General features: G+C 33.7%; 5 protein-coding genes and 4 pseudogenes across 5 annotated transcripts; 1 reads left to right on the top strand and 8 right to left on the bottom strand.

The window, feature by feature from the left end:
- Positions 1-1,438: 1,438 nt before the first annotated feature.
- On the bottom strand, positions 1,439-3,221 carry LOC102613708 (U-box domain-containing protein 21). The gene has a single exon (XM_006469221.4). It carries the CDS (start codon positions 3,060-3,062, stop codon positions 1,728-1,730), a length of 1,335 nt encoding a protein of 444 aa, XP_006469284.1. The 5' UTR covers positions 3,063-3,221; the 3' UTR covers positions 1,439-1,727.
- A 3,628-nt stretch (positions 3,222-6,849) lies between these two features.
- Positions 6,850-8,447, bottom strand: LOC102614013 (U-box domain-containing protein 21-like). Its single transcript, XM_006469222.4, has one exon. It carries the CDS (start codon positions 8,221-8,223, stop codon positions 7,075-7,077), a length of 1,149 nt encoding a protein of 382 aa, XP_006469285.1. The 5' UTR covers positions 8,224-8,447; the 3' UTR covers positions 6,850-7,074.
- Positions 8,448-13,436: 4,989 nt separating this feature from the next.
- LOC102628960 (receptor protein kinase TMK1-like) lies at positions 13,437-15,005 on the bottom strand (annotated as a pseudogene).
- A 2,234-nt stretch (positions 15,006-17,239) lies between these two features.
- Positions 17,240-25,902, bottom strand: LOC112497329 (receptor protein kinase TMK1-like; annotated as a pseudogene).
- Positions 25,903-27,951: 2,049 nt separating this feature from the next.
- Positions 27,952-29,310, bottom strand: LOC112497206 (receptor protein kinase TMK1-like; annotated as a pseudogene).
- Positions 29,311-30,090: 780 nt separating this feature from the next.
- On the top strand, positions 30,091-33,250 carry LOC102629530 (receptor protein kinase TMK1-like; annotated as a pseudogene).
- Positions 33,251-36,019: 2,769 nt separating this feature from the next.
- LOC102614313 (receptor protein kinase TMK1-like) lies at positions 36,020-39,874 on the bottom strand. The gene is made up of 2 exons (XM_006469223.4): positions 37,212-39,874; positions 36,020-36,851 (listed from the first exon to the last, which is right to left on the bottom strand). Exons 1-2 carry the CDS (start codon positions 39,520-39,522, stop codon positions 36,319-36,321), a joined length of 2,844 nt encoding a protein of 947 aa, XP_006469286.1. The 5' UTR covers positions 39,523-39,874; the 3' UTR covers positions 36,020-36,318.
- A 6,695-nt stretch (positions 39,875-46,569) lies between these two features.
- LOC107175679 (brassinosteroid-related acyltransferase 1-like) lies at positions 46,570-48,542 on the bottom strand. The gene is made up of 3 exons (XM_015527344.1): positions 48,111-48,542; positions 47,228-47,695; positions 46,570-47,073 (listed from the first exon to the last, which is right to left on the bottom strand). The coding sequence occupies exons 1-3, from the start codon at positions 48,540-48,542 to the stop codon at positions 46,570-46,572; spliced, it is 1,404 nt and encodes a 467-aa protein (XP_015382830.1).
- A 5,443-nt stretch (positions 48,543-53,985) lies between these two features.
- On the bottom strand, positions 53,986-61,398 carry LOC102614597 (histidine kinase 4). Its single transcript, XM_006469224.4, has 11 exons — positions 60,167-61,398; positions 59,628-59,861; positions 59,338-59,507; positions 58,356-58,574; positions 58,075-58,261; positions 57,929-57,980; positions 57,589-57,818; positions 57,223-57,321; positions 56,357-57,072; positions 55,136-55,642; positions 53,986-54,684 (listed from the first exon to the last, which is right to left on the bottom strand). The coding sequence occupies exons 1-11, from the start codon at positions 60,506-60,508 to the stop codon at positions 54,420-54,422; spliced, it is 3,021 nt and encodes a 1,006-aa protein (XP_006469287.1). The 5' UTR covers positions 60,509-61,398; the 3' UTR covers positions 53,986-54,419.
- Between the last annotated feature and the right edge of the window lie 10,691 nt (positions 61,399-72,089).

Raw genomic sequence — 72,089 nt, 5'->3', positions numbered from 1 at the left:
ATTTACTATTTAAAACCACAACTCCCAATATATTCGCACCAAAACGACTCTAAAATAAATCCAAAAAAAAAAAGTGTGTAATATTTTATTGCGTATACTTTAAATTATGGCCGCCAGTATTTGCCAACCTGCATTTGACAGTCATATCCGGTTGTTATATTTTATTAAGACAAGACCCGAAGACTGAAGCTTAATTGAATATATTCAAAGATCCCCGCAATGCATGAGATGAACTGATTCAATTATTGACCTTCTTTATCTGACTACAGCGCTTTGCTTAAAGCTTCAAATGGAGAACAGGCATTAGCAAACAAGATCCGTACATCATCCAAGGGAGGAGAGCAAAAAGGAAATAAAGAAAATGATTGATGTGATTCTAGAGATCATGTTGACTCGGTAGTATATGTTAAACTATCGAAGACCCATAATTTATACCATTTTATTTGATTTTTCCCGATTTAAGATCTTGTTTTGATTGTTATCAGCATGACAACTCTGACCTGTTTGCATTCACTCAGCACAAAAAATTATTTCAAAGAACAAAATCAGAGTCAGCTAATGTGTGTGTATGGTTATATATTTAAATAACCCAAAAATATTTCATGGATGACGATCAATTTACTTTAATTTTAGAGTTGAAATTAATAACACGAATAATCAGCCTTTGATTCCACGTTGAATCCATCTGCTTCAGATATAATTTTGTTATTCTGCTACTTGTACAATTTGTAATTTGATCAGGACAAACCACCATACTACCTTCCCTATTTAGGGCCCCTTCTTCGGGATTGGTAATTTTTTTCAAAATATTATTTTTTGTCACTCTAATTTTTTGAGAATTTATTTTATCCTTAATCTAATTTCATATATATCTTCACATATTTTATAAAAAATTAAAATTATTCTTATTCATCAAAAAAATAAAATTATTAAATTAAAAAGATTATTACTATTACCAATTATATTAAGATAATAAAATAAAAATAAAAATAATAAATCAGTTTTAATCATTTATACCGAACACATACGATTACTTTCAAAAAATTCACATCACTTTAAAAGAAATAATTACTAAACATTTAATTGAATCTTTTCATATATTATTTTTACAGTAAAATAAGTAATAATTTTTTTCAAAGTTACAACATTACTAAACTAGTACTTAGTAAATTTCTATATGTGATGATTTAGTAAGTATATATATAAGTGTGGGGTAGATTTCGCCTGTTATTTAACTTATAATTTGAAATTCTACTCGGTAGATTCTTTAATAATTGTATTATTATTATTATTGTATCAGCTTCGATTTCTTTCAACCACACATAGTAATGTTGTAGATAGTAATATTTTTCTAAAAGACCTAAAAGCTATAACATTTCAATCACAAATATACTTTTTAAGCTAGAAATTTAAATTGGAGATTTTACCTTAGAACACATTAGGAAATTAAATGATACACGATATTACAGGACACTTTTATTCATCTCCACTTCATGCAACATCAACAAAACTCAAAATCAAGAACATTCAAATTCGAAACACCAGATATCTATAACTTCAATCTATTTTTCGTTTTTCAATCAAGCGATAAGAATAGAACATGTATGGAAATTGTATGAACTGTGCTTTATATGTTTGATCTATATTTTTTTTGTACAATATTGAACTGTATAAATGTTGATGGAAAAAAAAAATCTCTAAATCCGCTTGAAATTGGTAATCTTGAATCAAAACGGCCTTTTCAGGTCCTTGAAATCCATGGAATCAATGCATTCCAATCTAGCTCTATGAGGATTCAACAGCTTCAGCAACTCAGACACATGCTCCTTCGTCTTGTCAGCACAACCAACTTGCAAAAGCAACAACAGCTTCTGAAAAGCACCCACTTGAAGCGCTTCGGCAAAAGCAGTTTTCTCTTCTCTTTCTTCATTCTTGCATAGCTTCCACAGAATGGAGACTGCGAACTCCGTCGCCAAATCTGAAACTCGCAGTATTTTCTTCACAATAACCGGGAATATTAAAGAATTATTGTAGGCATCTCCTCTCCCATAATCACTGCTGCAAAGTCCGTCGAGAACACTCAACGCCTTCTCGCATAGGCTTCGTTGAGCATCGACAAGCATTTCGAGCAGCAATGACACCAACCCCATGTCGACAAACTTTTGTATTGGTTTCTCAGTCGCAGAAGCTGATGTGATCGTACGATAGACGACGACCAACGAAGCTTTAGTAGCAGTGGGGCAAATGGGCTCTTTGATCAGCTTAAATAGCGGTTCAATGGCTCCTTCAATATCCAACAACACGTTAACTTTTCTATGATCCGAAGAAACGATCTCTCTCAACACCAACACGGCGTTTCTCCTCCTTGACAAATCTCCGCTCTTCAAGAACCAGACCATGCAACGCATGGACGAAGCCGATCCCAAGTAAGTCAACCCTTCCCCCGCAAGAGGAAACAGCAACGTCAAAGTCGACAGTATTTCCTCCAAAACAGAAACATTTTCATCCAAACACGTTTTCGAAAATGTTTCAAACGCTTCCGCCAAAACACTTACAGCTCCGTTGTCCACAATGCACCTCTTGTTCCGGTCACTCTCCTTGGTCCATTTCTTGATCTTTGCCACCAAATCTCTGCACCCAGCTTGATCTTCACTTTTGCAAGCCGTCGTGATATTACAATTGATCTCGAAAACCTCAACCGAACTCACAGGAATTCTGGGCGTCGGGATTCTCTCGATGCCGTAAGACCGGTTCTCGACACACCAATCTTGTATCATCCGACGGATTGTGTGATTCGGAATGGGTTCAAAACTCGTCAGGACTCGGTTTGTAACGGGGCAGGTGATGTTTCCATCCTCATGAATCCACTTCTCGATATTCTCTCGATCATACGTAATCCCAGTGGATAAAGTCACCGGATCTTTCATCAAGTCGAGAGATATCGGGCACCGGAAGTGGTTCGGCGTCGTCAACTCCATCTCTCCCCCGCTTTCTACCCCCGGCTGCTTCTTGCCGGCACGCCGGCCCCGGCCGCCTCTTAGTCTTTTCCATGACAAAATCATTGTTATATATTGCGTACAACTATAATATATCCTTGAACAAAATAAGCAAGCCAGCAGTATGCAAGCAGCTAATTGTTAATTGCGCTTTTTGAAAATTTTGATGTGAAGGAAGTTTTAAGTTTTGTTGTGTTGTATGTGTTAAGGAAGGAATGGAAGGAGAATTGATCGGTTTTATATACAAGCGACACGCGGTCGGTTCAACATTCAAAACTTGGAAAAAAAATAATAATAAATACAATCTTCAGATTTGAACATAATACGAAGATGTTTTAGATCAATGTTGTGTAACGAGGGATTTGAATGTTTGACCGTTGAATGTTTCAAACGGTAAGACGAAGTGTTGGGTATATATGTGTGTGCTTTTATTATTTTTAGAATAAATCAAATCAAAGCTTTGACACAGTTGGAACGAAAGAAAAATAGCTCGTCAACGTACGAGTCGGCGGTCTGGCTGACTTGGCCTGGCTTACTCTTTCGAATAATGGTAACAGCACAGTTAGTCAGCCATGTGATTTGAGTTATATTTCCTCCTTTATTAATTTTATTCCCTTTCTCTTTCCAATCTACCAAATAGCCCCAAGTTTGGTATGAAGAAACAAAAAAAAAAAAAAAGAGAGGAAAAAAATAACAAGAGAAAGATAAATTTTTTGTCCAATCAAATAACAAAAATAAGATTGATGTTCATTTTCACTCATTTCTTCTTTTTCTCTTTCCTTTCCATTGCTCTACTTTACTATCATTTCTTCTAACCAAACCTATTTTAGTCAAGTTGGTTAAACTTGTGGACTTACTTAATACAAATTAATAAACTATATCCTTAATTGAAAACACACAATAAATTACGGGGGAAATCTATGGTGCAACTGTGGTACTGTGTTACAGTTGCATCAAGCCGTTGGATGCCAGTAGACTTCACTAATCCAAGTGCATCCAACAGCTGGATGCAACTGTAGTACGGTACCACAGTTACACCGTAGCCTGATCCTAAATCATGTATCTAAATGTTATTATCGCGTTTCTTTTTTTTCTTTTTTTCAGTTTTACTTGACCGAATATGTTGCTGAGTTCATTAGTTTCACATTTGTATATTCTTATTACGCGGCCCAAACGCGCACCCCGTCTGTTAATGCAAATGATCAACTGGACTCTGGGTAAAATCCAACTGTTCAACGCGTTCCGACTGTGGGTTAGAAAAGAAAGCAAGGCCGTGCATTTTTTTACTTATTTAATACATAAACATCAGATGAGTTGAATTTACTGTCACAAATTTATTGGACTAATTAAGCCAATTCATTTCACTCTGACACATCCCATTTATTTTCTTTCTAGATGAATTGATCGAGATGCATATACAAAATGACAATCCCTGAGATCATATTTTTGTCCACAGGTTGTAATTTAATCATAGAATCAATAATTTCAATGAACAATAGTTTCTGACTTATATCCTAGAATACAACTATTTTAATTCGTTAAACAGATTAATTATTACAGAATAGATCAATGTTAATTAAAACAATCGTAGTGCTTTGAGCGTGATTTAAAATCTATATAGAAGAATCTTTTAACATGAATTTGAAAGAAAATATGTAGGGCCAGTTGAAATGGAAGAAACACAAGAGATTAAAAAAAAAAAAAACCCATTAATTTCTAATTGAGGCGCTCATATTAGACTGTTAAGATTTGGAAAATAAGGTGTTGAAAAAAAATTCTAGATACCAATATATGTAAATAATAAACAGACGCTGCAAAGCATCTAAAATTGGCCAGGCAATCGAACGTAATTCACACTTCACAAATTTGTTTCATATATACAAATACATACACATACATACATACATACATACATACATACATATATATGTATGTATGTATGTATGTATGTATGTATGTATGTATGTATGTATATCCAATGGATATACGTGTGCAAGTTTATATAATCATGGATATACATACGATAAAGAATTTAAGGAAAGGGCATATATGCATACAGGGAATGTTAATTCGCAGAGGAAATTAATACAAACTTAGAATAGTTAGTGTGTATGCTAATCTTGACTTTTTAAACAACCGTGCTTTTAGTGACTGCTATTTTATATTTGTATTCAAATATATGGTAGAGAAAGAATATAACATAAAATTAATTCTCAAAATTTTGTAATATATGTGAGATATGTGAGGATATATACATAATTATATTAAGTATAAAATTGATTTTTATAATCAAATTTTGAAAAGTTATCTTATTTTTTCTACTTTCAAAACTTATGTGATTTGATTAAAAGTAATTTTAAAAAATTTATTAAATATTAAAATTAACTTTTAATTTTTTAAAATAACTTTTAAATCTCTCAAAAGCAATCTCAAATAAACATTAAGATCTTTTGAACAAAAAATTTGAGTTTTATTGTTACAATTAAAAACTAGAAGGGTTGTCGTCCAAGGTACATCAATTGTTAAAGTTTTGTCCAATCTAAGTCAAACTGACCAATGTAAACCTATACATTTATAAATATTTCTTTTAAAAAAATGAATTCTTTGTTAATTTAACCAATTTTCCTACCTACCAATTTTGATAGGAATTTATTTATTTACTGTAACAATTTTGATATATACAATATCTGATAACGAAACCTGCTTCATAAGCTTAAAACAAAATGGAAAACAGGCTAACAAATTCTGTAGTATTAGAGATTACGTTGACTCGGTCTTATATATATCCTAACTAATCGTTTATACGATTTTATTCGATTGTTCAGATTTTAATACCTTATTTTGTTTATCAGTCTGACAATTCTGACCAGTTTGCTTGCATTTAGTTCACAACTTTTTAAGAAGAATAAAATCAGAAACAGCTACTGGAAAATATATATATATATATATATATATATATATATATCTATATCTGATGAGCGAGGATGATTTTACTTAACTTTTGGGCTTAAAAGTTTAACACAAATAATAAACATTTAATTTCATTTATTCCAATAGCCTAGAATATTTATTTTAATTATTATATAAGATTAATGTCTGATAATTTATGTAGAATTTTAAGGTTATGTTTCCATGCAATTGTTTGCTTCTACGCAGTTTTAGAAGTAGACAATATACTCATAAACATGTACTTTTACTTTGACTACATTAGCAATTTCATTGGGTTTATTTATAATTGAAATTTATGATCTTAATTAGTTGCAGGATAAAAATTATGATATCTCAATATCAAAAATTAGAAATTCAAGTTGAAGGACTCCTAATCACAATTTATTAGTAAAAAAAAAATACAAGATACAATTAGAAAGGCACTTTCGGCTCCTTGAAATCCATAGAATCAATTGAGGAATTTTACTCAAACATTTAAATATGCATATAAATATGCTTGTGTTGGAACGAACATGACATCGAATAGCTAGAAATAATTACATGCAACACAAATACTTAACCATTTATAAACGATAATGCATATAATATGCATGTATTATATATCGGCTCTTTATTATTCCAAAATACAACCCTAGGCTCTCGACCTCGCTGGACCTATATCCCCTCAGTGAGCACAATCACTAGGGAAACAAAACACTAAGTCTTCATTGTCACGGTTGCCCAAAACACTTAATAAATATTTTATGTGTTATGTGTTTACATATGTTTCTTTTCCATGTCAAAAAATTATTAAAAATGTTATGTGTATAAGTAAATTTTATCATACATTACGTACATTTTAATCATTTATTTTCTCTCAATATTTTAACAGTAAAATTTACTAAATGTCCATAACTGTTTAAAAAACTTACAGTATTTCTGAAAATAAATTTTACTACACACTTAAACTAATTCTTTTCACAACTGATTATTTTTACAGTACAATTAACACTAATTATTTTAAAAGTTACAATATTGCCAAACTACCCCTTATAAAGCACTTTTGTGACATAAAAGCCGAAAAAAAAGAAGTAATTAACTTATAAACATATTTAATAAAAAAATAAACCTATGAAATGAATCAAAAGTTTTACAAGCCTTTTGTCCAACCATCAACGCACTCCAATCTATCTCTATGAAGATTCATCAGCTTCAACACCTCACTCGCCTTCTCCTTTGTCCTCTCGGCGCAACCAACCTGCAAAAGCACTAATAGCTTCTGGAAAGCACCCACTTGAAGCGCTTCAACAAAAGCAGTTTTCTCTTCTCTCTTTTCATTCATGCATAGCTTCCAAAGAATCGAGACCGACAACTCTGTTGCCAACTCCGAAACACGCAGTATTTTCTTCACTACAACCGGCATTGTTAAAGGTTTATCGTTGGCATTTTCTCTCCCACAATCAGTGCTGCAAATTCCATCAAGAACACTCAACGCCTTCTCGCATACGCTTCTTTGTGCATCAACAAGCATTTCCAGCAGCAATGAAACCAACCCCATGTCGACAAATTTTTGTATTAGCTTCTCATTTACTGAAGCTGATGATGCGATCGTATGATAGATGACGACCAAAGCAGCTTTAGTGGCAGTAGGGCTGATGGGCTCTTCTATCAGCTTAAATAATGCTTCAATGGCTCCTTCATTCTCCGATAACACGTTTACTTTTCTTTGATCAGAATCAGAAGAAACGAGCTCTGTCAACAATAACACGGCGTTTCTTCTCCTCGACAAATCTCCGCTATTCAAGAACCAAATCATGCAACCCATAGACGAAGCTGATCCCAAATGAGTCAGAGCCTCGCCCTCAAGAGGAAACAACAAAATCAAAGTTGACAATATTTCCTCCAAAACGGAAACGTTTTCATCCAAACATGTTTTCGAAAATGATTCAAACGCCGCTGCCAAAACACTTACAGCTGCGTTATCCACAATGCAACTCTTGTTGCTCTCACTCTCCTTGGCCCACTCCTTGATCTTTGCCACCAAATCTTTGCACCCAACTTGATCCTGTGTTTCACAAGCCGTCTTAATCTTAGAATTGATTTCCAAAACCTCAACCGAACACACCGGAATTATTCTCTCATTCTCAATCAGAATATTCACTCGATCATACGTAATCCCATTTCGTGGAGTCGTCGTCACCGGATCTTTTTCTATCAAGCTGGCGCCGGTTTCTCTACGGGCCGGCTGCTCCTTCCTGGCATGCCGGCCGGCTCTTAGTCTTCTCCATGAACGAATCATTGTTATCCCGTGCAAGATTTGATTCTTGAACAATCAAAGGACGTATTTGGCGAAGTTTGATCGATGCAAAGAAAGTTATATTGTTCTGTGTCTTAGAAAGGAATGGAATTGATAGTCATACCGTACGCGTCTGTTTAAATAAATATAAGAGAAACACGGACGGTGATTTGATTTTGATTCATTCAAAACTCGTAAATCAAAATCCTCAAAAAGTAAGACTGAAAGAAAATGGCCGGTCAACGTACGAGTCGGTGGACTGGCTGACTAGAGACTTTGCCCGCGCCTAAAATAAGGCGTGTGTTAGGTCTGCGTCCCGTTTTCTCATTTCTCATGTGGTGTAAAAATACAATTGCATCCCTGGCCAGATTACTTTTTTAATTTCATAAATGAAAGTATAGTTAATCAATTCTTTCGAATTGGTCCCTTGGTCCTTTGGAATCTACCAAATTACCATCAAAATGATAGCGCTAAGCCGCGCAGAACATAAGGGTATTCTAGTCATGTCGGGAAACTTTTTGGTACAGACGATCAAAACCTGTCTTTCTTCTTGTTTTGTTTGATGAGAGTTCAGTTTTACACATTTGATATATCTTTACGCGTACCAAACGCGCACCCAACAACTGTCAGCGTGAAGAACAAAATGGATAATAGTAGTGCTTTTAGCACGATTTGTTTTTTTTTTAAGTGTGAAGTTGAAACAACATATGTACGTAGGGCCGGTTCGAATGGAAGAAATAGAACAAACAAAAACAATAATATTGATATTGAGGCGTTCATATTACACACCTTTTGGGATTTGAAAAAGACGGTGTAGCAACAGACGCCAAGCATCTAAAGTGAGCAGCACCAATCGAAGAATGTATCATGTGCAAAACAAATAAAAATCTGGATTGAAATAGCCATGTGGGTGTTTCTCTTCAAAGATTGAAAACATATGGGTAAAGAGAATACGACCACTTGAACAAAAGTTTGAGTGTTATTGTTCCAAACTTCCAATAAAAATTAGTTCAGTATTCCAACGTGCATCATGAATTGTTTAAAATTCAGCAATTCAATCAAGTGACAAGTTTATACCAATTATTTCAGTTTAGATGGAAACCAAACTCATACAAGTTGATTTTTTTTTTTTTTTTTTGTCTTTATCGACTCATCAAAAGTTTAATTAACGTATATACTTTTATCAATGTGAACCCATCTCATTTTTTGGAATAAGAATAAAATTATGTAGGTTGATATCCAGATGCTCGAAAACTAGGTGTGTATAACCATGATTATCTGACTGATCAACATCGAACAACCTGTTTTAATTTATAATATTCAAATTAATGATAATAAATAAAAAAATTAAGAAAACTAAACTTCGCATTTTCCCTTTAGGATGCAGTAAAAAATTAGTTAGAAGGTTATAGTTAATTTCATGAAATCCAAATATGGTGATTGTATATGAATTTTGCCATATGGAAATTCAAATATGATATATATTTTTTGAAAACAAGGAAATCGAATTCAACGAAGTAATAATAAGAGAAATAGATAGCTACATCCCCAAGATCTGGGTATATGGTTATGAGAACTCCCCAAGTTTTAATTATAGGACACCGAAACATTTTTTTGATCATAGTACCTTTGTATAAAATTGACTTTAAAATTTTTCAATATATACAAATGTCATTTAAATAGTTTAATTTGTCGAGTTGACCAATAATATTAGGATTCTTTTAATTACAAAATAATTTTTAAAGTGTATTTTATTATATTTACTTTAATAATATACTTGCACTTATTTACTTTAAATAAATCTTTGGTTAAATAGATTTTACGATTAATAAATATCTTGTGTATTAATAATATTAAAATTATTTTATATGATATTGAAAATAATTGAATTTTTTATATATTTATTTTAATATTATGTTTCTATTTATTATAAAATTTTGTTTAACATAGGATAATATTTTAAAGTATCAATTTTTTAAATATTAAAATTATTTTAAAATGTATATATTGTTACATTTATTTTAAAATAATATTTTTATTTATTATAAAACGTTGGACTTTTTTTTTAGTTAATAGTATTAAAGGGTATCATAGTTAAAATGAGATTTTAGAATCCTTTATTGAAAACTTCGATGTATGCATGATTATTTTTCTAAACCTTAGATATGTAGCCGCCTTCTAGGATTGGCAAATTAGGGGCATGGGCTAGACTTTTTTAAGCCGATGCCCAAGCCCATTAGATAAGAAGTGACCTGAGCTGGGCTTGAGCTTTTACTTTTTTTTTTTTTTAAATTGTTGTAAACTTGAAATTAGTTAATAATAATCAAGTTGTTATAATCAATAATCAATTAAATGAAATAAATATTTCAAAATAAAATAATATATAAAGAAAATAAAGTAAATAAAAGTTTTGATATTTAATTTTTTTACATTAGATTCTCTAATTCAAGCACTCTCTTAATTAATTAACATTTAAAAAAAAGTTTAGTATTATAATTTTAATTTTTTAATTCATTATTGATGATAAATTAGGAATTTAAGCGTACTTTTATTTATTCTTCCATTATTTTTCAATTTTAAATTTATTATTCTAATTTATAAATTTATTTTTTAAAAAAAAGGGCTTGGCCCTGGCCCATGCTTTTTTTTCCTAAACCCTTGTTCAAGCTCTCATGTGCGAAGACCGGGCCAAAGTCCGTGGGAATGGGCATAAATTCAATCAACACATGTATTATTATTGTGAAATACCCTTAAAAATGAAATACTAAGGTAAAATAGAACATATAGTTTTGTAAATGATTTTAGTGAATACTAATTTTTTTTCTTTTGCTAAAATACTGGAGTTTAAAAAGAATGAAATTCGAGATATTAAATTGTCAAAATTGATAAAATTAAAAAATTATGAAAAAAAGTTTTATCGAAACATAATATGCATGGATTTAATTATATATGCTTATGTTCTTCTATAAACTTGATTAAGACTGCATCAGTGCAGTTATAAATATTTAAAGGGATTTTACAAGAACTTTTGGGGGAGTGTTAATAGCACCACTCATAAAATAAGGATGCATCATAAGTTACAAGGAGCTTTACAAATCAAAATATGTATTTTCATCATTAAATATTACTGAAGCTCCCCAATTGGCTTGATACGTATAATTTGGGATTGGGAAGGGGTACGGTGCAATGAAATAAAAAAAATATTATTGACGTAATAATAATGCAATGACTTGAATGATGTAGGACATGATGAGTAAATTTGGACATCAGCAGTTCGATTGTAGGCATATATCTGTAATTTTCTTTATATACTAATTAATATGAGCATTCATTTATACGATGACTTAAAAAGACAGCAGAAGTTTTCATGTTTAGTCTTTTTATTTCTCAATAAATCTCAAATTCTCTCGGTCTCAACCATCCTAAGGAGTGAATGTGATCTTTAAATTGCTTATAAATTATAATTTGACCGAGAGCCACTGTCACAACTGAGAAAAATAAGTCATTTACTAGAAACTGTTGCAATTAAATTAAAATCCACAGCAGACAAGACAAATTATACAGCACCACCTCCACCACCGGAAATCAAATTCAGAGGGATGAATGGAAGTATGCTTTTGCACTTCATCGGAAACATGTAGGTTGTTTTGGTTTCCTCTGCTTGGTGAGAGATGAGAACACGTTCGCTAAATATCCTATGGCAGGCCTTTGGCAGGGCTCGTTGGCGCTGCACTGGTCAGCTAGCTCCGCCACTGTGTTTACACTTGCAATTATTTCTTCATTGAACTCGATTGCTGTTGATACCAAAATTTAGGCCAACAATAAGAGTTCGGAAAAGATTGTTTTATTTAGAGAACAAATTGTGAGAGAGTTTGATATCTTCATAATTGTCATTGTTGAGAGTCAAAAGCTCATGTCAGAATCCTGCAAAACAATAACACATTAGGGGTCATAAGAGGTGTTAGAGACTTGGACATTCTATGATTAAGTCAAAGATTGATAATAACATGATAACAAATAAATAATAGAGGGAGAAAAAAGAATAAGAGAAAAACTTGAAGAATATTGTACCCTTCTTCCAATAAGAGTTGAGATGGTCGAAGCGACGAAGAAGATGATAATAAGGTAAAGATGGTTGGACACAAAATAATTGAGGAGTTTACTTAGAAGATGAAAAGCCTTTCGAAAAACATAACTTTTACCCTATTAATTATCTTTAACATGAGGAAAGAGAGAGAAAGGGAGGGAAAATAAATGGTTTGACTTTTAATAAAATAATTTTTAGGTTTAAAAAATTGTTGACATATGTCAAAATATTTTTAGTAGGTGGTTTCATATCAAACTATGATGTGGAACATCAAATGTACTATATAATTTCTCTTCCATTTTTAACCTATATGCAAAATGACTTAAGTATACTTTAAATACTATCTCACATTATATTAGGCTACATGCTAATTCCAAAAAAAAAATAATAATAATAATAATAGGCTCATATCTAGGGATGATTTCTTAAATGAAAAATGATAAAAGAGCTCTAACATTGACACAAAGGTGGAAAATATATATATATAATCGTGTTATTAGTTAATTGAAAAAACAATGCTAATTTTTTTATTTACCATTATACCACCATATGAATTTATAATTATTTTGTTGTGATCATGTCAGATTTTTTAGTTCAAATATCAGTACTATTTTTAAGTAGTATCGTATATAAAGACAATTTTATCGTTAATTTTGGTTGTATGTATGTAAGAGACAAGATGGGTTGTGCGTTTATTTTTAAATTTAAAAGCCTATTTTTTCCTCCCTCAATTTTTAAGCGGGTCCGGGCTTTTAAGATAAATAAGTTCTAAGTAAAGGTCAATTTAATTTGGTGAAGGATATTACAGTCACAGCAGAGGTTTTCTTTTTGCTCCCTTTCACATCAGCCCAGTCTCAACCATATATCACAATGTGATTATAAATTGTTGATCAATTATACTTTCAGCAGGAATCATAGCCATACCCTAGAAATTAATTACGTAAGTATCTGTATAAAATTTTGTCAATTAGATTATTTTTAACTTATCACAAAATAGCACCATTTCCATCATCCGAAATCAATTTCGGAGTGATGAAATTTAGCTTTTGCATTTCATCAGAGCTATGTATGTTGTTGTGGTTTCCTCAACTCCGCAAGAGATGAAAGCACGTTCACGACTTTACCCATGTCAGGCCTCTGGCAGAGCCGGCTTGCGCAGCACTACACTTACGGTTGCTAGAGTTTCTTCGTTGAACTCAATTGTTTCATCAACTGCCATTTGAAGTTTTTCCTGCTTTATAAGCATTGTTCTGAACCATTTCACGAGATAAATGATATTCTCAGGATCAGAATGTGTTGCAAACTTCAGTCACAGCCAATATAAGTAATCAACAAATATTTTGTAAGAGCAAGACGAACCAATCCAAAACCCGCAACTTTAACCCGTATGTCATCTCCGAGAAGAATATTGGATGGTTTAAGATCTCTATGAATAAAACTCTCATGTGATAAACCATGTAGGTATTCAATACCTCTAGCAGCATCCAGGACAAGGCTCAATCTTGTATGCCAATCAAGAGGTTAATTTCAGTCCCTATTCCTTCCGATTAAAAAGATGTCTACTAAGAGTCCCCTGAGGAATGAATTCATAAAACAGAAGCCTCTCATTTCCGAGTAGTGCCAGTAAATGGCCGTGCGTCGAACCTTGGTCAGAACTGCAATCTCAGTCTCGAACTGTTTCAATCGTCTCTCACTTAAAATTTGGACCTCCATCCTTTTTATTGCAATCTTTGTCCCATTAAACAATTTCCCTCTATAAATAGTGCCAAAACCACCACTTCCCAATACATTTTCCTTACTGAAATTATTGGTCACTTCCCTCAAAACTTAAATTAAAATGACCATGTTTCCAGGCCATAGCTCTTTGATATCTCTTGTCCCTTCAAGTCGAGGATTATCACTACAGTTTTCAGTTTATGAACAGTATGAAATGATTTAGTTTTTTTATGTAGAAACAGCAACCTAATGCAACAAGAGACAAGCCAAAAACAACGCCAATCAATACCAAAGCCATCAAATTCTATTTCGCATGCCCCTAGAGGGATTCTGGATTCTGCTGTTACCTGGAGAAGCGCCTGGCGAAGGAGAACTAACATCTTTTCTAATATCAGGATTCCCATCAGTATTAACAATCATATTTTGCATAAAATATGGCACTCTACCTGAAAGATGATTGTTGGAAACATCTAATATCTTGAGGTTAGGCAGAGATGTTAGCTCATTTGGTAAAGTTCCAGAAAGTGTGTTATTTGAAAGAATCAATTGCTCTATCGATGTAAGCATAGAAAAATCTGAGGAAATGGTACCCTGAAGCTCCAAATTTTGGAAATTAACTACCTTAGTGTTTCTTACTTCATTGCATAAGATAAACCGAAGACGACGACGAAACAATACCTGTCAACTGATTACCTGTCAAGGTCAAATCTTCCAATCTCGTAAGTGTAGACAAATCAGGCAAGTGGCCTGTAAAATGATAACCTTCAAGCCATAGCTGAGTTAAAGAACTAACGTTTTGTAACACTGTAAGTGTTCCATTAAGTCTAGAATCACCAGTTTGGCTAGTCAACCAAAGCGTCTGAATTGAAGACTTGCCAAAACTTAATGGAATTGGTCCTTTAAGGTTGTCTGAAGCAAAATGCAAATGCCTTAATACCTCCCCCAAGAAAGTCCGAAATAGCCCCAGAAATATTGACCACATTTTGCGGAAAAAATCTGTAAGCCCATGGCATCTTTCAAAATTTCAGCTATTTTCCAAGAAATGAATCACTTATAATCATGAATTACTAATTTTAAAGACCTTTACCCAGAAAAGAAATTGGTGGGTATGCATGAGTAAAGATTGTTACTTAGTCTACTTCTTGAAAAGAATTTGTTGGGGAAATTTATGGGTGAAACAGACACGTAACTAAAGTGAAATTGAGAAATATTGATCATACAGGGACACTATAATTTACATGGTTCGACTTTTAACTTACGTCCACCGGTGAAAATAAAAAAAATATATTTTACTAGTGAAAAAAAGTTACAAGTATTCTAGTATTTTATCTCATAATTCAAAACTCCAATATACTTAAACTCTCAAAACACTTGAATAAGAGCTTAAATTGTCTTGAGAGTTTAGGTATATTGGTGTTTTGGGTTGTGAGATAAAATGTTACATACTTGTAACTGCTTTTCACTAGTAAAATATTTCCTTCTATTTTCGTTCATGGACATATGCTAAAAGTTGAACCACAGAAGTTCTGGTGTCCATGCGTAATTATTATTTTTCAATTTCACTTTAGTTGCGTGTTTGTTTCTCAAATAGATTGAGAATTGAAGAAAATTGGATAATTGAAGAGAGTAAATGAAGTCTCTATTTATAGGCCGAGCAATGCTAAAAAATTCAACAATTGTGGATATTAAAATAATATAAATTTTCACTTTGATGTCAAAATCAAAAGTTGTGTGTCTCTCTCTTATTTATATTTCTCACTTACTCCATTAATTTATGCCAAGAGTCAAAAGTTGCATGCTAGCCACGTGCATGCACATGTTCAACAGAACTCAGCCGAGTTAGAGTTGAACTTACAATGCTGAATGAAATGATTAATATGTTGCACTTTATGTCTGCTCATATATAAACTTTGGAGGGTGGATCTTGCTGTCAGTCTATTGAGAGGCTGAATTGTTCGAATTCGGTTGTCTTTACTGACGAGGAGAGTGGGAATGGTAAAGGATTTTACATGAAAGGAAATACAATTAACAAAGGTACAATGATTCAGGAATTAGGACTGTTTGATCAGATTCTTTTCAGAAGTTATAGATTGGCTTTAAGAAGTAAAGATAAATGTTGTTAAAGGGAAATTCTGCTTTGCTTGAGTCAGTGTCCGAATAGAAAAACTAAAAAACGACGTTGTTTCTCGGTTTGCCTATTCTGGCAAGATTTTCGGGTGCCCTAACATGAATGATCATAAAATAAAGTTTAATAAAAAAATTTGTTTATTTTATAATCTAATCCATTTGTTATAGATATTAAAAGCACGTGATCGTACGATTTCTTTCTAAAAGGAGTTATAACTTCATCACAGGACCTCAATCTTTTGCTGCATTGAAATTATCTGAGTGTTGGTATCTTTCGGCTGCTTCCACTGCAAGGAGGATAAGTTCAAAAAGTTAACCAAACTTTCATTGGTGAAAGTGATTTTCATATTTTGCAAATTCGATTGCCTTTTAATTGGATGTCGTTTTGAAAAGAAGCATTTGGATGGAGCCTCATTTTGCACGAGTAGTCCACTCCTATAAGATAACATTTTATATTGTATTAGTTCTTGCAATTCAACATTCATGAGCCTATCCAATCGGTGCGGTAAGCGATAAATGAAGTGACATGCTCATAAATTAGGAATAAACCACTAATATTTTTTCTAAACAGAAAATGTAACTTGAATTGGCTGCTGGAAAGTGGAAACACTAAACTGGCCACAATATGACAAGAAAATGGCTCTGGAAATGTACTGAACTTCTTCTTTAATCACACTCAGGAGATACGATTCTTGGTGGTACTCAAGCTGAGCTCTATAAGAGGCCTAAATTTTTCATAATGGGCTTGCACTGGATCCACTAACCGGAAATAACCCAAATGGTTTGGACCGGATTAACCCTGGTAGTGTATGGGCTGGAAAACCACAAGCCAGATTAACAATTTCTCAGAAGTTTTTTTAAAATCAAAGCGTAAAAGAACTAAGAACACAAACGCACATTCGGCCCAACAAGAACCCGGGTTTGACCCGGAATGTTTGATGGTTCATTCCCGTCTCTGAATATCGATCAATCACACAAGATTGGCGCAGTGGTACATTTAACAACAAAGAATTCTTTTTAAACAATTTTAGCTAGTTTAACAAAATTCTGAATTTGGAGGTGACAAAAAATCTGCAGGTGGCATGGTTTTCATAGCTCGGCCAGAGATGAGAGAACGTTCACAACACGAGCCATGTCAGGTCTCCTGTAGGGCTCGCTCGCGCAGCATTTCTCAGCTAACTCGGCCACCTTCCTTACACTGGCAAGAGTTCCGTTGTCGAGCTCGATTGTTTCGTCCACTGCCATTCTAAATGTGTCTTGGTTTATATGCACTGTTCGGAACCATGTGACAAGGTACACTATATTCTCTGGATCAGAATCATCACTTTCATCAATCACTTTTCTACCAGTTATTAACTCCATTAATATTACTCCGAAGCTAAACACATCAACCTTTGTTGTCACTCTTACCTGTCACTGCCAAATTACATGTAAAATAAATTCATTTTCAACAATATGTTCTGTTTTGATGAACAATGAATAGAAACAAATCTAAAAACTAATCAAGTAAATTTACCTAAGTACTCTGGGGCAAGGTACCCAAAAGTGCCCGCTATTCTTGTCTCAGTTGAATGTTTCCCATTCTCTGGAGCAAGGCGAGCCAATCCGAAATCTGCAACCTTAGCCCGCATATCATGATCGAGTAGAATATTGGATGGCTTAAGATCCCTATGAATGAAACTTTCATGTGCTAAACCGTGCAAATACTCAATGCCTCTCGCAACATCTAAGGCAATGATCAATCTTCTCGACCATTCAAGCGGTTTCAGTCCTTCATCCTTCCGGTTGAAAAGATGTCTACTGAGTGTTCCCTGCGACATGAATTCATAAACAAGAAGCCTCTCTTCACCGTCCAAGCTATAACCGAGAAGTGCCACCAAATGGCGATGTCTAACCTTGGTCAGAACTGCAAACTCAGACTTGAATTTTTTCAAGCGTCGCTCGCTCACTATTTCGACTTCCATCCTTTTGACTGCTATCCTTGTCCCGTCTTGAAATTCCTCTCTGTAAACAGTTCCGAACTCTTCCCAGAATGTTTTGCTCTCTGAAATTGTTGGTCATTTCCCCCAAAACTTTAATTGAAAAAACAAACTTTCCAACCCCAAGCAATTGGATGTCACTTGTCATCGCATCTTGAGATTTCTTCGAAACAGTTTTTTGTCGATGAATCCTAGGAAAGCGTTTTTGTTTTTTCTTATACAAACAGAAGCCTAATCCAACAATAAACAAACCGAAAGCAGCACCAATCATCACGGAAGCCAACACAATTCCAGTATTCGAATCCTTACCTGTTCCTCTTCTCTGACTTTCGCCGCAATTGTTGTCTGGGGTTGCTCCTGGGTAACTATATTTCTGACAATATTGGGGTTCCCATCACTTTTTACGATCACGGTTTGCCTGAATTTTAGTACTTCACCAGAGAGATAATTGTTGGAGACATCTAACATCTTAAGGTTTGGCAGGAATGTCAGCTCATTTGGAATAGTGCCATTAAGTGCATTATTCGAAAGGATCAAGTTTTCTATCGATGTAAGCACAGAAAAAGCTGAAGAAATTGTACCCTGAAGCTCCAAATCCTTGAAATTAACGACCGTAATGTTTCCTACTTCATTGCAAAAGATCCCCCTCCATGGCTGAGAGACATCGCAAGGATCATTTCCATTCCGACGCTTTGCAAATACTAGCGGATAACCCATAGATTCTACAATTGACAACAAAATACTGATACGACTATCACAAGCAACACCAGGATCACCTAAGCAAAAGCTATTAGTTGATCCTGGAGTCATATCCACTTCTACTCTAGAAGTATTAAACTTTGGGAAAGGACCCTGGAAAAAATTGTTAGCCAAACTGACAAAAGTAATATTAGGAAGATTGAACAAAGAAGGAGGAACATTACCCGTCAACTTGTTACTCCTCAAACTCAATTCTTCGAGACAGGTAAACCTTGAAAAATCTGGCAAGGGGCCTGTAAAATGGTTAAAATCAAGCCTGAGTTGAATTTACAGAAGTCATGTTTTGAAACACTTCAAGTGATCCATTGAGCTTTACATCATTCGTTTGCTCGTTCAACCAAAGCTTCTGAATTGAAGACTCACGAAAGCTTGAAGGAATTGGTCCTTCAAGATTGTTCAGTCAGAAGCAAATTCCTTAATCTAGGAAAGTTATCTGCCCCCAGAAAATCAGGAATGCTCCCTGAAATTTGATGGTTGTCGAAGCCAGCAAAAATAAATACCTACTCGAAATAAATTGTGTATAGTAATTGAGCAGGGTTGTATCCACAGATATCGGTAATTATTTAAATCATTTTAAAATATAAAATGCAAAATGGGGGAATTGTTGACAATAATAAAAATCAAATTAAAATAATAAGAATGCAAATTAAAGTTGTAATTCAAATTGGAGAAAACTCTGGTTGAAGGAATTAACTCAGTTTGATTCGACTACTGATCATTGATTCAAATAAATATTATTACTACTTATAAATAGACCGGTTATAACTACTGAGACCTTCTAATAGCCAATCTCTCCTTAACTAGTCGATAATTAAGGTACGACTGTTAGTTATTTCCATAATCAATAGACAACCGTAAATAAGTGAAATGGTTTTAAGGTGTGCCCACATGCTTATTTAAAAAGTACTTCTGAAATTTTTAGTGTCTCAAAGTGATTCATCCCTAAAAAAAAATTTTAAATTTTTTTAATTTTATCTATTTATTTATTTGAAAAAAAAACAAAATAAAAAAAGATTTTCTTTTCTTCTTTCTTATATATATATATTTTTTATTTAAAAAAAAAAAACAAAAAAAAATCAAAAATCATTGTTCACAAAATCCCTAATTCTTTCCCGCAGCAACCAGCCGCTCCAGCCATCACCGCGCAAACCTAAATTAGGCCTCACATCATTTAACATGCACCAGATAAAATGAAATTCAGTTTTAGAGAAAACTCATGAGTGATCTTTTTTTCCTAAAAAATTATATAATAAGAATCGATGCACACATTTCAAAACAGGATCACGTAAGAAAGAACTCTTTGATTTACTCGGGTCATAGGCATTGTGATCAACTGATAAATTATGCCAAAGACCATAAGGCTCAAAATTTTCGCTAAAGTCATAAATTGTTCCTAAATATACATCACTAGAAGAATAATCATCATCAATGAGTCCTAAAGCTAGGTTAAAATCCGTGATAAAGTGTGAAAAATTTCGTCCCATTAACCTAAACTTTATAACATTGGGGGTATGCAAAGTAAAATCATTCGGTATATTAAATTGAAAAGTAGCATAGAACTCCCTAATCAACTCAACATAACCCAAACAATCAACATCAACAAACTTATGCAAACCAATCTTATCTATCAAAGAATCAAAATTATCCTTAACATTTAATTTTTCAAGAGTCGGGTAATGAATATACTTAACTAGAAGTATTTTTTGCTTGGAAATATCTTTGTACCTTTCTTTCTCTTGTTGAGTCGTGAATGCGAGGCACCCTCCAAGATTGGATTCCGCAAGTGGCAAAACACTCATGCCTTTTCCATGTTTCGATCTTTGGCTCACGGCTCGACGTGAATCTGAAACTGTATTCCATGGAACCGTAGTGGGAGCGGCAATCTTGGATTTTTTTGCAACTGGTGTCTTTTTAGATGACTTGGAAGTTGATGCTTTCTTTTTCGGCATTGTTACAATAATTGCACTCACGGATTTCGATTCACGCAGCTGGAATACAGGGCGTAGGCTGGTTGCGGATGATTGTTGTTCGGCTGGAGCTTGCTTGATGGACGCGGGATGGAGCTGATTGTGTTGTGCGCGCGGGCTGGGGCTGATTCTGCGCGCTGCGTGGGCTGTGTTGCGCACGAGAGCTGGGCTGACACTGGTTCTGCGCACTGCTGGGCGAAGGCTGGATCTACGCGCGCGGGTTGCTACTCGCGGGATGCTGGTGCTGCGTGGCTGCTCGGTGAAGGCTGGATATGCGCGCACGCGGGATGGAGCTGGTTGCGTGCACGGCTGCTGCTGTTGCTGCGCGGGCTGTGTTGCACGCACAGTTGTTGCTGATCGCACACGGTTGCTGCTGCTGCGTGGCTGTGTTGCGCGGTGCTGGCTGGAGCGGCTGGTTGCTACGGGAAAGAATTAGGGATTTTGTGAACAATGGTTTTTTTTTGTTTTTTTTAAATAAATAAAAAAATATATAAAAGAAAGAAGAAAAGAAAATCTTTTTTTATTTCGTTTTTTTTTTCAAATAAATAAATAGATAAAATTAAAAATTTTTTTAATTTTTTTTTTAGTGATGAATCACTTTGAGACACTAGAAATTTCAGAAGTACTTATTAGTTAAGACGTGGGCACGCCTTATAAAAAATGTTCTTCTGGCCAAAATAACAAACACATTATTATTTTTTTTAAATCTGAATCAAAATTAAAAGAAGATATAACAAAAACTAAAATAAATAAATCATTTGGGTTGCCTCCTAAAAAGCGCATTTGTTTTATGTCTTTGGCTAGACACATTTATGCATCAATCTCCATAATTGGGACTCTCGAGAGCCATATCCTCCACAATATTCACCGAAAAATCTTCATAAAAAAGTTTTAAGCGATGACCATTAACCTTAAAAACTTTGTCAGAGATCGAACTCCGAATCTCAACTGCATCATGAGGAAAAACATTAGTAACAATAAAAGGTCCAACCTAGAAAGAACGTAATTTACTCAAAAAAAGTTTAAGCTTAGAATGAAAAAGAAGAACTTTTTGACTAACAGAGAACTTATTTCTCAAAATCATTCTGTCATGAAATGTCTTTGTCTTTTTCTTATAAAAAACTTCCTGCACTATAGGGTTAATAACATTCACAGAAAATACCGAATGATCCTCATTAGGATATTTCATGGCATCATTTATATTGAATTCTATAGCCTCTCCATCAAACTCCATAGTGAGAGTCCCTTTATGTACATCCATTTTAGTCATAACAGTCTTAAGAAAATGTCTTCCTAGCAAAATTGGTACAGAATTAGAGGAGTTATCATCTCCATATCAAGTACATAAAAATCAGCAGGAAAAACCAACTCATTAACTTGTACTAAGACATCTTCTAATACCCCATCAGGATATGCGTTAGACCTATCAGCTAGTTGAATTATCAGGCCAGTTTCTTTTAATGGACCAACATTCAAAGATGAATAAATGGAACGAGGCATGACATTAATAGAAGCTCCTAGATCTAACTTAGCCTTTTCAACTCTAACACTACCAATTTTACAATGGATGGTAAACATACCTGGACTTGCACTTAGGAGGTAGTTTCTTTTGGAGAACTGCTGAAACATTCTCCTCAATGTGAACTTTTTCATCTCCTCTTAATTTTCTCTTGGAGGTGCACAGTTCCTTAAGGACTTTAGCATATCGAGGTATTTGTTTTATAGCATTTAATAAAGAAATATTTACCTCAACCTTGCGAAATGTCTCAAGGATGTCTTTCTCTTGTTCATCCTTATTGGATTTTGCAAACCGGCTTGGAAAATGAGGAGGTATCACAATAGGTAGGGGTTTTGCTCTGGTGGGTTGCGCATCTTGAGATTTAGGTATCAATTCATTCTTCTCAAGCTCATCTTCTACATGCTTTGTCACTTTCTTACTAGGCTCTTGCAACTCCTTCCCACTTCTAAGGATGACAACACTAACGTTTTGCTATGAATTCACCTCAGATTGTGAAGGCAATCTCCTTAATATTTGAGACTCTAGACGGCTCACTGTAGTCGCCAATTGACTCATTTAGTTCTCTAAATTCTTAATGCTTGCTGTAATTGCCTGCTGAAATTGTTGAGTGTTAGTCGCAAGTGATTTAACAATTTCTTCAAGAGATATACCTGACTTGGAGTTTGACTGTGAAGGTGCTAGTTGTCTTAGTGGATATTGTTGTGGGAATCCTAACGGCATAACTCCATAGCTGAAGTTGGGATGATCCTTCCACCCCGGATTGTATGTTTGTGCATAATGATCATACATCCTCTGAGGCATGCCTGGAAATCCTCCAACTGTATTGGCTTGTTCAACAGGTTCTTCTTGAAGTGTAGGACACATATCAGTTGAATGACTCATATTATAACAAATGCCACAAGTTTTCACCTGTTGCACATTACCTACAACAAACTTTTCTACAAGAGAAGTAAGTTTATTTAAACGTTGTTCAACAGAAGAAATATTTACCTCATTCGCCTTCCTTGAAGTGGGATCTTGCCTGCAGCCAAATTATTGTGCATTGGCAGCCATATTTGAGATCAACTCCCTTGCTTGAGTAAGGGTCTTGTTCACCAACACGCCTCCACTAGCAGCATCTATCATACTCCTATCCATCAATGACAGTCATTCGTAAAATATTGAATAAGAAGTTGATCAAAAATTTGATGCTGAGGACAGCTGGCACACAATTGTTTGAATCGCTCCCAATACTCATACAAAGTCTCTCCAGAAAGTCGTCTGATCCCACAAATGTCTTTTCTGATGTTGGCAGCTCTTGAAGCAGGAAAATACTTCTCAATGAACTGCTTTTTCAAATCATTCCACGTTGTATTCGATCCATGAGGCAAGTAATACAACCAGTCTTTAGCTAGTCCATCTAAAGAGAAAGGAAAAGCACGCAGCTTAATCTCCTCTTCAGTCACGCCTTGTGGTCTCATACTTAAACATACAACATGAAACTCCTTGAAATGTTTATGAGGATCTTCACCTGCAAAACCATGAAACTTGGGTAACAAATGAATAAGACCAGATTTTAATTCAAAATTTACCTCCAAGTCTACATATTGAATGCAGAGTGGTTGCTAATTCAAGTCTAGCTTAGCTAACTTTCTAAGAGTTCTTTCTACAGGTGCAGCTCTATCCATCACTTGTTCTTCTGAATCGCTAGATGATTCAACTAAATCAGGCACCATATCTGTTTCAGAAAGCAAAGGCGACGATGATCGTTGCTTAGCTCGCTTCGTGTGCTGTCTCAGTTGGCGAGCTGTCTTCTCAATTTCAGGATCAAACGAAAGTGTACCTGTACGAGAAAAACGAACCATACGCCAAGTAAAACGTAAAAAGGATTAAATAAATGACACCAATCCCCGGCAACATCGCCAAAATTTGATGGTTGTCGAAGTCAGCAAAAATAAATACCTACTCTAAATAAATTGTGTATAGTAATTGAGCAGGGTCGTGTCCACAGAGATCGGTAATTATTTAAATCCTTTTAAAATGTAAAATGCAAAATGAGGGAATTATTGACAATAATAAAAATCAAATTAAAATAACAAGAATGCAAATTAAAGTTGTAATTCAAATTGGAGAAAGCTCTGGTTGAAGGAATTAACTCAGCTTAATTCGACTACTGATCATTGATTCAAATAAATATTATTACTATTTATGAATAGACCGGTCATAGCTACTGAGACCCTCTAATAGCCAATCTCTCTTTAACTAGTCGATAACCAAGGTACGACCGTTGGTTATTTCCGTAATCAATAGACAACCCTAGATACGATCATAAGATTTAATCAATTAACAGCCTGAAAAATCAGAGAGACCCAAACCTAATCAACAAACACATACGATGGTTCATTTAAATTATAATGTTTATTCTCACAGCACAACTCTCTGCTATGTTATTTGTCACAAACATTAAAATGTTCATACGATGAATCCTTTAATTGACAATAGATTAAGTTGATAATTAAATAGTGGTCAATTATCTAATTAACAAAAATAATCATGATAATAATTCAGAGAATAAACAAATACCCAAAAAGTAATAAAACAATTAAAGCATAAGAAAGATATCACAGTAGTGATGAATCAAAGCTTCATTAACCTTCAACCAGAATAATAGGTTTAGTTCTTCATAGAGAGAAGAGAAAAATTTAGATTTAAGGTTTCTCTCTTTTCTCCCAAAGTCTTCTTTTTCATAATAGATTTCTCCCTTAAATACTCTCTCTCTCTTCTCCTCTAGAGTTCTATTTAATATAAAATACTAATATTTGAAATATTAAATTTGTAATTACAAAAATAACAAAAAATACAAAACACGTTAAACTAAAAACTACAGGTCTGTAGTTGACAGCACGCGTCCACGCCTTATCAACAAAGTTCTTCTGACGCTCATAATTTCTCTAAGAGAACAATCATCCTTAAACATCATCTTGTAGCTCAATTTTAGCACCAATCAATAGAATTGCACCTACAAAAATAAAACACAAGTAAATCACTATTATTAAGTGCAAAACATCGATATTAAAAGAAGTAAACAATGCAAAACTAATGCATAAATTGTACTCTAACAAAATATTAGCCAGATTTGCAGAAAATGGCTGCAATTCCGTGGCATCCTTCAAACTTTCAGGTATTTGCCAGGAACGGAATGGATTAAAACCAAGAGTTATGGATTTCAAAGAAGTTAATCCGGAAAAGAAATCGGTGGGTATGGATGTGAACTGATTATTACTCAAGTAAACATACTGAAGAGAACTCAGCCTGGCAAGACTTGGAATCGGCCCTGATAGAAAGTTTCCTGTCACATGCAGTTCTGCCAATAAGGAGAGGTTTTTGAGGTCAGGACTCAGGAGGGAGGCTTCCTGTCAGGTTTTGGTTGTAGATATGGATTTGGGTTACCCGGTCATTCGAGCACAAAATGTGACTCCATCCACACGGGTCTGGATCGGTCCAATTTAAGCTTTTCGGGTTTCCTAGGCTGACTTTCAGAGATTGCATGACTGCGACATCTGAGCTGGAGAGGGAGAAGACTGAGAGAGTACAAGGAGATAGAAGAAAGAAAAGGAGAAAAATACCTAGGTACAGTTCCTTCGTTTTTTTAAGAAATTTCAGAAGTGGGAACATTTCCATGGATTATAAAATGCAATCTACAAACAGCACTTAGAATAAAGACCCTGAAGCATATGTACTATTCTTTGAACAAAATTCAGTAACCTGGGCTCATGAAATCTACGAATCCAAGGCTACAAGTTTCTCAAAGTTGGGGATTTAGCAACAACAAAGTTATATACATGAAGTTTAGGATTCAAATAAAAGACAATTGTTTGTTTCAACATGGAGGGGAAACTACAATGCTACAGGCCTACAACATAGATTGTAAGGGCAAGAGGGAACAATTAGTCTAAGTGAATAATTTACCAACCTTCAGGCTCAATGTTACTGTTGTTCACTTGTTTAGTGGATCGAGGTTGTTTTTCGAATGGTAACATAAGATATGTGGTTAATTAATGAAAAAAGTATTTCAAAACAACAATTTATGTAATCGCATATGAATAAAAATGTACACGAAGTAAAATATTTTTTAAGTAGTAGCATTTTTCTTTTTTGGGACTATCATATTAAATAAAGATTATCACAAAATAATTTAATTAATCTTCTTAAAGACTGATCTAACGGTTCAGTTGTGTTTGTTGTCCTTACCACTTGAGGAGACGGCTAGAGCGGTGCAAAAACTTGAGAAAGAAAAAGAGGAGAACAAAATAACAAAAACAATAATCAATGTCCTTTACTGTATGTCGTTTAGCAAGAATGCCATTGATTCACTGCATGGCGATAGTTCTAAGCGGGTCAGGGTTATGTACAGACGTTTGAATAGTGAGACTGTGGAAGTACATATATGGACAATTTTTGAAGCATTTATGTGGGAATTTTCATTGACCTAAATCAGTCAAAGTCAAGCCCATTATCCATCCTTTGAAATCCAAGCCCAAACACGGTAAAGGGTGCAGGTTTATAGAACCCTTTGAAAGGAGTTGCAAAATGGCTGTAGCGGATCATCAAACCAGTGATAGAAACTGTTAGCGAACGCCAATGTTATCAATCAGCCACGAAGCTACCTTGTCTATATAAATGTGGGAGCTAAAGTCCCTCGTAGTCTTAAGGAAGTGCATGCAATTGAACTAACACTTATGATGAATGTGCCAAGGGTGACCAAAAGTAAAATTCTTGTATGCTTACATCGATATCATTAACTATGACATGACCCTTCTATTAATAAAAAAAGATTGCACGCCTAAAAGAGCCGCAATACCACTAAGAAAAGGGCCAATGAAGCTTTTAATTAAGATAGCACCACATCGTTTAATTTATTCAAGCATCGATTTAGAGAAGAAAGGGTACAAATTTCCATTCACCGTCTGGTTTTATACTTTATTAGATGTACACAAAATATTAGTTCGTATTTTTCATCAAACAAAATCGACCTTACATTATTATCATTTTTAAACTCTACAATTCTTCAAGCCTCAAAGTGATGATAAATTGTTTATTGTTATGAATCGGAGTGAATGGATGTTATAATTTAAAGGAATCAGATATAAGTAATTATTTAAAAATGATATATGAACAAATGATATTTAAATCACAGAAAGACGAAAATTGAAGAAAAAAGAGAAAAATACTTTCAAAGAAAAATGAAAATTGTGTGTTTTCATTAACAAAAAAAGGGTAATATATATAGTCATTATGGGTGAAGCATTTAAGATTGTTAATTACAAAAAAGATAATGGGGAGAGTGAAAAAGAAGATAATGGGAGAGCATTATTTGGTGGAATCCACCGCGATTTACAACATTTATCAATTATATTTTCTGTAGCAACCATGATACTAACCGAAAAACATAAGGCATGGGTTGATAAGTTTTCCATTTAAATCGAGCCTAATCTACAACTCTCATTATCGACAAAACCATTCACAACACTTGCGTATTGCCGAACCATTTCACAAGCTCTGGATTGTAACATTCTGTAGACTGCCATAACGCACGACATTTTATAAATAAACAGTCCCATCTAAGACTTCTTTTTCTTTTCTTTTCTTTTCTTTTTAACTCTTTCGGTTTCGGCATGTCAAAATATGACTTGGGAGATCATAAAAAAAATCTGCAGGAGGAATGATTTTCACAGCTCCGCTAGAGATGACAGCATGTTCACAACACGACCCATGTCAGGTCTCTCGTGGGGCTCACTCGCGCCGCAATGATCAGCTACTCAGCCACGTTCCTTACACTTACTAGAGTTCCACTGTCGAGATCGATTGTTTCGTCTACGGCCATGCTGAATTTGTCTCGGTTTAAATGCATTGTTCGGAACCATGTGACAAGGTACACAATATTCTAAGGATCAGAGTTATCACTTTCATCAACCACTTTTCTACCAGTTATTAACTCCATTTGTATTACTCCAAAGCTAAACACATCAACCTTTGCTGTCACCCTCCCGTCGCTACCAAAGTACATGTAAAATAAATTTCAACAATATATCTGTTAAAATAAGGAAGGTTAGGCCTATAAGACCAAAAAAAAGGTTAAAATTCAAGGTGTTTGATGAATGTGCGTGACGGTTTGATAAAATGCCTGAATGAAGATGTTATGGTGGGAAGGCTACAAGTAAAGGTTTTGGATCAGCTCAGAAATCGTCTTCTAGAAGAGACACATGAAATGCTCTGGAATTCAAGATGAAGGGTTGTGGTTTATTTAGCGAAGAGACAACTTTATCAACAGTGGATTTTATTAACTCCAATCCAAGCCCTTAATCATGCAAAATCTAACAGCGAAAATAGCAAATGCAGTGTATATAAGATATAAATGTGTACGCTGGTATTATAAAACGTTTCTCTCTGCATTTGTGTTGTTATAGTTTGCATTTTCAACTTATTTCAACTAGGAGGAAAGCAAACAAATGTAAAACATAAATTAAATTTATCTACATACTTCGGAGCAAGGTATCAAAAAGTTCCTGCTATTCTTGTCTCAGTTGAATGTTTCCCATTCTATGAAGCAAGGCGAACCAACCCTAAATCTGCAACCTTAGCTCGCATATCATCTTCAAGTATAATAATGGATAGTTTAAGATCTCTATGAACAAAACTTTCATGTGCTAAAGCTAAACCATGCAAATACTCGACGCCTCTTGCAACATCCAAGGCAATAATCAATCTTCTCGACCAATCAAGCGGTTTCAGTCCTTCACTCTTCCAGTTGAAAAGATGTCTCGCTCATGTGTCAACTCAGTTTCTTCATTTTCCCGGAAAATTCAGAAGAGGGAAAATTTTCATAGATTAGAAGATGCAATCTGAAAAAAGTATCTGGAAAGAACATCCCGAAGAATATGTGCTATCCCTTGACATGATTTAGTAATCTCTAGCTCACGAATCTCCAAATCCAAGGCCCTCTAACCGCACCAAAGTTATTTAGTGGTTGGAATCGAATCCAAGACGGCTGTTTATTTCCAACACGGATAGGAAAGTACAATGCTACCCTAATTGTAAGGCCAAGTGTAGCACAAATTATCTTGTGTCAACTCATAAACAAACCGTTCAGTCAAATATTTTCTTCAAACTTGAGGATCAACCATAAATTGTTCTACTGCCTTTAGAATCGTGATTCTCTACTCATTTAATCTTTTTCTGATTTCATTTGTAAATCATAATAATAGTGGTGAGGACATTTGTGAAATTATATTAAAAATAAAATTAATTTTCATAATCAGATTTTAAAAAACTACTTCAAAAATAATTTTCAAAAAAATTACAAAACACCAAAATTAACTTTTATAACTTCTCAAAATCATTTTAAACTTTTCAAAAGCAATCTCAAACAAGTTCTCAGTTACAGTACAAGAGAATCTCTCTTTATTGAGTGAGAATTAAAGAGAATGTATTTGAAAGATTTGTTCCATGTAATAAGAGCTAGAATGAACAATTATGCAATCCCCGTAATGAAATAAAGCTTGCTTCGAAGTGCTCTTGGGTTCAGAATTAAGCATAATGGCTGGACACTATAAGTCTTGTTCGTCTTTTGATTCTTTAATGGAATCTTTTAGCTCCGCTGGTTTATAGATCAGCTAAAGATTGTTTTTCCATTAAAGTCTGAATATCATTAACCAAAAAGCACGGAGATCAGCTGACATGAGACTTGTTAACCAAGGTTCTCGGTTGATTGGACAGCCCAGCATTCATCCGGCTTTACAATTATATTGCTTGGTAATTTGCTCTCCCCGTTGCTGACTTGGAAACAAAGCTGTTGCCTTTGATGGCAAATTTAGTCACTTTGAATCTTGATTGAATTTGGAGATCGAGATGATTTGACTTGAGCTGAATGTCACGTCCAATAATGAGGGCAACCTATTTGTGTGTTTCCCTCGTCTTTGTATTGTCTATTTCAGTGTCAGTTCAAACCAGTCCAGGCCAGATGCCGCAGTAATGCAAGATCAAACGCTTAAAATGGTCTGACCCGGACCCCTGTCAATGGAGTCACGTTATTTGCTCGGATGACGGCCAGGTGACCAATATCGAACTCCAAGACCAAAATCTGAAAGGAACAGTCCCTCCGATCCTTAAAAAGCTCTTTTCATTGGCAGTAATGTACCTAGAAAACAGCCAACTCAGAGGACCGACTCCAAGTCTTGTCGGGTTGCGTTATCTTCAAGTTGTGATGTTTGATAACAACAGTTTCTCATACATGTCTCCTGATTTTTTTACAGGACTAGCGTCCTTAAGATATTTTAGCCTAAGTAATAATCCAATCCAATTTCTTCATGGGAAATACCTGAAAGTTTGACAAATGTCAGGAGCTTGGAGTTTTTTCCCGCATACGAGGCCAATATTTCAGGGACCATTCCCGATTTTATCGGGACCGATACGTTTCCTCAGTTAAGCTATTTGGATTTGGGCAACAACAATCTCCAAGGAACAATTCCATCCAGCTTTGGCATGTCTTCAGTTCAGACCCTTTTGTTGAATGGCCAAAGGAGTAACATCAAGCTCAATGGCTTCATGACAATCTTTTTACAGGCCCTTTGCAGATATTTTTAATCTTTCAACTCTGGAAGATTTGAGCTTGGGACATAATAAGTTGACAGGTATTTTCCCTGTGTCTTCATTTAATAATCATCCTAAGCTTACCACCCTCAATTTGACTAATAATTTGCTTCAGGGTCCGACTCCAAGGTTTAATAATTCAAAACTTACGGTGGATATGAGAACTGGGTCTAATAGTTTTTGCTTAGATGATCCTGGTCTTGCTTGTGATAGTCGGGTTAATATTTTGTTGTCAATTGTGGAGTCCATGGGTTACCCCGAGGTGCTTGCAGAGAGCAGGAAAGGAAATGATCCCTGTCCCACCTACCAATATTGGAAGGGAATTTCATGTGATATTGGAGGAAACATTACGGGTATTAGTTTCCAAAATTTGGGACTTTCGGGTAATATTTCTTCAAATTTCTCTATGCTTACATCTTTGAAATATTTGATAGTTTCTAATCATTCACTTACTGGTACCATACCAAACGAGCTTACAACCCCGTCGAGTCTTCAGATATTAGATGTCTCGAACTATCATCTTCATGGTAGAATGCCATAATTTGGAGAAAATGTGGTTGTCATTACTGATGGGAACCCTGATATCGAAAAAGAAAGTAATTCACCTGGGTCACCACCCGGCAGTGGGAGTAAGATTCAAATTCTTGGAATAATTTTGGGTTCAGTAATAGGTGATTTCTGTGGTTTATTTGTTGTTGGATTGGGTGTCTTTTTTTATATCAGAAACAAAAAATCTTCCGAAACAGTACCGATTCAAGTTCTTAGACCTAGAATATGTGGGATTAGTGTCGTTCACTCTGTTGACTTTGGAGATATGGCTATACCAATTCAAGTTTTGAGAAATGCAACTAATAATTTCAGTGAGGAAAATAGATTGGGAAGAGTTGGTGTTGGAACTGTGTACAAAGGGGAATTGAAGGATGGAACTGAGGTTGGGGTAAAGAGGATGGAATTAGGATCTGTAACAGAGCAGGGGATAGCTCAATTTGAGTCAGAAATTACTGTTCTCACAAAGGTTCGACACTGCCATGTGGTGGCATTTCTTGGTCATTGATTGTATGGAAATGAGAGGCTTCTTGTTTATGAACTGATGCCCCAGGGGACCCTTGGTACGCATCTGTTCAACTGGGAAGAGGAGGGATTGGAACCACTTGAGTGGAATACAAGGTTGAATATTGCCCTGGATGTTGCTAGGGGTGTTGAGTATTTCTATGGATTGGCACATCAAAGTTTTATTCAGAGATCTTAAACCCTCCAACATTCTTCTATGAAATGATATGAGAGCTAAAGTTGCAGATTTCGGATTGGTTCGTCTTGTTCCAGAACTGGAAAACACTCTATTCTAACTAAAGTAGCTGGAACTTTTGGGTATCTTGCTCCAGAATATATAGGTAACTGATATTAAGATTCCTGTTCTTTTAGTTGAATGCAGAAGCAAATGTTTAGTTTTTACTCAATTTCATTAATGCTAACCACAGCTAGAGATCTTTACTTGCAGCAAGCCTCAGCCAGTAGCTACTGCCAATTAAGCTTCAAAATACAAGCAATCACCAAATGAGATAAATAAATTCTTTTTTGGTTTCGCACATTGTTCTTAAAAACCTATCTTCTCTTTAGGCTTCAACCTTTTTGACCTGAAAATACAAAACATACTTGAACGCTACTTTTCATACATGCATATATATTTACAGAATCAGATCAGTACATTACATACGAGTCGAGTATGAATCTTCTCATTTTATGCTGCTTGCTAGGCATGCTACTGCCTTGAAAATTATGAAATTGTTACATTTGTATTGTTTCAGTTCTGTCCTAAACCTCAAGGTTTAATTACACGTGTTTTGGCAGTGACTGGACGAATAACTGCAAAGGTTGATGTGTATAGCTTTGGAATGATCTTAATGGACTTAATCACAGGTAGAAAAGTTGTTGATGCCACCCATTCTGATCCTGAGTATATCATTCACCTTGCCACCTGGTTCCAGAAAATGCATAAAAACCATGACACATTCCAAATGGCCATAGACAAAACAATTCAGCTCGACGAAGAAAACCTTGCCAATGTAAGCACTGTGGCTGAGCTAGGGGATCACTGCTGCGCGAATGAGCCCTAGCAGAGGCCAGGCCTGATATGGGACATGCTGTAATTGCGCTCTCATCTCTAGCTGAATCTTGGAACCCAGTAAAACCGGATTCTGATGTTAGACGTGGAATTGGCATGGACAAGGCCTTGCCTTCAAATTCATGACATTCATCGACTACTCCAGAATCACTTCCACCTTTTGCGATGTCGAAGCTGCTGAATCATTCTGCCAAGGCCTAGCTTTCAAATGATCAAATTGTTGCAAGACCTTGATGCCACTAGCAACAACGAACTTACCTATTGATGACCTCAGTAGGTAAGCAACTCGTGTTCAGGTTCGCAATTGATTTTGTTCATATGCACTTATTAAGCGTCTTCCATCAAATTTAGATATAACTGATAATTGATGGTACACATCACAAAGCTGAACTTCTAGGAAGTTTGGACAAACTTCTGATTATAAATATTAATAAATTCTATTATAAGTGAAAAAGAATTGGATAGATTTATGATTTTAAATATTGATAAATTGTATTCCACCTTCCATCATACTTTGTTCATTTACACTTGTTATTCGTACTCTTTCTCTTTTTGAGTTGCAGTAGAGTTTATTAATTTTCACTCAAAAATTTCTGTAACATGCTCTTCTGAAGAAATGTGCCATATAAATTATAAAGCAAGTAATAATCAATCTTTTTTAAAAATACAAATAAATAAACTTATTCGAACTTGAGAAAATGTGTTCTAAAACTCATTTTCATCACAACAAAATCCATTACACAGGGAACAAATGATGTAATGAATCAAAAAATAATAAGAAGGCAACAGTACACTTTTATTAATATACACGTAGTATAAGATCTTTAGCATCTCAAGAGTGTTAGAGATATCCAAATTAATAGAATAAAAAACCATGAAGGAAAATGTAAAATTTTGGAATCAGAATAAAGAAAGAAATACAAAAAGGCATGCATCCAAATAAAGTGCCTCCGATTCTTCGAGTAGAGGAAGATGAGCAAGTGCTTGACAGCCAATTCAGCTGACGTAATATGCAAACTCCAGCTCATTTACAGTTCATTGCTTACACGCTAAACGAATTTAATATGCTCATTACTTATTACGCGAAATTTAGCAATCACACATTTGAATGCAATTTCTATCGCGTGTGCTACAAGAAATCTTACAATAATTACTATAATTTATTAAAGATTTTTGGTGATTTGGAGGGATTAAGATTCTCTCAAGATTTAATTATGCACTAAGTAAATAATTCAATTGTTGATTGGTAGTTAATAAATAAAATGTAAAAGAAGTTAAATCTTACCCATACACTACCACTACAAAACACATGACAGAAGATTTTTAAAACCTCAGTAGAGTTCAGATCAGGAGAAGATCCTATTCTGATTTGGAGGTGGTATATGCTAGATTAAAATTTGAATATAATTTTCCTAACCTCCATGATACCAGCAGTGTAAGCACAAAATCTTCAATATTTCGATGAAATGAAAATTTTCAAAGATTTTGAGTATCAGAAAATTGTTAATGAAAAACTAAATAGAAATAGTAAAGACGTAGTTTAGTAATCTTAAATAAACTATTTAAAAATAAGTCATTTTAAAGAAATGAATTGCGGATGTGAAGAACAAAAAGGCTTAACCGGGAGTACTCAACCCACCCAAGCGCTGTTTAGTATTAAAAAATTAGATAATTATAACTTAAAAATTATAATATTAGAGTGTTGGTAAATATTAGTCATTATAATTTAAACATTGGATTGATTTGATTCACCACTTATAGGATGAAAAATCAATAATAGCCAATATTTTTTCACCCCAAAAGCTACAGTACCAAATAGGCATAATCACACGCACGACCATCAGCACCACGCTACATTTCACATTCAACACGTGTAATGAGATCTAAACACTTATCAAATCTTTGAACAAGGATTGGAGAAGTCAACGTTCAGTGATGGGCAGTTCAGTGATGGGCAAACTTTGTCGTGATGGACGCGGCCACCGCCCAGGAGAAAGATTAAAACATAAATAAATAATCACATATATGACCATGGTGACATAAATCCCTCAACATAAAACACCAACCCCATTAGACAAAACTTCCGAAAAATCCGGCTTATTCTGGGCAACAATGAATGAGAAATTAGAATTTGACGTGTTAAGTCAACACTCAACATCACAGTAATCATACGAACCACCAAATCTTTTATAATTATAAACAAATGATAGCGGTTTGGCTCGTTGGATGGAATAAAGAAAAAAGAAAGAAGTCACCACACCCAAGTGATGTATGCGTAATGAGATGTCCCCACGCAGTCACAAGTTGGGAGGATAATTCTAGCAAAAGAAATGGCCAAATGGCAACGGGAAATGAGATGCAGCTGGCAGCCATATCAAACAAAACCAACCATTCTGATTCAAACAAGTGTCAGACAATCATGCAGATCAGACAAAACACATGACACAAATTTATTAGGACATTCTCGGTGAGGATGAGCTGTTCAGGAGAGCGTCTCCATTGATTTCGTTGTCGTCATCCGTTCACCTAAACTTTGTGATACTGCATGCATAAATATCTCTTTTACCGGGACCTGCTGAATGCTGATGCCCCCATGAGAGTCAAATATTATATATATAAATTTTGGTGGGGTTTAGTTGGCTGGTCTAATGAATCCCACTCATCGCCAACAGGGGCCGCATTTATCTTTTCCACTCAAATGGAGTGGCGCCATGTGGATGCTGACAAGGATGCATGACAAATAAGCAAAAGGGAACTGCACAAGCATTAGCCAAGGCATGCACAATAATTTCATTGTAAGCTTTCCAATGACAATTGAGTAGAGCCTTTTTCATGTCAAAGCAATAAAAAGCATGAATGAATCAAAATCAATTCCAATATCAATGAAACCAAATATAAGGAGTAAACTACTTGTAAATAAAGCACTTAAGAGATGAACATTAAAGAACAACTCTTTCTCAAGTATCTCTCTATTTGCATTTTTAAGAACTTCTGAAAACCAGAAAAACATTAAAAAAAATTCAAACTACAGAGATAATGCGGAGAATTAAGGCATCTCCAGCAGAATATAGCAAAAAGAGAACCAAGCCTCACAAAGAGAGAAAACAAAGAAGCATAAAGAATGAACAAAGCAAACCTCTAGAAACCATTAACAGATACCCACATCTAATCTTCCATTCCTTTCTTGCCCTCCTTCATCGTCCGTCAGCTGATGTAAATGAATCAGCAAATCCGGATGGCCTTGTGGGTATGCTGGTCTGGGTATTATCTGTGCTGGCAAGGAATGAAGAAGAAGAAGAGTCACCAATGTTGCTGTTTCCCTCATATGCCTGCCACTTCTTTAATGCTTGCGGTAAAGTCATGTCAAGGTCGATGCCATATATGTCATCAGAATCTGGTTCTGCTGGTTTCCACAACTCGGCTAGAGATGAGAGTACATTAACGACATGACCCATATCAGGCCTCTGGTAGGGCTCCCTTGCGCAGCAGTGACCAGCCAGCTCAGCCACAGTGCTTATACTAGCAAGGGTTTCTTCATCAAGATCAATTGTTCGATCAATTGCCTTCCGGAATGTGTCCTTATTAATATGCATTCTGCGGAACCATGTTACAAGGTGCACACTGTCCTCAGACTGGGTTTCATCGAGAGCCTTTCTACCCGTGATTAACTCCATTAAAATAACTCCAAAGCTAAACACATCAACCTTTGTAGTCACTCGTCCAGTCACTGCCAAGTCATACCAGAAGTTTCAGCTTTAGAACCAGAGGGGAAAAAAATAAATTGACTCAGTAAACACCAAACACAAATCAATTCTATACACTTGAAAAATTAAAAGGAACCTCTGACTTATTAAACACAGTAAAAATGAAAAAATGAGAAGTGCGACCATCTAGCTGCATCCTTCACTGTCAAACTAAACATCCTAATCCTATCCAGTAAAGCCTTCCAGTTGCTAATAGTGCAAATGATAAAAATCTCTAGGCAGTATGTGGTGTAGGAAGATTAAACATTTGCATAAATTATGGGGAAAAAGATAATGTCGATTAGACACTTTCACCTCAATCTGAAAAAAATAGAATTAGTTACCAGCATATTCTGGAGCAAGATAGCCGAAAGTTCCAGCTAGTCTGGTCTCAATTGAATGCTTTCCATTATCTGGTGCTAGACGAACCAATCCAAAATCTGCAACTTTAGCCCGCATATCATCACCAAGAAGAATGTTGGATGGTTTGAGGTCCCTATGAATAAAACTTTGATGTGCTAAACCGTGCAGATACTCAACACCTCTAGCAACATCCAAGGCAATTGTCAACCTTCTAGTCCACTCAAGTGGTTTCAATCCCTCCTCCTTCCGGTTGAAAAGATGCCTACTAAGGGTCCCTTGAGGCATGTATTCATAAACTAGAAGCCTTTCATTTCCATCCAAGCAATAGCCAAGAAGCCCCACTAGGTGGCGATGTCGAACCTTTGTAAGAACTGCAATCTCAGACTTAAACTCTGCAAAGCCCTTCTCACTCACCACTGCTGACTCCATCCTCTTTACCGCAATCTTTGTCCCATCATGCAGTTCCCCCTTGTACACAGTCCCAAAACCCCCCCTTCCCAAGACATTTTCCTCACTAAAATTATTAGTTACGTTCCTCAAAACTTGGATTGAAATCACCATACTTCCAGCCTCGACGACATGAAGGTCACTAGGCCCACTACTTGTGAGACTTTGACTTTCACTTCCACCTCCAGTAACACTAGACTCTGTAACCGTAATCTTAACAGCATTTCCATCTCCTCCATTACTAGGATGGATAACCACAGCATTTGGACTTTGTACCCGACCAGAACGCTTCCGTTTTCTGGTATACAAACAAAAACCTAATCCAACAATAAACGCGCCACAAACAACACCGACTACAGAACCCACAATCTTTCCTGTATTTGAATTCTTATTCGCACCACCAGAGGAACCATTTCCTCCACTGTCACCCCCGGGTGGTGTAGGCGAACTCCCAGGAGGTGACTTAGGAGTAAAACTACTACTATCTTTTCCAATATCAGGGTTCCCATCAGTTTTAACAATCACATTTTGTCTAAAATTTGGAACTTTACCAAAAAGATGATTATTTGACACATCTAACATCTCGAGACTAGGCAGAGTTGTAAGTTCCTTTGGTATAGTACCAGTAAGTTCATTGCCTGAAAGCATCAATTGCCTCAGGGAAGTCAGCCTAGAAAAATTCGAAGAAATTGTACCCGAAAGCCCCAAATTTTTTAAATTGACAACGGTAATGTTTCCTCCAGCATCACATGACACACCCTTCCAGTCACTATTACAAGGATTATTTCCTTTCCAACTTTCCGCAAGCACCGCCGGGTAACCCACAGATTTCACAATTGACAACAAAACATTAACCCGGCCATCACAAGCAACACCAGCATCATCCAAGCAAAAGCTATTAGACCCTTTTGCCATATCAAACCTAACAGAAGAACTAAACTTTGGGGTTTGACCCTGAAATAAATTGTTAGTCAAATTGACAACAGCAAGCGAATGAAGATTAACCAAAGACGAAGGAACAATACCCGTTAACTGATTATCTCTCACACTGAAATCTTGCAAACTACTCAGCCCAGATAAATCAGGCAAAGGACCCGTAAAAGAGTTACCATGAAGCCATAGCTGAGTCAAAGAAGTCATATTTTGTATCACTGCAACTGATCCATTAAGCTTTGAGTCACCTTTTTGCCCATTCAACCAAAGGGTCTGAATAGAAGACTTGCCAAAACTCAATGGAATTGGTCCTTGAAGAAAATTAAAAGCCAAATGCAAATGCATCAGTCCAGGAATCGTATCTCCCCCGAGAAAATCTGGAATAGTCCCTGTAATGTTAGCTCCATTTGCAGAAAAACGCTGCAAACCGGTGGCATCTTTCAAGCTTTCAGGTATTACCCAAGAGTCGAACGAATTATAATCAAGGCTTATTGTTTGCAAAGACGTTAAGCCTTTGAAGAAGTCTGATGGCACGGAGGTGAAATTATTGTCATCAAAAAGCACTTCTTGAAGAGAACTCAACCCAGAAAGGCTTGGGATCCGCCCTGTGAGTTTATTCTTCATCACCTCTAGTACTGTTAGTGAAGAGAGGCTATTCAGCTCCTTAGGGAGGGTTCCTTCGATGTTTTGTCCGCCGATTTGGATCCGGGTAACCCGGTTACTGGGACTACACTGAATATGCTTCCACTTACACGGGTCCGGGTCGGTCCACCCTAAGCTTGCCGGGTTTCCCAGGCTGGTCTTAAGAGCTTGCATGGCTGCGGCATCTGAGCTGGACTGGGAATTAACTGAGAGGGTTGCAGAAAGAAGCGAGAGGAGAAAAAGAGAAACACCCAGGTGGCGTTTCTTCATTTTCTGGGGAAAATTGAAGAGAGAGCGAAGGGAAATGAGAGAAAGGCGACAGCTTTCTTTTCCTTTTTTTTTTTTTTGGTTTTACTTAGGGTTTTATAAGCATTGAATGCAAGGTGTTTGTTTATTTGTCTGTATGAAATTTCACCTTCTTTTAATTCCTTCCAAAGAGCGATACGTGTTTTTTCACGCACAGGTTAGACTGAGAGTGACAGACAGATGAAGCGGCGGAGATGAGGGGAGGAATGTAACACAGGGAAAATGAAAAGTTGGGTTTGAAAAGATGAGAGAGAAAGGCGTGGATTTTTTCTTTTTATTTTTGTGTTTGGAGGAAAAGAAAAGAAAATGAAAGTGAAAATAGTTGGCACATGCAAGTGGGGTCCACTTTTTTTATATGGCTTGGGAATTTGGGGACCTGGACTCGAGACCATCAAGCAAGCAGCCTGCAGCATGCCGTGATACTGACTGCAATGGACCACTCCTTTTCTATATCGTGCGGAAGTGTATTGAGTTATTATTGAGTTTGGCTATTATACAACAATTCATATGATATGCGCATGACATGATGAGGTTATAAATGTTCCATTTTGTTTCAATCATATCAATCTTGACGTTATTTGGGATACATGTTTCATTGGCATGAGTTGTTTTTTACATAAAAATAAATTTGTGTTAATGGGTGTTAATTGATTCAATTTATAAATTTTCTACAATCATATAGGTTCAAAGATTTATTAATTCTCATTAAATGATGAGAGGTGTGATATAATTTTGTAACCAATATTTTAAGTTAACCACCTGTATACAGTTTTACTTTTCACCTAGTAACTCTTTCTATCGTAATTTTGTCTCTCTATTCTATTGACGTGGGGTTAAAAATAGCAAGCACAAGTTGAAAGTAACTGTGTCAATGCCTTCTAATAGTCTCAAAACTAAAATATTGGGGAATAAATCCTAAAGGTTTGTCGTTTTGAAATTGTGCACCACTTTTCATTCTCTTTCATTTTTGGTCTTTTGTTATTGCAAGTTACAAACACCTTATATTTAAGGAAAGCCTTTTGATATGGTGACGCCAGCTGCCTAATTTTGATTCTCCCAATTTCATGATGTATTCCAATTAATGCAGTACTATTGATGTGAAATTGTTTTTTGACAAATATTTTGGATTCGTAAAAGAAAGATTTTATACCTTCTAGATTTCGACAATGAGATTTTCCCATTTTCTCAATTTTGTTTCCATTTATCTCAAGATTTATGTAAATTTTCTTCCTTTTTAGGTTTATATAATGTTAAAGCGACAGTTAAGTAAATTCGTACTCATCTAAATTAGTAAGGATCACCTTCGTCATTTGCTTTTTCAAATGGAAACTTATATACAGTACTACACTTCTCACATGAATATCCAACTTTTTTAATAGCAATTATTAATAGATTTAATATAATTAATTTAGTTGTAATTGTAATTTCAATAAATTTCTAGTTACAATAAATATCAATAGTTTTGTGATTGAATGAATTCACGAAAGGAAAATTATCAAACATATACCTTAAATTTACTCTATTATCAATAATATTATAAAATTTGAATTTATTTAATTTTCTATCTTAAAGTTGTAATTTGTATCAACCCTCCACCAAAACATTAATGCTATTAGAATATTTAACATAATTTAAATAAAACAGTCATTTTATCCTTGAATTCAAGGACATTTTTTCCTTTGCACTATCAATAATAAAATAAAAGAGTAACGCTATATATCCTAAATCTTTTATCTTAAAAAGTTATCTCAAATGATGTGACATTCATCAATTAATTAGTATAGATAATATAATTAATTTACTTAGATCTTGTATCGAATAATCAACCAATTAATGAATAACATATCTTTTGAGATAAAAAAAAAATTTTAATGTCTATCAATACTCAAAATATTTTTTTTAATTATGGAATCAAATTTAAGGACTAGATTGATTGTATGTTTATGGATTAGGCTTAGGTAATTTGTGGATTTTGTTTGGTTACGTAAATTTGTGAAGATAAATTAGAATTTTTTTTTTTTAAGTTAAGGAGAATAATAGAGTTTTAGGTATATTTAATTGAATATTGGTTATAAAGAATAGTTTTTTATTTTTTATATTTTAAATAATATTTTATTGAATGGTTGATACAAATTATAAATATATGGTGAAAAATTGAGTAAATTTAAAATTTTAAAATATTTTTAATAACATAAAAAATTTAATGTGAATTAGTGATAATTTCTCTTAACAAAAATGGCCAACAAGCAAATTAACCGAGTATTACTGCTAATCTTTTGTCTGGTTTCGTATATTATAATTATTTTCACTTAGCAATTTGTGCCGACATGTGCATGGCATATTTGTCAACCTAGCAGCAAAGCAAAGGCTGGCAGTTCTGTAAGCATTAACAAGCCTCTGACATTTTTTTCTGAATAACTCGATTAATTTAAACCCCTTAATTGTTTCTTAATTATCGTTTCGGTCAACTTAAATTCTAGTTTACTACGGCCCCCCAAAAAAAAAAAACCCTGAAAATAATTTTTTTTCTTCTATTTTACATAGCATTTCATTTTATCAAAATATCTTTGTTCATAGTAATTAGATTTTGACTTTTTGAAGCATTGCATTAGGGAAACTAATCCATTTCCTACTTTGTGGGTGCAGTTAAAACTTCGAAACAGACTTCTTAATTTTAATGTACTAATTTTTATTATTGAAAATATGAGTCGATATTTATCTATAATATTAATCTTAAATTTATTATCTATGATTCTATATGGATGGACACTTAACTCTTATCAATGTATAAAAAAAATCTTATCTTGATTTGGATTGATTTGTCGTGAAAGGCAAAAATTACATTACATATCTTTTTGTTCTACTTTTTTTCTTTTTATGTATCACTTTATTTTGTTCAGCCTCAATTTGTAAAAACTATTATTTTATTTTATATTCTTTCTTTCTTTTTTTTAAATAAAGAATGGACAAAACTCAAATAGGTTTTTATTTGTCTCCCTTGCTATCTCCAAAACTCAAATTCAAGCGTCAGTTGCTACAAATTTGATGTTGTTACCAATCGGACCAGCTGCTACAAATTTAATGTTGTTACCAATCCGACCATGGGGTGGTCATTTATTCATTTAAAAAGTGATGCTACGATTTTTTTTTCATATATCATTTATAATTGTTTGGCCTCCTTAAATGAAAAATAAATAAATAAATCCACCCCACGTTCATGTCACGTCATCTTTCAGAAGCTTCTGAAATTGACTAACATTTATAAGCGCCAAATATTAACCAGTGCAGTATTTATCAACTGCTCAAAAAAATCCCAGAAAGACAGCAACATTCAATTCTTCTAGTTGGCATTTGGAAGTGGGAAACAATGGATGGAACATAAATTGCAAGTATTGATTCCTGACAGGTTGTTGATGGAGATAGTTGTTGTCTTGTTGGCATTGAAATTCAAATTAATTAAATTAAAAGACATTGTCAATTGGTCTGGACGCCCACTCAAAGGCCACCCAATTGAATTTGTGCGCGTGCGTGCAACCTTCGTGTCCATGTGCTGCGAGGCCGCATGTTCTTCACATATAACACCGGCTAAATTTTATTTTTCAACATCAAACACTTGGGAGCTTGCTACTTGCTACGGTACATTATCTGTTGCGTACACGCCCAATGGTGGAAGGACACACATGCACAGGAGAGAGAAATTGCTTGCCAGATGCACCCTTTGTGGAGCTGGCTAAGGTGCAGCTGTTAGGTGCGGCGTCTGCAACGTAGCCTTATCCCAAAAACTTGTTCAATGAAGTTTTGACTGATTGAAACTTGAAAACATGCTCTCACGTTGACACGTTCACGTTGGGAATTAGAATAACGCAAGTCAACAGTTTCCATAAGACAGTTTTTTTTTTTCAATATATTTACAAGTGGGGTTTCTTTATGAAGCTGTAATTTTTTTACAGTATTAATAATATTTTTAATTGTGTATCATTAAATTTAATCAATGGTATACAATATTTACAATAAAAATAAAAATAAAAATAATGGTAAACGTTTAACATGGGTGAGAATTTTATAAAATAACTATGACCACTCTTAGAGTTTAAAATAATTTCACTTAAATAGTATATTTTATTTAAAATTATTTTTCAATCCTCCTTGAAATTTGAAATGTGATAATCTTTTTTAAATAAATCTTTCAAAATCTATTACCATTAAGTATAAAATATAATGGCAGGTTATTTAACACAAATCAAATAAATAAGTTGCAATTGTAAAATTTATATATGATATAATAGTAACAAATAACACAACTAAGTACATATACTTAAGTAAATGTCATAGTTACATCAATAAACTCATTGTTGAGATTGCTTGTAACATAAAAATTACTTGATCACATATGTTTTAATAAAATTTCATATCGTATATTAAAATACTTATTATTTTATATAATATTAAGGGCCATTGTATAATTGATCATGAAGTATGTATTGTTTTTAACACCCATTTAATATACTTATTCTCTTAACTTTATATTTATCTTACAAATAATATCCTTACATGGTAGGAATTTAAGTTTTATAAGCCTATATATTTTCATTTAATTTTCAAATGTCACTTTGTTAATTTCGTAAAAGTTAAATCTAATATATATTTCTAATGAGCTTTAGTTTATGAATCGTGAAAGATTATTTTATTGATATCCTTTGATTGTAATTATAAAATTTTATGTTATTAAGAATCATTACTTTTGTTATGATAATTAATAGTGACAATAAATAAAATATTGCCTCCAATAATATTTACGTGGGAAAAAAGTGAAAGAAAATCATTTATATTTTTAGATTTTTATTGACATAGTAGGAAATTATCTCAGCCTTATAAAATTTAACTTTCACTAGCTTGTTTTCATTTTATTTTCAAATGTCACTTTGTTAATTTCATAAAAGTTAAATCTAACACATATTCCTAATTAACTTTAGTTTATGAATCATGAAAGATTATTTTATTGTTATTCTTTGATAGTAATTATAAAATTTTTATTCTACGAAAAGTCATTACTTTTATTATGATAATTAATAGTGACAATAAATAAAATATTACATCAAATAATATTTAATAGACAAAATGAGGAAAAAAATCATTGTATGTTTTTATATTTCCATTATAAAGATATGGTTTGGGATACTTTAACTTAAAATTTTGGCACAATATTTGAGCCACTAATATCTCATAGTCTAATGGTTGATATTGAAAGTCAAAACAACATTTCATAATGTTATATCCTCCACAATTGAATTGCATGAAATAAATAGTTTAATTTTTTGATAAAAAATTTAAATCAAAATATTTATCACTCTATAGTTATATAGACACATATATATTTTTCAGTAATAATTGGTAAATAAAATATTTCTCATTTGTTGTGACTCATATAGTTTATTGCAATACTTTCTATTATCATTATTGTTTAAGTATTAATGGTTTGTAATTAAATTCATACAATACAAATTATTACAAGACTTTGTGTTAAATAACCTACTTGATATTATATTTTATACTTAATGGTAACTGATTTAGGAAGATTTATTTAAAAGAGATTATCATATTACAAATTTAAAGGAGGGGTGAAAAGTAATTTTAAATAAAATATACTATTTAAGTGTAATTGTTTCAAACTCTAAGGGTGGTCACAATTATTTTACAAAAATTATCCACCCACTTGAAGGTTACCATTATTTTTAAATTATTTTTTAGTACAAATATTGTATACCATTGATTAGATCTAATGGTTCACAATTAATACATTATTGATAATGTAAAAAAAATTACAGCATCATAGAGGAACCCTTAAAAGCGAGATAGTCATTTTTTTGTTAGTGAAATTTATATATATCATATATGTCCTTATTATTTTTATAATAACACACTTTTATTCATATTTATTATATAAATAGAAATTAAAATAAAAAATATAACTATTACAAATAAGAAATACATTTCTTGACATAAAAATTAAAAATAAATATTTTTTATAATTTTGTTATTTTATATATTTATTATAAGAAAATATTTATAAAATAACAAAAAGTACAAGAAAAATATCTTATTATTAATTTTTTATTCACATCAAAACATATATTTCTTATTTTTAGTGCTTAAATTTTAATTTTATATGATTTATTTAATTTGTAATAAATATAAATAAAATTATACTTGAAAATAAGAGTAATATTATAAAATTATGATGTCAAGATTTTTAGCTACTGTAAAAACAATAAGAAGATAAATGGGGTGTGTATATATATTGATTTCAATAAATTGAAAATTTACAACCTCCCTATTTAAAATTAACTCTTTTATAGTCTTATGAGTTATGATGACATATCGTTAAGATTGAAACTAGCACTAAAGAATTTTATAGCCTTTCTATGAATATTGTTTATTGTTGGGTTTGGTTAGGAACGTATTTATTTTATTTTTAAAGCAATAATTTATACATACATACATACATACATACATATATATATATTAAGAATTTCTTAGGTTCGATGTAATAATATGATTGTAGAGAAATTGAATTGTAAATATATTTCGGCACTCCTTCGAACATGATACAGCACTTGACACAAACACAACTCTCCACTTAACTTATATATTGACTTCTGTTTTACAGGACACATCATACATGCATAATTTATTACAACAACATCAACAGGATGGCAATTTACATATAATATAATATATGGATCATCATTATTTTTTTACCCAAATATCTTATTATTGGAACATGCACATGCAAACACAGACATATATGTATACGTGTTCTAATCAGGGTTTTCTAATCATATTAAAATTAGGAACAATTTAAAAAATTAAAAAATACATATTACAATATATTTTATTTGATAATATATTGAAATTTATGTATTTTTATTTTTTTACTGATTCCTTACTTTAATATGTTCAAAAATCCTGATTAGAAACCCAAATACACGCACAGAGATTATGCATGCATGATCAGTAGTTAAAGTCGAAGTTATTGAAGTTGTTGATGAGATTTTGCACGTGCTTTTTTTCAATTCCAAGTCGAACTAGGTATCCTCCTTCAAGATCTAACATTAGGAAAGCAGTCTCCGGAACAGGAGTTGCTAATAGAACTGCACCTGAAAGTCTTGGTCCCCATCCAAAATCAAGGGCATGAAAGGGAAATCTTAGCCAATCAGTTATGATAGTCAATTCTCTCATAGAGGGGAAAAACTTATCCGAAGAGTACTCGAGAGCCTTTGCGTATAATTTGATATATTCATCGGTGATCACATCTTTGGCTTCTTGAATCCTTTGAATTGTTTGATGAAGAGGCTCTTTGAGTAAATCTTTCACCGAGCATGACACCGAGGCAAGTACAAAGGCATTGCCGGTGAAGTTTTCACCAAGTGGTGGTCGGAGCCTGCTTCGCGAATCCACCGGAAACTGCAAGCATATGTTGGTGCTCGGATGTAGTTTAAGAGCCATCACTCTTGCCTGTATGGACAAAGAACTAATGTCATCGACAAAACTTTAAAGAATTTGGGGTTTAATATAATGCTGGTTTTAGTTGTGCTGATCTTTGAAACATGTTTTGCCACCACGTATACATTTATAAAAGATTTAATTACGAACATACTATGAAAATTACCTTCCAAACATGAGCACATAGAACATCAAATGTGGAGCACCTTGTAAGTTTGCCGCTTTCAATTGCCATTCCTTTCCAAGCATCTACAACTACCTTCTTCACACTTAATGTGACAAGTACAAGCTCACCTTGTGGGTCGATCTGGCCGAATTTTGAGAGTGCTGTTTCCCAGCATCTGTCATCAGAGGCCATGGCTTGCATAGGTATGCGATATAGATCTTGAATGGCTGCAACGTGGTCTTGTTCATATATTGAAGCAGCACTCGTATCAGGACATGAATAATTAGGAGAAGAGATTGCATGCAATAGAGCATCTCTTGAATGGTTGGGGAAAGTAAGATCAGACTCATCTTTCCCACTTGATACATAAGCCCATGATGCTAGAAATTTGAATGCTCCTACACCATCGAATAAGGCATGGCTACCTCCAAGTCCGATTGAAATTCCCCCACAAGCAAAACTAGTAATCTTCCAAAAGGAAATTGTGAAGAGAATAAGACTTGTGGAAATTTAGGCCCATATAACAAGCAAAGAAGTAAAATAAAAAATAAAAATAAAAACCATTAAAATAGAGTAATTAAAGAAAGCTGCATGTATACCATCTATAACATATAAACTTGCAAAATAAAATATCCTTGCAGGATAATCCAGCTGGTTGGCCTTTCGCATGGAATTAAAAATAGGTCAAGGTTCAATCTAGGGTTAGGATCTTATCATCTTAATTTCTTCCATAAGTTAAGCTAACTCCAAAACAGAGATAAGGGGGCATGCACCAAATTAGATGAAAACGAATACAAAATGAAGTGAAAACTATTCAGTCGTTTTCTCTCTTGAAGAAAATTAAAAGTTACATAAATCTAGGTTTCTTTCAAGAAATTCAAACCTGCACAAGGACTAAGGGATTTTCCGAAACATCGCTGGATTGACAGAGTTTAGGAACAAGCTTTTCATAGCAGGGTTTGTATTCATGCAAACAACCAAGCTCTTCAAGCTTGGATTCGGTCACTGCAGTTATCATGGTGACTCCTTTATTGTTGCAGTCAATCTCTAGCTTCCCTGTGGTCTCATTGAATTTAAACCTACCTGCTGCTGGATACCAAGAAACCAACACCCTTTGGAGAGCCCTTTTCGCTCTCTCGAGCTCGATAGGATTTTCTCCATCATTTTTCAGCTGGGATTTAAAAAAGAAGATGGTGTAGAGCATTGCAGGAGATATCCTGTCAAGACCAGAGAGCTCAATAGTTTGTATATTGGCTGCCTGCAGTTCAGATGGTCTTACTGTTATAGTCTCTTTCAAGGTTATCTCTAGATCCATGGCTAAGTTATTAAGGTATATTGATGATGGTTAAGATTAGTGGAAAATTTAATGCAGAAACTAACAATGATGTCTCTCAACTCCAGTACTTCATGAAAGTTAAGGAAAACCTTAGTTCATATATTTCAAAACTAATAATGATGTTGTGGAATCTTGGTCAAGTTTTGAAGAAATAAATTAATTAATAACCCTAATTCTTTAAGCAGGTAAGGGCCTAGCTAAGGTTTCTTTTTCGGACAGTTGTGTAGTGGGACGAGCCACGTAACATATAAATGGCCAAGGCTTTAATTTGAAAACATTACATATAGAGTATATGCATGCAATCTAGTACCAATTTGCAAATATAAAAAATAACAGTGTACTATACATAGACTATTAGGGCCAGAGCACTAATATAATTAACTAATTAGTAGCCAATAAAAAACTTACAGTACGGTATGGATTATGATTTGCAAAGCAAGTTTGTGATTTTATTTATTTTGTTTGTTTAATTGTAGGGTATTTCTAAGTCGAAGAAAGGTGATCCTTCGGTAGTGGGGACGAGTCCTACGGAATATCTTGTTTGGGAGTTGGGACAAATTTTACGTGACCATTATTATTAGTCAGTCTCAGTGACGAGCCTGTATCTTTTAAAATACAAATTTGAGATTTCACACTACTGTTAAATGAATTTACAACGTTATAAATTGTTGAAAAATTATTTTACACTTTAAAAAATAAAGACATCCATAGTAGAAAAGAGTTCTATTATCATAAATATATATAAAAGTCGAGTTATCAGTACACGTTTGAGTTTCAGTCACAAGCAATTGATCTGTGTTCAATTGGCCATAATCGACTTACTGGTAAGATATCCTAATGAGTTCCAAAATCATGCTTTAGTCAATCATCCAATCGAATGAATAATTCTCTCTTAGTCACTATGAGTCTTACTGACATAGTAGATTATGCAAAAAAAAAAAAAAGTTGTATCGAATAATCAGTCCAGCTCTAGATTATTTGGTGGCTTAGGCCAATATTTCTATGTGGTCTCCTTACATTCAATAATCTCAACTTTCAAAGAAAAATAAAAGAGTACAAAGTTCATTACATATTTAATTGTATCTTGAATTTCAACAATAACCAAGAATATTCTAAAAAGTTTCAAAAAAGGTCCTAAAATAATAGTCAAGAAAACATTAAGAAATTCTTTAGTTATTCATTCTTTGTTTACTAATTATAAGATTCTAATGTTGTGTGATTAATTTTTTTAACTGAAAAGGTAAAGAATTTATTTACTTTTCTTGAAAGACTAATAACAAATGAATTAGTAGTTAGACTATATTATTAGTTATATATCTTTAACATCAAAGATATCAAATATAGAATTTGTATAAAAAAATAAATTTTAATTGTAGAATAATTGTTAAATAGGCTTTCCTGCAATACTAATTTTAAAAAAATCTTTATTAATTAGAGTATTATTAGGAAAATAGTAAAAAATAGAGTATTCCCAAAATATAAGGTCCTAATTTATAGTCTTATTCGCCTATAGAGAAAGCTACCGCTGCAAATAATATGACGTACATACTTCAGCTTTCTTGTGTTACCTATACCTAATCACTTAAACCTATATAGAAAATAGAAAATGGTAAATATTTGGCAAATCAAAAGTATGATATTAAAAATCTATATAAACATATAGATAACTTTGCCGTCTGTATCACCTTCTTTATTTTATCATTGCTAGCCGATAAAATTAGTTAACCCTAATCAATGCAATTTTTATTTACTTCTATGTACAGAGATAGAAAAAGTAATTAGGAATCAAGAAAAGTCATTGTTAATTCTAGTGAGAGCGATTAGAAGTCAAGTGTCAAATATATAATTAAGATTTGATAAATTAAATTCATAATCTTGATATCATTCCTTTCATCACATCCTTCAGTAATTAACATATATTATTCTTATTAAAGGTGTGTAAGTTGGACACTTGTATGGTCCAACGGAACCCTACGGTACGTACAAAATATTTTTTTAAATTATTAATTACACATCAAATTATTGTATTATACATACAACTGCTATAACAGTAGATCATTACACTGATATTTACAATCAGATATATAATTGGGATTTACATTATTACATTAAATTTTATGAAGTACATGTCCAAACAAATAGCCTTCACAAACGAGAAATTTATATGCTCCACTCGCATTTCGCAAGAGAGAAAGACTTGCAAATAATTCAACACCATCATGCATAATGCTTAATTGAAGAAGTTTGAGTCCATAAGGACTCGAACCCCTACCCTCACAATCCTACTTAACTATGGGTCCAAAGGCCCATTGGCACGTACAAAACATTTAGTATAAGGACAAGTGGCCTACATATATGCATCAAATTATCAATTTTTTTTTTTTTTTTGTCTTCCCGTGGCTGACAAATTTTGCTGAAAACATGCATATGGTCTCTTATCATTTAAAAAGAAAATGTCTTTACTCTATTTGTGCTTTAGCAAAGTTAGCTAAAAGATTGGCTTACAAAAGCACCATGCATTTGTTTAATGTACATGTATATAGTAATGTTGGTGGGATCTCTTTTCTTTTTCAGGACGCTCCACCTTTGGCATTATACGTTAGGTTTTGTATTGACTTGCTAAACTAAGTGATCAACTTGCAAATGTAAACAAAAAAATAAATTAAAATAAAGTTTGAAACTTGTTAAAAGGGAAAGAACTTGTAAGTTGTAATTAGGGTTCTTTGTTCCTTCCAAAACCACGTGGACATGGACTGAGGATTTAGTAATGTTTTCGGATACAAGAAACATGGTTCGGGTTTTGTGTGGCTACATATTCATTCAATGTTTCAATACTTGATGACTGAACATATAGGAGATAATATATCGTACATTATTCTTGTAATTTTTATTTTGTTTTAAATCTTCTCCTTGCAATTTGGCATTTCATTTGTGACTGTAATCTAGAATTTGGTAATTATCTATATATCTATCTATCTATATCTATATATATATATATAACTGGGACTTGAAGAGGTGATGTGGCATCATCATTTCTCATCTTTGTATATTATCTATTATCTAATAAATAGAGAATTTTTCTTTTAGATTTGGTTTTTCATCTTTTCATAATTAATTTGATTGTTATTATACAATAACAATTATGTAAAGATTTTAATGAAGCATATTCTTTGTAATGAACATCCAGGGAGTGTTATAAATTTATTAAAATAAATGTAGATGTTGATAACATATATCTCTTAGTCTTTCCACTATCTCCCATTAGTAACATTTAGCTTCCCTATAACTCCCACTATCTCACAATGAATTATGATCCATAATTTTTTATTAATTTCATGAAGTGATTATGTAACTATAAAAGGAGAGCTCATCTTTTTGTTTTGTACACACATAATTAGAATGAATAAAATCACTCTATAATATATTCTCTCATTTTATTCTTTATCTTGCATTGCTTCTTTATTTGTATTGCTGGCTAATATCTTTTTTTTTGTGTTTTATAAGGCTGCCTCATCTTAAAAAAAAAATCAATTCATATTTTTTTATCAGTTTCATCAAGTGTAAAGTAAGAAAAAATGATAATACTAAATTCTTTTTTCAAAGCCGCATGAAACGCAGTTCTATTTTCTAGTTTATATATAAAGCTGGGACTTGAGGAGGTGATGTGGCATCACCATTTCTTATCTTTGTATATTCTCTATTATCTAATAAATAGAGAAATTTTCTTTTAGATTTGGCTTTTCATCTTCTCATAATTAATTTGATTATTATTACACAATAACAATTATGTAAAGATTTTAACGAGGCATATTCTTTGTAATGAACATCCAGGGAGTGTTATGAATTTATTAAAACAAATGTACATGTTCATAACATATATCTCTTAGTCTCCTCACTATCTCCCATTAGCAACCTTTAGCTTCCCTATAACTCCCACTATCTTACAAGGAATTATGATCCATAATTTTTCATTAATTTCATGGAGTGATTATGTAACTATAAAAGAATAGCTCATCTTTTTGTTTTGTACACATACAATTGGAATGAATAAAATCACTCTATAATATATTCTCTCATTTTATTCTTTATCTTGCGTTGCTTCTTTATTTGTATTGCTGGCTAATAACTTTTTTTAATTTTTTATAAGACTGCCTCATCTTAAAAAAAATCAATTCATATTTTTTATCAGTTTCATCAAGTGTAAAGTAAAAAAAATAATAATACTAAATTATTTTTTCAAAATCACGTGAAACGCGGTTTTATTTTCTAGTTTAATATATAATTAACCATCTCGTTATGTCAGAGTATTTCATTTACTATAACTCAATATAGATTTCCTTGATTTCTGGTGGCAGCCTGTGGGGTCATTGAGGTCTAATATGATTCTGCTGCTTATACTTGAGTTTACCGTCCTGTCATTATATGTTGTTATATATGTTCTGTTCTTGCGGGGTTGGGTTGAAACTTACTATTACTACTAAGTACTACGGTCATGATGGGCTTAGCCTGCCTTGTAGATGCAAGGTTAATAGACTCATCACACAGGCTCAACTAGGTCCAAGTTTTAAAGCCTGCAGGCTTCGCTCATCAAGTTGTTTAATTGTAAGCTGTTTAATTGACTGCTTTGGTATATGCTTATTAAATGGAGTTGAGCCATTAACCACCGCCCATTTAACGCTGTGATTTTTAGACTACCAAGTTCCTACTACCATATTCATTTCTACAAAGGTATACAATAATGATTAGTCATCACCAGTCGATTTTGCCTTTATCAATGTTATATCAGTTTTCAGTGAAGTTTTATAAACAAAGGATATTTGCGTGGTGAGCATATGCTAAATATAATGCTTTTGTCAATTATTATGGGAGTTTCAAAAGCGACAACTTGTTGAAAAAGCTTTACGGAAAAAACTAGCTTAAATTAAATCCATGAAGATAATACTAAAAAAAAAGCTAAATTAAATTCATGAAGATAATACTAAAATAAAACTTGGAGAAATTGTGTTTTCTTGAACTAGTAAATGATGACATGCAACCACAGAAAGGAAGACTTATATATATATACTGATATATTACAATTAAAACTTTACTGACGTTTATAATAAAAAATCAATGGATACTCTCCTTAATCATTTTATTATGGTATAGATCGAAGTTTTATTCTCACTTAATACCAAAAGAATATCTATTATATCCCAAATGACGGGAAGACAATAGATCTCTACCTAATTTTATTGGGCAGCTAATCGAGTCCCAGCAATGGTACTCGACTCGAACCCATGAGTGCGGCTCCAAAGGAATACTAAGACTTTGATTCCATGAAAATCTTTCGATCAGTTTCAGGCCCAAGATCACAAGTTCGAATGCGCCTGGACCCTGGCGCATTTTGATGAATGCTGAAATTTGATAAAAGACTTTGAAGTCCCACACATTGCTTCACCGAAGCAACTCATACTTCAGTTATGTAAAATGTCGAGGGACCAAGTATGTTACCAGAGAAAATTGTACAGATCAAGATAGTCATAGTACCCATCATCCCTTCTCCTAAGAAAAGCCATTCAAAAATAGATATACACCTTTTCGACTTTCAAAGCTTCCAAGGATCTATACATACAAATGGGTAAAGGGTGGTTTGTTGTAGTATACATGTACTTGGATTCTAGTCAAGTTAATAGAAGTTGGTTAGACAAATAACTGCAAGAATCTTCGAAAACCGAAGAAAACCAACTGTTGTCGCCATCCGTGGAAATCCAAAGTAAGCCAGCAGATTATCCAAAAATTGCTAGTGCTGCTTGCATACCCTCTAAATCTATTCAACAAGGAATTGATTCATTCCCAGGAGGTTTAGAGCTCTTGTTATGCGCCTGAGAGGGGTTTGGATTTGAAGAACTTGGCAAGTTCCTGATAGAGATTTTCTTCCTCAAATGGCTTTGAAACGTATCCATCCATTCCACATTTCAGGCACTCATCAAATGTGGCATGAATTACATCAGCTGTCATGGCTAATATTGGCAAGTGCAACTCGTCTCTTTTGGCAGTGCCATCAACCGAGGATCCACCATTCATCATCTGCTCATTTGCTTTGCTCTCCATCTGCCGGATTCGACGGGTTGCCTCAAACCTGGAAGGAGAAGAAATATAGATGAAATTAATATCATCCTCCGCAAACAATCTCTGCATATAAAAAATTGTATATAAACATAAACTATTTTGATGTACAGATAATAGAAAAGACGATTACGGAGTTTATGATTTCTGCATCTAGAAGCATCAGCATATGAATATTAACAGAGAGTAAAGCCACTCTGATAATGTCAAGTACTCGACAAGCTATACAGCTTTGATCTTGATCCCCATAGAAAAGTAAACTTATTCCCATCAGACAATAGTCAAGCTGCCCCAATAGCCACAGGGTCAGGTTTGTATGGCATATATTCATCATCAAGAAGGCATATAAATAAAAGCATACGTTAAATCTTAAGAGCTATAGAAGAAGGATGTCTATGTAAAGATCAATGAAGAACAACAAAATATGAAACAGATAACTGCCTTTTAAAGAGTGCAAAACGTACCCATCCATTTCTGGCATCTGAATATCCATGAAACAAGCATCAAAACAATGTGGTGATTGAAGCTTGTCCAATGCAGCTTTGGCACTCGCAGCACACTCTACAGTGGCGCCAAACTTCTTCAGTGCACCTGCAGCAACCATGCGGTTTACACCATTGTCATCAACAACCAAAATCTTCTTGCCACGGAGCAAACCCTGATGGAAACTAGATCCATTGGGCACACCTCTCCCAGCTTGCCTCTTGTTCTCTGTACTGAGAACCTGTTGAAGACAAGCAGCAATCATACTTGCTCTTAAAGGTTTCATTATCACGGTATCTGCAAAACCTCCAGCCTTGGCTTTATCACATTCATCCTTGCTAATATTGGTTGCAAGAAGGATCAGTTTTGGCAACTTAAAGACATGTCCATTTGGCTTCCAGTCCAATAGTTGAGCATTAAAGCCGCTATCCTCACCAGAAATCCAGCAATCCTTCTCAACTAGAATGATGTCAGGCTGGAACTTATCTCTGCCTTATTCAATAAGGAATACCAATCAGTAGGCTCAATTATTTATATTAACAAGTAAGAAAAGGCAGCTATTCTTTTATTTCTGTAAATACAACACATAAACAATGGCAACAAGCACATAAGCACAAGCGCCTAGCATAAAAAGGTGCTCCGTTAAGATATCAGGTAGATTGAGTCTGGTATGGTACAATTTACACATTTCTACTCAAGAATGAAAGACTAAATTCCCAGAGGATGAAGGAGATTGGGGAATAACATTCTCTAATTCTCCAAGTGAATCCATAGAGGAGGAAAAAGATGGAGTGGAGAAACATACTAGGAAATCAATTTGGTCCAACTCAAGAAATTCTATAAGAAGCAAGGAATGCAGTTAATGCTTAATTTAAATTCTCAATCATAATGATTGATCTGAACCTTGGGAAAATAACTAGGTAACTCTACAGCAAATTTTAAGGATGGAAAGTCAACGTTCAAGTGAAAATGCATCATACGTGTGCATAGTCTAATAAAGATTCTTCCTGCCTCAAACAACATGTAGTGGCATGAAAGACTGGAAAAGAAAATAAGGAAATAATTGCCATGGTTTCATCTCCAGATCACACTACAAACATCGTCATCAGCAATGGACCAATAAGTCATGGAGTAGTCTGTATCATCTTATCGCATTTTTTTAAATTTCCTCAGAGTTAACAAGATTCAACTGGAAAACTTACTCAGATGACGTTAACCCATTTTTTGCAGTGGAAGATGCATCCTTGATGCTGCTAGACATTTTGACCATGATGCCAAGTCTATTTAAATGGTATTGGGTTACAGCAGCTCTGACTGGTTTTTCATCAACTACTACTGCTTTCAATCCTTTAAAACCAGGAGGAAGATCTTCCGATTTTGACTGTTTAATATCCTCAAATACATATTCCTTGCACTTCCCAAAAACTGCAGTGAATGAAAATGTGCTTCCAACCTGAGGGCGACTTACAAAGCTTATCTGACCACGCATCAACTCAACCAGACATTTACTGATGCTCAAGCCTATACCAGTTCCTCCATAATGTCTAGAGGTTGAGCTATCTGCCTGCATGAAGGGCATGAAAACCCGCTCCTGGGCAGACAAAGGAATCCCAATTCCTGTATCCTCCACACATACCATCAAAGTCACATCCTCTGAGCCTCCATTAGAGGCCATCATGTTTATAATTGAAGCATTAGACTGGAAGCCTTCAGCATCAATTAAATGTTTAAATTTATCCCAACTATTCCGCCCATCAGCTGCTTCAAGACCACTTAAGGTATTAAACTGGCCAGTGCCAGACCTACAGGCACCTTCTTCTGTTCCTCCATTCAACAGAGTTTCATCTTTCGCATCTGTTTTAACCATTGTGCGTTCAGCTAGATGAACTTTAACAAATATATGCCCTCGTTCAGTGAACTGTCAAAGATTAGTATGGTGAAATTTATCAAGTAATTGAATTGCAAAGATTAATAAATGACAGTAATGGTGGAAAATAAAATCAAGTCGTCAGTAGATCAACTGCAACAAGAGAATTGTAGGATACAGTCACAGTGAGAGTACACTTACTTTGACAGAATTTCCCACAAGATTTGTAATGATCTGTCTGAATCTGCCCGGATCCCCAATAACAAATTCTGGAACTTTATCAGAAACAAATACTGCCAGCTTCACATCCCCATTTGAGTAGATGCCAATTGCCACCATTCACATATGTCGAAACACCCCAGAAATTTAAAAAGAGAATAAACCAAGTCAGTTTGAAACTGTAAAAATATGCAGCAGTTATCATAAACTACAAGAGCTTTATTTCACATTGCAACAAATTTAGAAAAATGATGATATTTTAAGGGCACTTTAAGCCATTGATGTCAAATAACGTGGTAATGGATGAACAGAAACATATGAGCATTCATTAGGATTTTGTCAGGCTACCTCAATGCCTTTGTTTCTAGACTTCTCAGAAAATAAAGAGAGGACATCATCCAGTATTGCTCGCAGGTTAAACAGGACAGCTTCAAGCTCCAACTTGCGAGCTTCAATTTTTGCCCGGTCAAGAACCTCATTTATTAATGCTATCAGTGCCTTTCCACAAATTTGAGCAGTTTGAGCATAATCTCTTTGCGTGGAACTTAAATCTGTGTCTAAAAGCAAAGCAAGCATTCCTACGATCACAAAGATACCATTGCATCCCTGATTAGAAGGTATTCAAGTGCCTTAAGAAAACTTAATATTTTGAGAAGAAAAAACTTTATAAACAAGATCTGGAACATACCAAGAATGCCATTCATGGGCGTCCTAATTTCGTGAGAAACAGTAGCTAGAAACTGGTATCATGAGCGCAAGTTACAATTAGGTGAGATAAAGTTGTTGCTATACCATAGGTGAACTGGTGTTTGAAAAATACATTAGATATTATACCTGGGACTTGGCAACATCAGCTGCTTCAGCTCGAACTTTCAGTTCCTGCATTTTATGGAAATCGTCCTCAACTTTAACAATGTGAATTGCTGCACCATATAAGATATAACCTACTAATAAACCAATCACAAAGAGAAAGAATGCGGTAGTGAGTGCTGTCCATGGTGTAGATGCTTTCTGATGATATCTGCATAGAGTTCAATGTAATCAATATCTCGATCAGAAAACTCCCGGAACTCTGACACATTTTCAAATAATGACCACTAACTAGACGCACTTGCCTGCATATCATCTTATGCTTCCTGAAAGAATCTCCGAAATCAAGCTCGCTCTCATGCAAAAGAGACATGTCACCATCTTGATTTTGGTCACCATACATGATTAACGGATCAGAAGCATTAGTCATATCATAAACGTTAACCAAAATCGCCTGATTACCAGCAAGTTGCCCAAGCAAATTCTCCACAAGGGACTCTACATCAAAAGGTCCACCGATGTATCTGTTTTCATTAAGAAGTTTATTAAGCTTAATGGGCATCTGGACACATTAACAAATAAACTTGAATTTGGAAGCCAAGGCTTCTGCCAGTGAACAAGGTGATGGCTTCAAAATACAAATCATGTAGTGAGTACTGCAATTATAGCAGAGGACATCGGTACACACAGAAATGAATCGATAGTGAAGTTGGCTTGGTATCAAAGGTGATGGTTGGCTTCAAAATACAAATCATGTAGTGAGTACTGCAATTATAGCAGAGGACATCGGTACACACAGAAATGAATCGATAGTGAAGTTGGCTTGGTATCAAAGGTGATGGTGTCAACATCACTGGTAGGATGTTAATTAAATAGCAAAGAATTTTTTTCTCATTGATATAAAAATATAAAGAAAAACTAGAGCTTTTTCCACTTACTTATGTGTGTTAGTTCCTAAGAAGGTGCAAAATGAGCTAATTTCTTTTTCTGTTATCAAAATTACTATTTAACTTGTCCTTAAAGGATATACTATTGAACTAGCCAGTAATTTGATTTGAGTAAGAAAATTCAGCAAGAAATTTTCAAATGTTGGTGCATCATACTCGCAGTTTTATGGAGAAACTTTCTCTCACTTCCATGCATCAGTTTTTAAACATCCATGTGTCATATTGACTTGCTTTGGTCTTCCATTACTCCCATATATTTCCAACTAAAACAGAAGGCCAACCTCAAAATGTCTAAAAATACATCAAGTTTAAAATAATCAGGACAAATACCGAGACTTACCCTGCTGTTGCTTTGATGCGCTCTTCGACAGTGGACCTTGGTGGTAGCTTGGACTTATATACAGGAAATGTCAACACAACGCCGAGATGATGAGAACCTAACAGTCTAAAAGGTCTTGTTAGTACTGCTTTCCCAGTAGCCCTAGCCCTCAAAATGTTCTCTCTATCCTCCTATATCAAGCAATGCAGAAATTACAAGTCCAATCAAACACCTGATTATGTGGCATACAGTAAAATAATTTGATTTACACCAGAAAACAAGCAATTAAAGATTATAATTCAACAACATACCTCCCCTGACATCATGTCAAGTGATTTAACGTGGGACATAGGTTCTTGATAAAACATAACTGGTGCATACTCATCTCGTATGGGCGAAGGTTCACTCTTCATTGTCGTTATGGTCATTCCATGCTGCCTCTCAAATTGTTCCCTCTGTGCATCAACCACTCTCGGTGCATAAGCAACTCCACTCAGCAATGGCCGCTCAAAAGCTGTTCTGGTAGTGTACTCCGCAAATGTGTCCTGCATTGGTAAAAACATATCCATCACCCAAAATTTACTCCGAAACAAGAAAGTATAAATTAAATTAGTGTTGAATTAATTAGTCTTCAACTATATCATTCAGCTAGATCAGCGTATGAAAGAGTAGCAGCAAATTTCAAACTGAATTTATTTTTTTCCCCTTTAGTAAAGCAAAAAACCAATGGTAAATTTCCAAATTCAAACTCCTCTTCCAGAGTTTTCATAATAGTCAAACAAATCCGAAACACCCCAACGAAAAGAGAGCAAATAATCAAAATTGCAAAAGAGAAAGAAAAAGCAAAAACCTGATCAAGTGCAGATGGATTCTTGAAATAATGAAAGGTGGAGACAAGAATGGTAAGAGCATGAACATGGTTAACAGTAACATTAAACTGATCTTGCAACATTCTTGCCCTCTGATCACACATGCTACCCAATACTTCCTTCCTCCTGATTTTGTTCTCTTCATCCATACCTCTGTAGATTGACATGCTGATAAACGCCATACCCATAATCCACAACACCAAGGCTTTAGGGAGCCAAGCTCTGTTGGACTGAATAAATGTGTATCCTATTTTGGTCCCCATTTGTTCATTTACTTTCAGAGCCACTGAGTGGCAATGATTCTTTCTCATCTTTAGACCCATAATCAACAAAAAAGAACACTACCACAAAATCTCTGCTTGTGCTTCTGCTTCTTGTTCTTTGTTAGATACCCATTTCATATCTAAAAGCTAGAAAAACAGCCTCGAGCGAAGATTAAAAATCAAGCATAAGAATTGGAACTTTCTTTAAAGTACTCTCAATTACTAGATGGGGGAAAAAAAAAAGGTGATGATAAACTCCAACTAAGTTATGATTAACAGCATTGTTTTGCGTGATTCAAAACAAAGCACACAACTTTCACGAAAAAGAAACGATTTTTAAGAATTCAAGATTGAAACTTTTTTCCAAACTCAGAGAGACAAGCATGACTCTCAAAAGATGGAAAGCAAGAACCCAGCTCAAACTCCCAGAAACGGGGATTATTAGTTTAGAAAACTAACAACAACAGGAACACGCTAATCATGTTCTCTTTCAAGCGTGAAATTTTTTTTAATCTTTTTTTTTTAATAAGTTCAGAGCCCAGAGGAAACAAGACAAAGTAAGAGCACGTTCACAGTTTTTTTTTTCTTTTTTTAATGAAAAATCAAACCGCAACACTACACAGAAATGAAGTATTGACCCAGAAAACACAACACAAACAGCGAAGCACAACAGAGCGAAGAACAAAATCTTCTGGATATAAATGTGAAAAGATTTGTTAGGAGAGTAGCGAGGTGTTGGTACATTGAATAATGGTGACTACAGTTTGGTCATCGTTGAATGTTCATCCGCGTGGCTTTCTATTTTATTTTATTTCGCTTTGATGTTGTAAGAAAACTGATTAAACATTAAAATATCTCCTTAAGCTTTTCTAGTTTAATGTTTTGTTACTTTTTAAAGCAAAACTGAATCGAATTTTTATGATTTTTGTAGATACGCAATTGTCTCTTGTCTCCCTCTCGCCAGAGCCCCACGTTAACGGTTAACTATTCAATTCTCTCTCCCCCCCTCTCTGTCTCTTAGTTTTTTTCTTTTCTTTTTCCTTTTCCCTCCTTTTATTACACACCTTTCACAATTGACACCACACTCTGCGACTGTGACTATGTTGTATGTGTCCCCATGCTCTAACCTCTCCTCTGAATTTCCTATTTGAATGTACTTTTCATATCAATATGTTAGTTTGATTACTGTTCTCTGAATATATGTTTATATATAGGGAGCCTCTAAGTTATAATAATTGTAACATACATCTCTCATGTGAACCACACAAAATTGTAGGATCCACAATTTATGTGGTTCACATGAAGAATGTATGTTACAATTATTGTAACTTAGCATTTGCCTTATATATATATATATATATATATATATATATATATATATATATATATATATATAATAACAAATTTATAAATATTTACAATTAAAAATAAATTAAAACTCATTTTAATAATTTTATTATGACACAACTTAAAATTTGACCCTCATTTAATACTTAAAGAATATTTAATCTATTATTACAAATAACGAAGAGGAAATAGATTCTTATTCAATTTTATTAGAAGGAGAATTAATATTCAACCATTACTAGGACTCAAACCATACACTCAAGGAATCTTGATCAATGGACCTTTGGTGCAGTGGAAGAATATTTATACTTATAATGTTGAATGTAAGGGTTCAATCAGATAAAAGTATTAGGGGGTTAATTTCAGTCATCCCTCAATTATTAGATAATTGACTGGAGCCAATTTATCTCTCACAAAATGTGAGTGAAGTGGACAGCCTACAAATATTAAAAAGGGTTTAAAGAATCTTGACAGCACTTTAGATGAGTACATGCTGCGAAAAAAGTTTCAGTTGTATAATATATTTATAAATATTAATTATAATATCTAATATAATATATAACAATGTTCAAAAAATAAAAAAAGGAATCTTGAATTTATGATTTTATTTGGGTTGTTTATATTATGATACATGGTGTCTATTTATTAGGCTAAAAGGCAAATGCGAACTTAAGAGATTTGTTGTACTTTGATGTCACTAGAATTCAACTAAGTCTAATTGTTATTGATTGTTTTTTGAAAATTTATCGTGACTTTTTTATTTGAAGAATTAATTATGCTGCATTTTTAACTTTTCTATGTTTTTATTATGGTCCACACCCAATTTGAATTTTTATTTCACCCAAAAGATTTACTAATTAATTAATTAGTTATGATTTAGTTCTCTCACCTAGAGGAGAGAGAGACTGTGTGTAAATTGAACATAAAAATAAACAACAATAATGAATAATTAATAGGCGAAAACAAAAGACACATGAGTCCAAAAATCAGTATCGCAAATCTTTGCGATAATGACATCTCGACAAGTCGGGATCTCGTTCCCTCGGAAATTATATAAATCCCGTTTTACCCTCAGCTGAATTTCAAGACTGTCCTCTACAAAAGTATATATTTTATTCTTTTTTACAAATGCGAAATGACTTTTTAATTTTTTTTTAAATTGATTACGCATTAAATTATTGTATTGCATACATATTTATAGCTGCTATAACAATAAATTATTACACTGATATTTACAATCAAATATATAAATAAGACTTATATTATTATATTAAATTCTATGAAAGTACATATCCAAAAAAATAACTCACAAACGAGAGATGTCTCTGCTGTATTTTACAAGGGAGAAAGATTTATAGATAATCTTCACTTGATTATCCTTAATTGAGAGAAGTTGAGTTCATAGAAACTCGAAATATCTACCCTCATAGTCATGTTTAACTTTGAGAATAGTAGTTCACCATTAGGTAAAGGTCACGTGACTTTATAATTAAATATTCATGATGGAGAATTGGAGATTTGTAGTTTTTTTTTTTAATTCCATCCAAATTTATGGTATGGTTCCCTTCTCTAGTGAAATTAATTTCAAGGTTTATAACAAAAATTTTTCATATATTAGTTTGATATCATTCCTTCAACTAATCAACATAAATAACCTTGATGGTGGAAGCAGATGTAACGGCACAAAAGGCTGAAGTAACAAAGCTCTAACTTAATCAATGGGCCTTTAGTCCAGTGGGAGAGCCCTTGCACTTACAATGTTGAGTGCAAGGGTTTGAGCCTCCATAAAAATATTTATGAGGGTTATTTACAATCTTTTCTCAATTATCAAATAATTTAGTAGAGCTAGTTTATTCCTCACGAAATATGAGTGGAGTGGACAACCCTCGAATATTTGAAAGGGTTTGAAGAATTTGGGCAGCGCTTCAGAAGAGTACATGCTACGACGAAGGTCCCCATTGTAGAGTTTGTTTGTAAATATTAATTGTAATATCTGATGTAATATCAGTAACAGTCTTATACAACAGTATTTTTTAAAAAAAAAACAAAGCTCTAACTTACAGTACGGTGTGCACTTTATTTGTTGACAGAGGAATCCTTATTAAAAGTATCTTTAGTACACTTTTTTTTTTAACCTTTTTCAATCTTATATGAAATTGCTAATGATTTGATCAATTGTGTATTAATTTGGATACAGTCTTTCTGTGATTCATCCTAATTTCTATTATATATGAATCCTTTTCCAATTACAACCATTGGTTAAAATTTGATCTTCAGTGAATCCAAGTCAACCAAAAGTTTACAATACCATGGCTATTAAATTTATACGAAAAAAAAAAGTATTTTCTGAAGGTTTGATTTTGATGAATTTTTTAATCATCAATTATGAATTATGAAACTACACAAACTGTTACTTATTTAGCTAATTAATAACCTTTGTCATATTCTTAGTCAGATATTGATTCATGCAGACAGCCCAATGATCGGTTTTCTTGATGAGTTGATTATCGAGCCTGTGATGAATTGCCCTTTTAAACTTTTTATCAGCAGTCTTTGTATGTGTGAATTGTTTTAATGGATAAGGTTCACAAAATCCATAAGTTTCAAACTTCATTGACTTTTGCTCATCGCAGCAAAATATATGGTCCATTCGTGTTTATCCCTGATCCCCGATTGAAAAACCATTTGATGTCTAGAACTAATTAAAAACGTATATTAAAAACAATTCAAGAGTCTGTGAATGAAGTTCTGGCCCTCTTTTATTTTTGGAAAATTTCAAATGCTGCAGTTTTTTTCTTTTTAAATAATTCTCCTAGATTTGTGTAAAGATAGGCCATGCGTATCCCCTATATACTTGTAGAATCATTGAGGCTATATATTTTAAGATTTTGAGTTTCATATTTGAAAATTACAAGTTGTCATAAGAGAATTAATACTGCGTCAATTGATAAATCCATTACTACAAGAGTTAAAGGATATTTTTTTGTGACACTCTAACATGTTGTATGTACATTCAGTGGAGACATTCACTGTTGAAATCCCAATACATAATCCAATATTTTTATCGTAACAAACTGAATGTAAATTGATCTAAAATTATGGAATGAAATTCTTACTCTGAATTTCTGTGAATAACAAAATTTGTAGGTCAGTTTGTCATCTCTAGGAATTAGTAGGGATGGCAAAAATTCCCATGGGGACGGGTACCTTCAGGGATTTTCCTCATTTGGGAATGGTATGAGGATAATTTCATATCCAATTTCTTATTCAGGGAAGGGACGGAGAAATTTTTTTACCCAATTTCTTATTCGGGGAGGGGACGGGGATGAGGTGGAATCCCCATCCCCTACCCATTTCCCCTTTTAATTTTTAATTTTATTTTAATTTTTTAAAATTACTAGTAAATAAATAATAAAATTTAAATTATAAAATTATAAATATTGGTAAAAATAAAAAAAATCAAAATATTTATATTATTAAATTTTTGGGCCTAATTAACTAATTAAATTCCTAAATTTTTATTTAGGAAATTAAAAAGACCGAGTAGATTCTATTAGCCCAAAAATTTTTTAATTTTAATATTCTTTAAATATTTTAAACTTAAATCTATTTTTTATTTATTTTTAGATGTTATAATTGCCCACAGTGAATCACAATTTTAATATCTAATCTAATATAATATAATATTTGCTCTTGATTTGCTCCGATTTAATTATGGTGTTGTAAAGGGAATAGTCTACATTTATAAAGTGCCCAGGCCACCATTGAAAAAGTTAATTTTGAATCTAAATTCGATTTTATTTGTAACAATTTTGTATTAGACTATTAATTTGTTCATGATAGTTTGTAAAAGAAGTTTGTATCACTTGCATGCTGCGTTACTTACTAATTTAATGTATGTGACTTTTGTAATGGATATTAATGTAAGATATATTTCGAATTTTACTTTTATTTGAATTTTTTATTTTAATATGATTAACTCAAAATCGAAAACAAAAAAAAATGTATTAGTTATCCGGGGATCGGAGACCCTCGGGGATCCCCTGTTATTATTCGGGGAGGGGATGAAGATTCTCTCAAGTAATTCTGATGGGGACGGGGAAGGAACGGGGATATACGCAAAATATTAGGGATGGGTACGGAGAGATTGGTCCCCTCCCCTCCCCTCCTCTCCCCATTGCCATCCCTAGGAATTAGGTACTTTTTAATAAGATGTGTGAAACTATGTTCTTATTAATAAAAATATAAAACTTGGAGGACTTGAGTAGCAAAATCGTATTTTGAAATGGTAGTTGGTAAGATTTTGATAGCTGTATCTTGGGATGGGATTTTAAATAGTAAACTGACTTTGGAATTTCTTCAAGGAAAAATAAATTTGGGGGCGAGAAAATCTTTTGATAGAATAAATGGGAGATTTCATGGGGACCATTATTATTATTTTTCTCTTAAACGCAAGCAAAGAAAAGGAAATTGCTTTTGGATTTTGTCATGAACGCAAATGCCTGGGGGGCTTAAAACTGGAAAAAGGTTTTAAACAGGCAAATGCAAGTTCTCAATTCTTATGCCCACACCACACAAAAGTGTGTTGAGTGTGTATGCGCGTGTCGGCCATGTGCATGGTTGTGATCGCACTGGTCTTTCTCCATCAGTAAAAAGGCCTTTGTGATGCTTGCTGCGTTCGAAAAATTGATCATCAATAATAATCATGTCTCGCTTTTCTTTCTTTCTATGTGCACACTGTGCCTACGACCGTGCCTCACATGGCTACCAGCCACCAGGTCCTCGGCTTCCTTCACCACCTCAACATTCCTCTCTGCTCTCTTTGTTGGGATCTTCAAACGGAGAAATATTTACGTGGAATTTTTCCAACAGCGCTGTATATCGAAGTAACAGGATAATTCATTATGGTTCTGTCGTATGATAACGTAGTGGGTCTGAATATGAAATTGTCAATAGGTCTCACATTGGTGATACTAAATTTTATTTAAGAGCCACTTCGGCCTTGGCCGAAGTGGTGGGCTGCTGCCCTCACAAGGCTTGTGAGGGCAGCAGTTCTAGCCCCCACAAAAGTATTGTGGAGGCTAAATGTTTTTAATATGTAAAAATTATTTTTTCTTGCGAAATGCGAGTGGAGGATGAACATCTCTTCTCTGTGAGAGGTTATTTGTCTGGGCATGTACTTCACAGAATTCAATGTAATAATGTAAGTCTCAATCATGTATATCTGATTGTAATTATCAGTGTAATATATCTATTATAATAGCAGTTGTTGTAAATATCTGTGTAATGCAGTAATATGATGTTTAATCAGTATTAAATTTTTATTTAAGAAAAAAAACAACGAATCCTATCTTGGGATCCATTACTCATGCCATACAAAAAAAGTCTTAATGAGCTGAGCTGTTTTACTAGGGTGGTGTGATGGTAGCACACAAGTTTTTCGCCTTAGTAAGGGTATACCATATAATATAACTTTTAAAATTTATTAAGAATCTAAATACATACAGTAATAATACAATTTAAATGCCGACCAAGTATAATTTGAAAATGTATATCAATAAAAAAAAAAAGGTGAAATCTCTACTCACTAATATTTGAAAAAATATACACACTCATCTTTAAAATATAAAATTTTGATTTATACAACTAAACTCAACTTTAATATACAAGTCTAATTATACAAAGATGAAGGTTTCAAGTTTAATACGTTAAATTTAAGGGTTCAATTATTGATCTCCGAAAGCAAAAATTGTTTTACTAAGCATCAAGCTTGTAATCTTTTCTAAGTTGTATGAACTTAAAAATTTTATGTGATACATTTCAATTGTATTATTGTAATCATAAGAATGCTACTGCATAAGATACTTACAATCAAACATATGATGAGACTTATTTTTAGATCAAATTAATGAAGTGTAGCCTAAATTTTTACCTGCACCTACTACTAATCGGGTGATTTATAGCAAAATATTAATTGAGAAATCTCATATTATTGCTCGAGTATCGAGCGATGCGTGCTAAATGCATAATGGCCATCGGATTACAACTTACGAGAACTAGTGGGCACACACCAGGTAGCTTCACAGGGCTCAACGAAGACTGATCCAGGGGACCACGAGAGAGCTCTAGGCTCTACCAGGCATGCAAATGAAAAACTCTTATTTTTAAAAGGAGGGAATCAGGGAATCGATTCGATGCCATGTATCTATCTACCATTTGGACATTGTAACGTACAGTCTGTGACTTCCATTGGATAATCATAATCATTCAAATTCTGGAAGTTGGGAATTTCGTAATTTCCATAACTCGAGGGGGTAACATGTCATAGTGGTAAAAAAAAAAAAGAAAAAAAAAGTGGCCAGGTTATGGGGTGAAATAGTAATTTTAATAAGATAAAGGTTAAAGTGTAATAAAAGAACAAAAATATGAAGGTGTAACGTCATAATGTTAATTTAAAGCCACAAGAGGCAAAGTATAAAAATATTGTAAAGGAAAGTAAAAACTTAGAAAAAAAAAATACAAATTCTAATTAATTCACAACTTTGAAGATTATGAATAAAATATTATACCAAACTAATACCAAATTTTAAAAATAGACACTGTTCTTTTTTAACGTAAATATTTAAATGATTTTATAATACGACTAGCAGAGTCTCCGTAAATACAACTTTGCATACGATAAATAAAAGATTTAAAAAAAAGAAAGAAAGAAAGAAAGTGCACCAAATGGAACCCTAGCTAACACGTCTCAAGTTTATCTGATTAACAAGGCCTTTCACATCCTATGGAAACATAACACAACCAAATGAATATGATTGTCAAAAAGAAAATGGAGGTTGAAATTGACTGGGGTCTCTCTCTCTCTCTCTCTCTCTCTCTCTAGCTAATTTTGGTTGTCAAAGGACGTGCAAATCCTGCTAACCCTATCGAGCAAAGATACGATTCCCTTTCTTCTAAATCTCAAGACTTTTGGTTCCTTGACGCTTTGTGTTGATCACAATTATTATTTATTTCTCGTTTGGAATCATAACTACAAGTCTACTACTATGATGGGCTTTCTTGAGAGAGGCACCATCTTTGACTCTTTCCAGATTCCTTCTTTATTATTATTTTTTTTTTTGCCTTTATTAATTGAATAATTAAATGTGATTACGCTCTTTAATAGTGAATTTAAATATAAGATAATATGGCCTAATTTAATTTATTTAAATTAGATCATCAACTTTTGTTGGATGGAAAAACAAAAGTTGAATCGGAAAAACAAAAGTTGAATCTTGATATGTAAGTTAGATTAAATTGACAGTGATTAACTAAACAATATTTGAGATCATAAATAGATTGTTTTTTAAGCTAACCTATGACCAAATAAGATCTAACTCTTTTATCCTAGTCGCCAAGTATCACAATTATGAGGGCACCAGTTTGAGCCTTCCTCAATTATAATAAATAATTGAGTGGAGATATTTTTCTCCTTTATGAAATATGAGTAAACGTCATCGAATATTAGTAAGCATAAAAATTTAGACAGTGTTTCAGAAGAACTAATGTAAATTAATTTCAATAATAATCTAATTATAAATATCAGTAATAGTCTCATGTAAAATGAGTTATAGTCTTATTGTACTATCAATGTTAGAAAAAAAAAAATCTAACCCTTTTACAATTTAAAAAGAAAAAGAAAAAAATTTAAGATGAAACTCTTTTAGATTGAGTACTCATTATTAATTAGTTTTACAGGTTTATTTGATTTGAATCTTATATGATCAAATCATTCCAAAATTAAAATCCAGAAAATTTGGTTGGTTAACCTACACTTTAAATACGTAAATATCATATGAGAATGAAGTATATAAATATATATATTTTTTTTCCTTAAATGCAAACTTAACGAAACATTTTATGGCTGTGTGGCTATTCATTTGATTCAATTGTTCATAAAATTTAGGCAATAGATTCGTATCAAGATTTTAGAAAATAGACATATGATCATCAGTGGCTTAAATATCTGGATTGTGCTACATGTAGTTTAACCGAAACAGAAATAGAATTGATCCCTAACTTAGTATAATGTCAATTATTCAAAAAAGGAAATGCACTTTATGCATCCTAGACCAGCCGTTTACCCTTACTATCGTCATAGGTGGGCAATCACAAGACGATATGATTCTGATTAGAGCCAACTTGGGTCCCCTATCACTTTACCCTAACTTTTATTATTGCAAAAATGTGATTCTTGCTATCTATTAGACAACTATTTATCCATTCAATGTTATTGCTACTGTTGGTAATTAGATGTAAGACCTTGAAATAAAGAAATAAAAATAGAATTGAAAGAGCTTCAAGACTGCGGCCAATATAGATGGTATTTATAACTTATTGGGAAAAATATAATTAATGGGTCCAAGCCTGAAAATGACCACATTCAAAATGAAGACGAAGAGGATCAATGCTTGATTGGCTGAGCTAACAGAGTCACGCATAAACTTTTAAGTGCTCTCCTTAATTATTTTAGATCTGACTTGAAAATAGGATAGAATAATCATTCCAGTAGACCAATATACTAGAACATTGGTTTCTTTTGGATAAAATAATCATCCATGTAAAGAATTTGGATTTAATACTAAGTTGATTAATGCTCATCACTTTATTGAATGCGTTTCGAAGCGATGCGTGGCAACTGTCAAGGTGTTTTGGTAACACCTTATAGTTGGTTTTTAGCAACTCAATAATTTTTTTTTATCTTAGGTTTACTCTACAGTTATAATTTTTATTCCATAATTACTGCAACTTAAAAGTTACAATATCTCACTTTCAGATACACTCATAATCTTCTGTCACACATTCATGTATAATAATATACAGTTAAAATATAATTAATTTTACATTCTTTTTCAATAACTTAAAAAATTAATAAAAAGGTCTACTATAAATCTGTATGTAAAATATATGCTATCTAGTATTGATTCACAGCTGCAACCCAAAGTTCCACTTTATTGAAAGAGAGAGAGAGAATGAGAGACTGAAATAAATAGTCAAATGATTTGGCACCATATAGCCTGATAATTTTGTATTTGTAATTTGATTAAAAGGTCTATGAAAAAATGTAAACTCAACAGAAATAAAAGGAAGACGTATCATATATCCCTTCACATGATTTTGATCGATTTAGAATAAGTTCCGTGATGATAATTGTTTAGTAGATTCCTCATCAAATTGAGTTTTAATGTAGATTTAACCACTATGACTTAAGGACATTAATTATCAAAGTTCGTTCTCTTGTGATGATTAGGTATATACCTATACCTATGTGCCAATGTCTTGTGATTTTTGTGATATGGTTGGTCATCAGATAATATTATTAATTATTTTCCTTTAAATGTCAATTTTTTTTAACTTTTTTATTTTTTCGGTTAAATAAATCTACTTGAAATTTAACTTCTCAGGTCTATGGGGGCTCACTGAATGATAGTATTATTTTGTTGGGATTACATTAAAGGAGAGTATGACTAGATAAAAGTGACGGCAATAAGAAAGTATGGATGTAATTAGTATAAGTAATAATTTTGGTTGACCTTGTTAATTAAGTTATCTAGCTCTATGGGCTGCCCATTGATTAGGCTTAATTTGGCACTCAAACTCCGTTTTAAGCGAAGATCATATAGTACTGGACTAGAGCGGTCTCTTAATGACATGATTATGCTGAGCTTAAAGCCCATTTAAGGATTTTAAGGACTGAGTACAGGCCTGGCATAACAATCACAGGATTGGTCATATTTGCCTCAGTCATGGGTCGTGCATGCATTTTACCCACTATTTTTAAGTATCTTTTGCAAGGATTTCCGCATAAGTTAGATTAGAAGATCGAGAATATCTTTGAGGTCACGGACAACTGGAAGGCTAGACTGTCACATCATCATCGCCGAGCACTGGCACAACTTTTGTTTGGTCATCTATTTTTCTTGGAGTTATTTGTAAATACTTCCACGAGATTTGATATTATTACAATTAGATGGTGAGATCAATTAATTAACAAACAGTCAACACGTATGTATAAAAAAGGCTGCTGAAAAAATAAGTGAGAATACATTTAATCTCATCATCTAATTATAATTATACCAAATCGGTTAACGTAATTTACGTCAGGCACAGCAATAGTGACAAATTCTATCACTAATACTGTTGTTGTATCTGGCGTAAGTTACGTTTAACGTAACTTAGCCAAAGCCATATAATTATACTAAACCTCGTGAAGATATTTAAAAATAACTAGAAAATCTCCTCTTTCTCCGCAATA

This window comes from Citrus sinensis, chromosome 2, assembly GCF_022201045.2.
Source record: "Citrus sinensis cultivar Valencia sweet orange chromosome 2, DVS_A1.0, whole genome shotgun sequence".
NCBI classification, from domain to species: domain Eukaryota; kingdom Viridiplantae; phylum Streptophyta; class Magnoliopsida; order Sapindales; family Rutaceae; genus Citrus; species Citrus sinensis.
This window is presented reverse-complemented; position numbering and strand designations above follow the sequence as displayed.

Coding starts and splice junctions, on each gene's coding strand:
- LOC102613708 (XM_006469221.4), bottom strand. CDS start 3,062: ATGATTTTGTCATGGAAAAGACTAAGAGGCGGCCGGGGCCGGCGTGCC.
- LOC102614013 (XM_006469222.4), bottom strand. CDS start 8,223: ATGATTCGTTCATGGAGAAGACTAAGAGCCGGCCGGCATGCCAGGAAG.
- LOC102614313 (XM_006469223.4), bottom strand. CDS start 39,522: ATGAAGAAACGCCACCTGGGTGTTTCTCTTTTTCTCCTCTCGCTTCTT. Junction 36,852..37,211: donor TCTTGCTCCAGAATATGCTG/GTAACTAATTCT, acceptor ATGACTTGGCAG/TGACTGGACGAGTGACTACA.
- LOC107175679 (XM_015527344.1), bottom strand. CDS start 48,542: ATGGATCTAGAGATAACCTTGAAAGAGACTATAACAGTAAGACCATCT. Junction 47,696..48,110: donor ATCCCTTAGTCCTTGTGCAG/GTTTGAATTTCT, acceptor TCCTTTTGGAAG/ATTACTAGTTTTGCTTGTGG. Junction 47,074..47,227: donor TATGTGCTCATGTTTGGAAG/GTAATTTTCATA, acceptor TTGTCCATACAG/GCAAGAGTGATGGCTCTTAA.
- LOC102614597 (XM_006469224.4), bottom strand. CDS start 60,508: ATGGGTCTAAAGATGAGAAAGAATCATTGCCACTCAGTGGCTCTGAAA. Junction 58,575..59,337: donor CGCATCAAAGCAACAGCAGG/GTAAGTCTCGGT, acceptor TAATGAAAACAG/ATACATCGGTGGACCTTTTG. Junction 55,643..56,356: donor AATGGGTTAACGTCATCTGA/GTAAGTTTTCCA, acceptor TGAATAAGGCAG/AGATAAGTTCCAGCCTGACA.